This window comes from Perognathus longimembris, chromosome 3 (genome assembly GCF_023159225.1).
Source record: "Perognathus longimembris pacificus isolate PPM17 chromosome 3, ASM2315922v1, whole genome shotgun sequence".
Lineage (NCBI taxonomy): Eukaryota > Metazoa > Chordata > Mammalia > Rodentia > Heteromyidae > Perognathus > Perognathus longimembris.
In genome coordinates, this window is record NC_063163.1 from 41,141,876 (window position 1) to 41,213,964 (window position 72,089).

General features: G+C 43.5%; 1 protein-coding gene across 5 annotated transcripts; it reads right to left on the minus strand.

Moving 5' to 3' along the window:
* Positions 1-567: 567 nt before the first annotated feature.
* Rubcnl (rubicon like autophagy enhancer) lies at positions 568-33,644 on the minus strand. 5 transcript variants are annotated; one of them, XM_048341359.1, is made up of 15 exons: positions 33,306-33,639; positions 31,205-31,284; positions 19,861-20,513; positions 16,382-16,464; positions 15,018-15,228; positions 13,094-13,198; positions 12,351-12,408; positions 11,067-11,199; positions 10,018-10,163; positions 7,980-8,044; positions 5,909-6,147; positions 4,903-4,952; positions 3,462-3,615; positions 2,274-2,364; positions 568-1,076 (listed from the first exon to the last, which is right to left on the minus strand). In XM_048341359.1, exons 3-15 carry the CDS (start codon positions 20,390-20,392, stop codon positions 964-966), a joined length of 1,980 nt encoding a protein of 659 aa, XP_048197316.1. In that variant the 5' UTR covers positions 20,393-20,513; positions 31,205-31,284; positions 33,306-33,639; the 3' UTR covers positions 568-963. The 5 variants fall into 5 exon arrangements, with proteins under 5 accessions (XP_048197316.1, XP_048197314.1, XP_048197315.1 ...); XM_048341357.1 differs by having other exon boundaries at positions 4,891-4,952; positions 33,306-33,637; XM_048341358.1 differs by lacking the exon at positions 33,306-33,639 and adding an exon at positions 32,996-33,247 and having other exon boundaries at positions 4,891-4,952.
* Between the last annotated feature and the right edge of the window lie 38,445 nt (positions 33,645-72,089).

Here is a 72,089-nt window from a genome sequence, read left to right on the forward strand (position 1 = left end):
CACCGAACCTAATTGACTAATGTATATGATTTTAATATTATTATTAGGGTCACCCTGTTAGGAGTATTTTCTTGCTCGGCCCACACCTGTAATCCCAGCATGCAAAAAGCTAAAGTAGGAGAATCACCAGTTAGGGACAGCCTGGCTAGTGAGGCCCTGCCTAAGGAAAAAAGAAAGAAAAAAAAGCATTTTATTCTAGGTTATTGAAGTCTTCAAATTCCTTATGTCCTGCTGTGTAGATCTGGATCCTAAAGGCTGGGATGAGGTTCTCTCTGCCCCCTTCCCTTAGCATGGACTAGAATGGCCTTGAGGACAATGTGTATGTGCTGCATATATGTAGAGCACTGCCATCTAGAGGCAACTATCTTATATTACACCTGAACTGAACCTTGGTGCAGCACTATGCTTTGAGCTCTTCTTCAAATAAATGCAACTGCAAGAAATAACCTGTGTTCCTTCTGCAACCATGCAATAAACAAAATATGTATCACTAACACAGTCATAAAATAACCTTTAATAGAAGTCTTACTCCTAAAGGAAAAGAAAGACTAAGCCAACACATTTTCAGTTGTATTTTTTTACTCATTGAAAATACCTAATCAGTTTTATAAACAAGCTGTAAGGCTGGAGAAACTGAATGGTTCACTGACAATTCATTTTTTTTAAAGTTCTAAGATTGTGCAAATGCAACTATCCAAGTACAATTTAGGAATTTCAAAAATTCTGTAAAAAAAAAAAAAACAAGAACAAGTAGCAGCAAAAAATCCAACATTTGTAAACAAAAACCCTATAGTTAACAACATTCTTCTTTTCAAACATTACATATATACAACAAATAGAAATTTAGAAATCTTTTTCTTAATATACAAGGCTTAATACCTAAAACAATTATATTAATAGTAGTCACCAATGGTTCTTTGCCTAAAGTGTGTTTTACAGTCTTTTCCACCTCACTTAGGGACATCATGTTGCTGCAGAAGACAAACTTTCCAGAAGTTTTCTCCGAGCTGTGATCCTGGCACATCGGGGGCACCCAGCAGCCTGGAAGCACTGTTTATGAAAACAAGCTCTGCAGGCTGTAAACAAGCAAGATTGGTCATCAGCAGAGGTACCATCTTTGTTTTCTCACTTATGAGCGAATGCTCATGCCCATCCTTAGACACAGAGAATCTCATCCCAGAATCCAAAGTCTTCCAACAAGAAATCAGCCAGCTTAAAACTCCCAGGTATTAAATGACGAGCAACTCCTAGTGCCATGGTGTTCAGACTGAGGTAGCAGACACCATGAGGCCTGCAGATCTGTCCCAGCACTAAAGCATGCGTTCCTCCAGACTCTGAGAGAATTGGTGGCTGATGGCTTTGGAAGAGGGCACTACCTCCCTGGAAATGGCCCTAATAAAGAGTTGCCTTGTCCCAGGTCATATCCCCTTCCTAAAAACGGACTTCATCCAGTGACTGGTCACTGTAGAGTTGAAGAATTGACTGGGCAATGATAAAAGGCCATCCTAGACCTAGAGGTTCCATGAGATAGGTTGAACTTCTCCCCTACCCAATCTGGAAGCCCTGAGTTCATTCTCCAATACCACCAGAGAAAGGGGTAGGGGGGGAGAATTAGAGAGCACACAATTCCCACAACCTTTTTTTTGTTGTTGTTGTTTTTGTCAGTTGTGGGGCTTGAACTCAGGACCTGGGCATTGTCCCTGAGCTTTTTCACTCAAGGCTAGCATTCTACCACTTTGAGACAGAGAACCACTTCCAGTTTCCTGGTGGTTAATTGGAGATAAGAGTATTGCAGACTTTCCTGCTTGGGCTGGATTTGAACCAGGATCCTCAGATCTCAGCTTCCTGAGTAGAGTAGGTAGGATTATAGCTGTGAGCCACAGATACCCTGCCACAACCATTTTTGTAAAGAGCCAAAGTCAGTATTTGGGTCTTGATTAGAACTCTGTCCCTGCGGCACAAATGCAGCCAGACACACCACCTCAATGTTGGCTGTGACAGTGATCCAATTACAAAATATGGGCAAAAATGGGATCGTCTCCTCTATTTCACACCTTCCCCCACCCCATCAGCCATTATGCCTGCCTCACCCACACCCCGTGTGCTCAAAACTATCCAGGTACACACCAACATTAGGTACTTTAAATCATTGTCTGGGGCTTATGTTTATTAAACAAATATTTTGCTTAAGTTAATTTTACAATTAAGCTATTAAATTGAAATTAACTTTGCAATTAAAGGAAACTACTGTTAGGCTTATGTCATTAAAATACCTGAGCATCTCCTACAGGTTGTGGTCTGAAATGGGAAGATGACAGTCGTACTCTGGCAAAATTCACAGATGAAGCCCTTTCCCTGGCACAGCTACGAGAGAAGGCACACAAAGGTTACTGAGCAGCAATGAGCATCTTCCTGAAGAAACCAGTCTATTATAAGTCCGTCCTTCCACCCTTCCTTCCTTCCTTCTTTCTTTCCTTTCTCTTTCCTTTCTTTTTTCTTTCCTCTTCCTTCCTTCCCTCCCTCCCGCCCTCCTTCCCTCCGTTCTTTCTTCCTTGTATTTTATGCTTGCTAGGTAAGTGCTCTACCTCTTGAGCCTTTGAAGGCCCCTGTCCTTTTACATTTCTAGTTTGTTTTTGAGATATAGCCTCTGGATAATTGTTCCAGGACTGGCACACCTTATCTAAATAGCTGGGATTACAAGCATGTACATCTTATCTAGAGCAATATGTGTTCTTAAATGATGGAATTTCAAGCTGAGAATGATGATGTATGTTTGTAAACCCAAGTGTTTAGAGACTGAAGTAGAAGGATCCTAGGACAACAGAGCAAGACAAAGTCTCAAAAATTAAAATAAAACAAATTCATTAATTCAATGATGAAATGTCATTTCTGATGGCTGTATAACCTTCCTGTTCCACTAGAGCCAAAGCCCTCATGGTTTACTTCAAGGTGGAATGGCCTGCAAGTAGGGAGGGCCCTCAGACTGAAAAGTCAAGAGTGCTTCATTTGTGACCCAGCCCTGCCAGTTCCCAGCAGGGTGATCCAAATCTGCTAATCACAGCTATGAGTCTGTTTCCTCATCTGTGAAGAGCATTGACTTTCTGCCAGGACCTGTCCCAGGTGTTCTGTACTTGACTCTTTGTGTGTGTGCACCAGTAGAAGGGCTTGAGTTCAGGGCCTAGACACTATCTCTTAGCTTTTTCACTCAAGGCTCATACTCTACCACTTGAGCCACAGCTTTGTTTCCACTTTGTTGTCAATTAATTGGAAATAAGTGTCTCATGGAGTTTCTTGCCTGGGATAGCTTTGAACCTGGATCCTCTCAGACCTGAGGCTCCTTGAGTAGCTAGAATGACAAGTATGAGTCACTGGTCCCTGACTCCATCGGGGTTTCTGAGTGAGGTGAATAGGGTCAGGTCCTGGCAGAAGACCACACCTGCTTCCCACCTCCCCACCCTCACCTCGCAGCCTGCCACATGTGTGAGAGAAACTTTCAGAAGGTCCTTGAGCAGGGGTGCCAGCAGCCCTTTCTTGGTCCTGACCAGGTCGTCCATGGAGAACAGGTGGAGTTCATCAGTTAAGTGTCCAGGCAGCTGCTCAAAGGCCTTCAACACGCTGCCAGAGAGGAAGCAAGAGAGTTCAGAAAGCCACGCACTCATCACACACAGGGTGGGGAAGGGCTCCGCTGGGGGTTCCGCCACTAACACTAATCGTGTGAAGTCGACTTTGAAAAGCCTAGCCCTGAGAACACTGGACCGTGTTCCTCACTTGACATATGGCAAGTTTGCTTAGGAACCAAGAAAAAGTTACAATTCCATGGAAGCTCACTGTGAAAGTAGACAGGGCCAAAAATACAATTCCTAGATTGCCCATACTCACATCCAGCAAAGAACACACAGCACTTGATGAACTTCAAGTCTTTCCTTCTTTCTTTTCTTCTTTTTTTACATTTTTGAGAGATGGTCTCAGTCTAAGCTAGCCTCAAAATCACTATGTAGCCTATGCCTCAGACTCAAAAGTCCTAGAATTAGAGGCAAGCTCAAGCTTTATTTTTTAATGTTTATTCAATGTGTTTCTTGTTTATTTTTGTGCCAGTACTGGGGCTTGAACTCAAGACTTGGGTGCTATCCCTTAGTTTTTTTACTCAAGGCTAGCACTCTACCACTTGAGTCACAACTCCACTTCCAGCTTTTTGCTGGTTAATTGGAGATAGAGTCTCCTAGACTTTCCTGCCTGGGATGACTTCGAATTGCAATCTTCAGATCTCAGCTTCCTGAGTAGCTAGGATTTAAGCGTGAGCCACCAGCACTTGAAGGTAGTCAAATTCTTAGAGAAGCAAAATAGAAAGATGGATTTCAGGGGTCTAGGGGAAGGAGAGAATGAGCAGTAAGTGGATAATGAATACAGAGTCTCAATTTTGCAAGATGTACAGAGTTCCGGAGATGAATAGTGGAGACAGAAGCACAACAATGGGAAGGTGTTCAATGTTACTGAAGCATATACATAAATGGCTAAGACGGTAATTTTATGTTCCATGATTTATCACAATTTACTAGTATTATTGTTAATTTTTTTAAAGCCATTGGCTACAATTGTTTCCCTTTCATCCTTGTCCTGTTTTGATTTTGTTTGTTTGTTGAGTTTTGGGCTGGAACCCAGAGCCAAGACTAATGCTCCATCATGATTTATATTCCCTGCCCACCTCAACCTTTTTAACAAGTTAAATTCTCCCCCTGGTGATTTAGCAGGTTGCAGAAATGTGCATCCCCCAGGAGAGCTGGGGGTTGGCCATTACTGTGCAAAGAGGCCAGCAGAGCAGGACCACGATGAGGGAGCTGGAGGTAGAACAGACTGGAGGGGAAATGTGACCATCCCAGCCAAGCATTGCACCTGTCAGCAAACCTGCAACTCTTCAACAGCTTCTTGACATGAAACAGCTGCTCCCGGATGTCCTAACGCGAGAAGACAAACAGGGAGGGGAAGGAAATGTGATAAAGGACATGGGCCATGGGTACATTAAAGTTAGGAATTATCACTCACCTTAAAATGCTACCCCTACATTCAAGAAAATAATCTTTTAAGTCTGGTGCTGGTGGCTCACTTCTGTAATCCTAGCTACTCCGGAGGCTGACACCTGAGGATGGATGGTTCAAAGCCAGCCTGGGCAGTAAAATCTATGAGACTCTTATTTCCAATGAGCCACCAAAAGCCAAAAGTGGAGGTGTAGCTCACGTGGTAGAGTTTCAGCCTTGAGAAAAAGCCAAGGAACAGCATTCAGTCCCTTAGTTCAATCCCCAGTACACACACACACACACACACACACACACACACACACACACACGCACACACACACACACCCGTAGGAGTTTATAAGCTGACATTCATGGATCTACAGCTGTCCTGGCTGGTCCCAGGATTTGTGGATCCTTCCTTCTGGGCCTTCTTTGAGAAAAACACCAAGTAGGCTGGGACCAGTGGCTCTCCCCTATAACTCCAGCTACTCGGGAGGCTGAGATCTGAGGATGGCAGTTAGAAGCTAGCCTGGGCAGAAAAATCCATGAGACTTTTATTTCCAATTAACCACCCAAAATGCCAGAAGTGGAGATGTGGTTCAAGTGGTAGAGTGTCAGCCTTGAGGCAAAAAGCTCAAGGACACCGCAAAACCTCTCTTGTTCAATCCCCAATATATACAAATCTAAAACTCAGTTTGGGAGGAGCTCATGCAAGTGAAGTTGCTCTCCCCACCTCCACACACCCCCCCCTCCAAAGGGAAAGCTTTAGTCACTTCATGGTTCATCCGCTCCAGGCCTGTCTGGAGACACCTCGAAACTAGACTGATGTGCATGTCCCACCAGCAGACCCTGTGCTCCCCCAACCCCCTGCCTGCCCTGCCAAGGTACCTGCCCACCTTCACCCTGTCCAGTTCCTTGGCTTTCGCGTACAGACTATGGCTGGTGCTCATCAGGTTGAAAATGGGCTGGTGCCATATGCTGTCGAGCAGGTGTTTGGAGAAATTGCTGACGGAGTACTTCCTGAAATCCCACATGGTCAGGATGCGTGCAGGGATGCAGGACTCGGCAGAGGAATGGCAGCACGCACAGAAATACCTGCCCAGGTACTCGCAGTACCGAAGCCGCTTCACAAACTCTGCCAAACACAGGGGAAGAAGGTGAGCCCACGCCCGCCCGTGGCTGGTCCACCTCCACCGCAGACTCAGAGGCTGGGAGTGTGAGACCTTGCCTCAGCTGGGATGGCTCCTGAAGGAATTCGGGACCTAAATAGTCACCATTCGTGGACGTTGCTATGGTGGAAGAGATGTCAAAAGAACAAGAATCTTCCTAAATAGCACTGGGTTGGGAAGATGGACAAGGAACACTGCAGAGGGGGCATAAAGAATTTTCCATTTAGGATCTAGAAATCTGGTAGGGACTGTGGGTCTCACCTCCCACTAGCCAGAACACTCAGGGCAAGTCAGACTGTCTACCACCCAACTGTCCTGAAGCCACAGAAACTCAACTCAGATGTGTGAGACATCACACATGGGTAGCATGCTTTGTGGATTCATAAGCAGGACACATATAATGCTAGGAAGTAGAATCCAAAAGAATTGCTCGATAATTAAGCAGAGAGGCCGGAGATGCAGGGGGACAGAAAAACAACGCTCAGGCTCCTTCCAGTCAAGGAAACACATAATCACTGAGATTTTCAGCTCTGTCACAGGCTGACACAAATCCAGAGGCTCCTGCGCAAGTGAGGTGTTGGGAGGTAGGTGCTAAGGGAGTGCCTAGGGTACACTTTATTCTTACATGTGTAGTAGTTCTTTCTGCAGTATAGTTCTTCCAGATAGAATGGAAGGTCCTCAAGACAGCACATGGATACAATTATTATTTGGATGATCATGCAGGGGCAACTTCCACGATCATCAAAGCCCAAGTGGCTCATGCCTATAATCCAAGCTACTCAGGAGGCTGAAATCTGAGGACTGCAGTTTGAAGAGAGCCCAAAGCCTGTTGTAAATGACAATTGTGCTTACTTTGTAAAGTGAATGACATGGATAAATTAGGGAGAGAGGAAATCCTAGAAATGGGATGTAATGGCACCCTCTCTGAGGACAGAATATTCCATAACTGGGCTGTCCAACACAGCACCCTAGGGTGAGTGACATTCAGCAATGGAGGATATAGTGGTTTGCTCACAAATGCGGCCTTGCTAGTCTAACTGAGAAATGAGTGACGGAAAGAAAACCAGTCATAACTGGGATGGCTACAGGCATGACCATCCAAGCGGAGAGAGGAAGCCCCCGTTTCTGCTTTCAGCTTGTAATCTCCTGACGTGGAGCTCCTCACAGGACAAGGAATTCTAGGTCTTGAAAGGGAAGTTTGAATGGCTCACTGGAGAAGCTTGCTTTTCTAGGCTTCCATCACCTTAGAAATGAGCCCCTCGGGCCAATTCCTTAAATTCTCAGAGAAGGCGGCCCAGCTCCTTGACAAGTCACTCACACAGCAAATATGTTTTGAAGACTGAGTATGGGTCAGGTAGGTGCTTCTTCTTTGCTAGGGAGAAAGCAGTGAAGCCTGAAAATATATCTACTCGTGTGGGACTATTAGCTAGTGGAGAAGACAGATAAAGATAAATCAATAAAATATAAGCATTGTCTTGGAAGAACATAGTAAGGATAAAAATAAATAGGACCCCAGTGGGGGCATGCCTATATAATCTCAACACCTTGGAGGCTGAGGTGGGAAGGTCATTAATTAGAGGACAGTCTGGACTGTCCAAGGTAGGAAGGGAGGGAGGGAAGGAGGGAGGGAGAGAGGGAGGGAGGGAAGGAGGGAGGAGAGCTTCATGGAAATAAAACTTTTAGAATAATTTATTAATGGCATCTCTCACAGAAGCAATGTGCTGCCCAGGTCTGGTACTATTTGCTCAGCCATGGTGCAAGAAGGCAGCACAAGCCAGCAACCAGGATCCATACTTACTCGGCTCTACAGAAGTTCCACAGCCTGCACAGACAAAGTTCTGTGCCACAATCACCAGGTCCCTCCTGAGGACAGAAAACAGTGATCATTATTACATTGCAGAAGTGACCAATGGGCCGTTTGTCACCGATTGGAAAAGTGATTGACATGACAGCATGGTTCATGACTTGAAGCTTTTATTTAATCTTGTTTGAGGTGGGAGTTGTTCCAGTACTAGGGCTTGAACTCAGGGTCCGAGTTTGTTCACTCAAGGGTGGCACTCTATCACTTGAACCTCAGCTCCAGTTCTATCTATTTGGTGTTTAGTTTGATATAAGAATTCCACAGACTTTCCTGCCTGAGCTGGCACTGAACTGTGATCCTCACATCTCAGCCTCTGAGTAGCTAGGGTTACAGGTATGGGCTGACAGCACCTGGCACATTTGATCATTTTTAATTTTTTTTCAATATGGTTTTTCTAATTGAAATATCTTGGTCTCTTCCCCCTCTTAGTTTGTTTAAGACAGTCTTAGTATATAGCCGACTGGTCAGGAACTTACAATCCTCTTGCCTCAGCCTCCCAAGTGCTGAGATTATAGGCATGCACTACCACACCCAGCTTCTATCAAGTACTACCACACAATGAGATAGTTCAGATTCTTAAAACTCTGAAAAAGCACAGTGAGTATCACAAATAACTTCTCCCCAAAGGGACTTCTGATGGGCTTGTGACTGCCTCTACCCAGGAGCCAGGAACATTCACAAGTAGGACTTGAGACACATTGTCTGGAATCAAGTTCAGGAGACCAGACTGAAAGATGAAGCCCATGGGATGTTCCAACTGGATCCAAAAAGTTTTAAATAAGTAAGAGCTAATGCAAGAAAAAGCTCTCAACCATTCCTGCAAGGAAAAAAGCACCTGTGGAAGTTATTTTCTAATTTACTCTTATGTCATGATTTCACCTGTGACCTGGAAATATGGACAAAGAGGTAGAACTTGATTGTAGTTCAAGGTCAGAAAAAATTGCCAAGGTAAGGAAATGACCCCTCACGATGCTTAGTGAGTCTTCCCCCAAGCAACCCCAGAGACCTTGGCATCCTCCCAAAAGAAAACATAGAAGATACAGTCTCAACATATATTTACCTATTATCTACCTATCTGACTTTTTTTTTTTTCTTGCCAAGTCCTGGGGCTTGGACTCAGGGCCTGAGCACTGTCCCTGGCTTCTTTTTGCTCAAAGCTAGCACTCTGCCACTTGAGCCACAGCGCCACTTCTGGCCATTTTCTGTATATGTGTTGCTGGGGAATCGAACCCAGGGCTTCGTGTATAGGAGGCAAGCACTCTTGCCACTAGGCTATATTCCCAGCCCCACCTATCTGACTCTTAAACACACACACACACAAACACACACATACATGCACGCACACACACACATCCCATAAACAATCTATGTTTAAAATACACTATATATAACATATTTTGTGTGTGATATACATATTTTATGTACGTGTTATATATAACATATATGTTTACTTGCTTTTCACATCACTTTGGTTGTTTTATAAACTTTTCCAATTTTGTTACTTCTCAGCATTAAACATTTTTATTTATACATCTATTTCTAAATTTTCATATATCTCTCAAGATTCAATTTTTCTTTTAAAAAATTAACATATTTTTCATTTTGGCCAGGCATCAGTGGCTCACACCTGTAATATTCATGAGGCTGAAACCTGGGTCTCCACTACTGGCGCGCACACACACACAAATGCATGCACATACAATTTTCAGTTGTTATGTGATATTCATAATTAAAGATAGATAAGCCACACTCTCAACCTGTCAATGCTGTCAGAACCCCAAATACCTACAATAAACAAGGCTCCAAGAAAATTAAGACAGAAAACAACACCCCACTTTCCTTTGCTAAAACAAAATTTCCTATTTCTGTAATATTGCTATTTCCTCTGAATACTTTCATGAATGTATGATGAATCCAGTGGGACCTATCACTACCTGTTTGGAGTGAACTGGGGATGTGGCAGCCCCATACTTACTTGAGAGGTGGATGAACATTAAGTATGATTTGAAACCTAGGTGGGGCCCAGTCTTCTGCCCCTCTGATCCTAGGCTTTGATTTCACTTCCTGTATGGACTCTATACTGGATTCAAAGTTGTTGTGTATTTGTTCTTCATTTACAACCTGTATAAGACATGTAGAGGATTTAAGGACAATGTAAGCAAGCTTCTTTCAAGACTTCAAGTGTTCAGTTAGGGAAAAAAAAATAAAGAACATCAATATTTACCATGAGACACTGAAATGCTTTCAGCTGACTGGGAAAGGGCTCTACCACTCAGCTGAGATCACTTTTCTGAGTATTTTTAGTCCATTTCTTTCCAGGCCTAGAACTTACTGAAATAGGTCATTATGACCTGAAATGCCTCAGGAATGAGAAGTCCCGCCCCTAAACCAACAACCAGCCAGAAACTGCCAATCAGAAGCCTGTTGTTGTGCCAGGCATGTTCAGTGCTCCACTCTGAACCCTGTCATCTAAAATCCAGACTCCACAAAGTAGCACCATATGCGTCACAATTTGGCCACAGTTCAAACTCTAATTCCATGAAGATACCACATACATGCATACACAGACACACACATACAAGAAACAGAAAGAGAGACAGAGACAGAAGAGACAGAAAAGAGAGAGAGAGAAAGAGAGGGAGGGAGGGAAACTGTGAGCGACAGCAACAGAGATAGGCAGAGAAAGAGAGAGACAGAGAGACAGACAGATAGACAGGCCAACACACAAACACTTGTTGTCTACTTTGCTTCTCCACTGAGAGGCACTGCTGAGGTCTGAGCCCAACAACTAGTAAAGAGAAGATGAAGAAACACAGTCTTAAGATGAGGAAACAGTCCTGGGTGTTCAAAGCAGTTCTTCATTCATTTTAATCTTCCCCAACACCCATAGACCACTCAAGGAATCATAAACAAGTGTCCTGATCTGGCCATTTCACCAGTAAAAATGGACCCATTCTTATTGGTCAATTCACCAATATGAATTTAAGAACTGTTGATTCACTGTCCATTGATGTGAATACTTACTATCGAGCCAGCTGCAGTCAGGGAAACAGGCACCTGAGAACTAGCAACAGACAAAGTCCTGTTTTTCCGGAAAATTCTGAGCAACTCTGTGGCTAATAACTCGGCAGAATTGAAGGATGGCTGGTAAGTAGCACTGAAACACATGAGATGCAGAGACTGGAAAACTGTGGGCATGAGGAATCTGTTTGGAACCTTTCTCAGGGTCCCAACTTTCTTGCACCCCTCAAAACTGAGATGGGGCTGTTATGTGAGAACATTCATCTACTAGGGGCTGAGCAACTTACACAGGACAATTGATTCATCCAGTCTCAGGACACAGGGCATCTTCCATTTACTGATAGTACTCAGATTTGAAAGTGTGGTATGAAGGACACTGATTTAAAACCAGAAGATCTGAATTCAAGTCTTGCTTTTGCTGTGATCTGAGGCACATCTTGTATAAGCCTTAGCTTATGTCAATAAAATAGTTTAACACACACACACACACACACACACACACATACACGTTTATGAGACTAACCTAGCCTGTCCACAAGTATTAAATGAGAATGTGTACAAAAATCTTTGATGCATTGCAAAAGATAGTAACCTTGGGGTGCTTGGGTTTGAATATGGGCAGTGTCTCTCACAGGTTCATAGGACAAGGGCTTGGCTCCCCAAAGAGGTGGTGGAATCTTTTGGGAGGTAGAATCTAAGGGGAGGGCCTTAGGCTATTAGGAATGTGTTCATAAAGGATTATGGAGCCAGAGATGGAGGCACTGGTGACTCATGCCTATTATCCTAGCTATTCAGGAGACTGTAATTCTGAGGGCTGGGATTCAAAGCCAGCCTTTGCAAGAAAGTCTGTGAGAGTCCGTTTCTAATTAGTATAAATTTGGAAGTAGAACTATAGCTCAAGTCGTAAGAGACTTGAATGAAAAAGCTAAGGGACGGCATCCCAGACCCTGAATTCAAGTCCTAGTACTATAACCAACACACGTGCGCACACACACACATACATGTTGGACCCCATCCTTCCCCCCTCCTTTTGCCATCTGCCACCATTCACTGTTCATACCAGAACTGAACCAAGGAAACTTCCAAAATTGAACTTCTCTACATGGGATAGCTGTCTCCGGTAGTTTTGTTACAGTACAATGAGAATCCTAATATAAGAAGTGACTGATTTGTTTGAGGAGGCAATCTCCATCGTTACAACTGATTGCCCCAGGTGTAAGGTATCAGAAACTCTCAGAACCTCCCAGGAAACCACCCATGTGCATGGTGCACGTGGAAGCCAGGTACCTCTTAGATGGGCAGGAGCATCCACAGGTTTCCATGACAGCATTAGACTCCTCAAGTCCTGTAGGAAAAGGAAAGAAAAGGTAGTGAGGGCTTCAGTCTGTTGCAACCAGCCATCACCCACTTTATAAAACTACAAATGAAAAGCTCTGCAGCTCAAGAAGAGCCAGCTGGCTGTTCAGCATGCCTGGGCTTCGGGTTCCTCTGAACTGCTGCCCTAACCTCCCAGCTGCTAAACAACTACTGCCAACACTGAGACTCCAGATAATGATGTAAGATGGGATTCCATCTAAACATTTCATCAAACTATAATTGAGAGGCCACAGAGAGAGCAGATCATAACTGATATCCCCATTTCCACTCATTTCCACAAGTGAGAGAGAATCGCTCTGGAGATGACTTTTTTTTTAATATACAACTCACATTTTATTTTAGTTCAGTTCATAATATAGGAAAAAGTAAAAATAATACTTAAATAATTTTTCTATTTTTATGGTACACTGCTACAGACACATAAGAATGATACAATTAAAACATTTTTCCTTCTAAATGTATCTCTACTTCTGAAAACTGAAAGTATTAGTGAAAATGACTTGATTTTTTAACATCAGGGACATAATCTAGCTTTGTCAGGAATCTCTTTTCAAGCCATTCTTATAACTAGTGTTGTGTAAAACACATATTAGGGTGTGTGCAGAAGGACATGGAAGGCAGCTGGTCCCTTCCAATGTGTTTCCAACTCTTACCTAAAATGACAAAATCATCAAGGTTACTCTTGCAGGCCGCCTTCCCTCCATGGGAGGGAGAGGACGGGTCAGCCATAGTGCTGGCCACTGGTAACGAGGCACAACCTAGGAAAAGAAGGAAGCGGTTTCACCATGAAGAAAACGGAAAAGTGTGCAACCTGAAACGTTCAGCTAACCAGAAGCAGGGAAATGAAAGCTCTAGAAATTATTTTGAAAGAATTTTACAACGCAGCATCAAGAAATGAAAAATGAAGGCAGCTAGTTTTGTCTTCTAATATTCACAACAATTTAAGTAGGAGAGATGGAGACTCATGGTAATCCGCCTACTTTTTAGGCATGTTCAAAATTTTCTTTAATATAAAGTTCAGAAAAGAAATGAAAGAAGATGAAAAAAAACCAAAAACAAGACAGCTTCACAGTGAGGCAAATAGTATAGAAGAAATAAATATTCTACTAGGTTTAGGAGTTACACCCAAAATTTGGGTCTACCTGAAACCTGGGAATATGGACTTTCCTTGTAGATGAAAGATGAGAAAACAAGTTTCCTCCTCTCCTCTCCCCTCCCATCGTTCTCTTCTCTCTCCTCCCATCTTTTCTCTTCTCTCCCCTCCCTTCTTTTCTCCTCTCCTCTCCTTCTCCCTCTTCCTTTCCTTCTTCCTCCTCTCTTTTACCCATCCTTTCCCTTCCCTTCTCCTCCTCTCCTCCCATCCTCTTCTCTCATTTTCTTTCTTCCCTTGCCCTTTCTCTTCCTTTCCCCACCCCTCCCTTGCCCGCCTCTCCTTTTTCTGTTAGATAAATAAACATATTAAGTTAGAAGTTAACCATGAATGCCTTTATGTTATAGACATGTTTATATCAGCAATGGATACACTGAAATGTACACCAGCTGCCCAGAAATGAAGTGTTGAGGTAGAGGAGCTAGGGCAAACCATGTGGACAAGTGTGACAGGTTCCAGCCACCTAGAATGAACACTAGGGAGAGAGATCCAGGGCTAACATCACAGATTCAAAGATATGAACTAAAGGGGGAATAAAATGAATGAAGCTATGACCTGAGTAAATTCTTCCAGAAAGCAACTATGGAAAAAGAACAAGCACTAAAGACAAGACTTGCATTAGGAAATGATTAGACAGTAGCAAACACTATCATTGGCTGTCAGCAGTGGTACCCTTTCTTACTAGAAGAACTTCCTGGGTCCCAAAGGAGGGGATCTTGTACTCAGAGCCTGTCAGAGCTGGTCCTCCTCTCCGTGCCTCATAACTCCAGGAAGGAAGCCCCTGGAGGAACATCACATCCTATGTACCACTGCTTTACAGCAAGGAGCGCAACAGGACAGGCTTTTTGCTGAGTGGATAGAAAAGGACTACTTGGGAAAGGAAAGAAAGTGGGAGCCACGCACTGGTGGCTCATGCCTGTAATCCCAGCTACTCAGGAGAGATCTGAGGATCTCAGTCCAAAGGCAGCCGGAACAGAAAAGTCCCTGTGAGTCTCTCATCTCCAATTAACCACTCAAAAACCGGAAGAGGAGCTGTGGCTCAAAGTGATAGAGTGCTAGCCCTGAGCAGAAAGAACTCAAGGACAGCATCCAGGCCCTGAGTTCAAACCCCACAACCACCACCACCAACAACAACAAAAAAGGTGGGGGACGGAACAGGGACTAGGAAACATCAGCCACTACAAAAAGAAAAGTAAAACAAACAAGTCCCAGAAAGAAAAAAAAGAAGAAAAGTCACAGCCTTTGAAAACTGGCTTCAGCTTAATAACTGAACCCAAGGCAGAATGACAGCAATAGTGGGGATCTCAGGAGCTATGCCAGACATTTTAGACACAAAACTGCATGGTGCATCCTGTGAGACACGGCAGAGGGGAGAAGACGTGTATGGAGCACACAGCATCAAGCATGCCCACACTTGCCCCACTTGCCTTCATAGCTGCTCTCTGAAAACATGGAGAAACAGGGTTCTGGCTTTGGATGGTTATAAAAGGTCACTTCCGGGCCATCTTGATCATTCCGGAAGGACGGGCTGGCTTCCTCCCTGTTGTAGCTCTCTGTCTGCAGCTGAATCCGCATGTCCCACTTCATTTTCTCCATGGCTGAGATTATCATATCTAGCACATGAAAGTGGGCATTCTCCTGCAGAAAACAAAGACAATCAAAACACAAGCATAATCAACTCTCTTTCTTTCCTTTACGTACTTCATTGTCAGTACTGGGACTCAAACTCAAGGCCTCACACTTTTATTTGGCTTTTTGCTCAAGGCTGGCACTCTACAACTTGATCCACACCTCCACTTCTGTTTTGTTACTGGTTCATTGGAGTTAAGAATATTATCATGGATTCTTCTGCCTGGGCTGGCTTCAAACTGTGATCTTCAAATCTTAGCCTCTTTTTATAGATTTATTTTTTTAGATTTTAAATTAGATTTGAAGATTTGTTTTAGATTTGGGGTTTAAGAATACCTATGTAAATCCCAGTGGCTCATGCTTATAAATCCTAGCTGCTCAGGAGGCTGAGATCTGAGGATCAAGCCAGTTTGGGCAAGAAAGTTGATAAGATTTTTTTTTGGGCCAGTCCTGGGGCTTGAACTCAGGGCCTGCGTACTGTCCCTGGCTTCTTTTTTCTCAAGGCTAGCGCTCTACCACTTGAGCCACAGCACCACTTCTGCCTTTTTTTATATACATGGTGCTGAGGAATCGAACCCAGGGCTTCATGTATACAAGACAAGCACTTTATCACTAGGACATATTCCCAACTCCAGTTGATAAGATTTTTTTATCTTCAATTAATCACCAAAAATCCAGATGTTGAGCTGTGGCTCAAGTGGTAGAGCTCTAGCCTTCAGGGGAAAAAATGCTCAGAGACAGGGCCTTTACCCTGATTGCAAGTCCTAGGACTGGCACAAAAAAAAAGGAAGAAAAAAAAGAAGTCCCATGTAAGTGAAGTCTATGCAGATAAAACCTAAGAATTCACTTAACTGGATTATTCTAGATCACCTATAACCCACATCATCCAGAGACATAGTTGAATTCCTCATAGTAGAAAGTCGTAGGTTGCTTGGTGGTATCTCAATAGCTGACCTGACTCATCAACTATGCAAAACTTACCAGCTGGACAGCCATTGTTATAGGAACCTTCTCAGCCTCATGTTCCCAGTGACTTCAAAGATGAAGAGGAAATCTATTTGCTACGTCTCCTCAAGGCAAAGCCTTCAGATTTCAATCAGAACAGCACTACTAAGAGACTAGAATGGTCAGTATTTAAGGAGAAAAGGAAGATGGCATTTACCTTGTCTATGTCAAAAGGCAGTATAAATGTCTCCAGTGAATAGGAATTCAAAGAACTGGCTCTTCTGTTCACTTGATCAGCGCCTGTCAGTCATAAGATTGTTACTTAAAAATGGAAGTCGAAAGATTATATAAGAAACAATCCTAGAGTACAGCTTCTAAATATTACATTAAAAAAGCAAAAGAACTGCTGGATAGCCATGTTTGATGTATGTAATCCTAGATAGTTGGGAAGCTAAGATCCGAGGATCACATTTTGAAGCCAGCCTGGGAAGAAAATCTGTTAGACTCTTACCTTCAATTAGCCAGAAAAAAAAAAAAAGCCAGAAATGGAGGTATGGCTCAAGTGGGAGAATGAAAGCCTTGAGCAAAATAGGAAAGGGGCAGTTTCTAGGCCCTGTGTTCAAATCTCAGTACTAGCATAAAAATGAACAATGAAACAAAAAACTTGTCCCATTCTAGAAGAAACCAAGCTGAGAGAAGAAGAAAGACTTAGTGCCAATCCTTCTACAGGTCGCCAATGGCCTAATTGAAAGGTTATCCTAGAAGAATTGTTGGACTGGAGAAGCCCAGTGAATAGAAAGAAGACAGAGAAGGAAAAGGGGAAATTGAGAAGGAATCATTCTCAAAGAATGCCATAGAATGACAAGATCACACCTGGCATTGTGGCTCAGGACTGTAATCCTAGCTAGTCAAGAGGCTGAGAGCTGAGGATCATAGTTCCAATCCAGCCAAGGCAAGAAAGTCTGTGAGACTCTTATCTCCAATTAACCACAAGGAAACTGAAAGTAGAACTGTGGCTCAAAGTGGTAGAGTGCTAGCCTTGAGCAAAACAGCTCAGGGACAGCACCCAGGCCCTATAACCGACAAAAAAAAAAAAAAAAAAAAAAGAAGAATTACAAGATCACTTCTCCAACTCACTGCAATTGACCCCAAACTTCCTGTTACATACACCAAATCATCTGAACAAAAGTCACCCTTGCTTCTCTAAAAATTATCTTCCAGTCCAAACCAAGGAGAAACTGCAGAAGTCAACCATCCTTGTCCCCACTGCTGGGCCATTACCAATAATGACAGCCATCAAAACAAGCACTTAGCTTGTCATGTGACTTCCTTTGGTAGCCTCAGGAGCAAAAATGTCTGTGACAACCATAAGAGTTGAGTCTTCCTGCTACATTGGAAGGAAATGCTGTATGTCCTCATGGTTACATGCTCCAGGGCTGACAAACCAACACAAACAGGGTCACTCAGATGGTCAGGACTGTAGATGGAGCACAGACAATTTGGGACTTCTTAGCTGGGGTTGGTGAAGTTTTTCAGCAAATGGAGTGAATATTGTAGGATGGGAGGGCCCTACCATAAATGTGGTATCTATGCCATTCTGCCAGTACCTGTGCTTCCCATTATTGTTTCACATGAGAAAAAGAAAGAACTAGATTGGTCAGGACTTCTCTTCATCTCGCAGAATGAATCCCTTTAGCAGCTTAAAGATAGACTCTCAAAATATGGGATGATTCTTAAAGGCACTGAAAAGGACTGTCTTTGGACAAAGGAGATGCAATACCTATTTTGTTTGTGTTGGGTTTTGATTTTCTGCAAAAAAGACCAAGAGACAGTATAAGCATGAGTTAGAGGATGACTTCCTATACAGAGATAACACCAAATGGCTTGGGGCAGGCCTCACAGATCATTTCAGTCAGTGACAGCTCACCATGATAATTTTGTTTTGGTTTGGTTTTGTACCAGTTCTGGGGCTTGAACTTAAGGCCTGGGTGCTGTCCTTAAGCATTTTTTGCCCAAGGCTAGTGCTCTACTACTTGAGCCATAGCTTTATTTCCAGCTTTTTTGGCAGTAAACTGGAGATAAGGGTCTCAAGGACTTTACTGCTCCAGCTGGCTTGGAACCACAATCCTCAGATCAAAGGCTCCTAAGCAACTAGATTACAGACAGGAGCCACCAGTGCAGAAACTTGGGGCCTATATGCTCACTTTTGGCCCTCTACCACTTGAGACACACTTTAAGAACAGTATTTTGCGGGCTATTGGAGTCTCTCAGACTTTTCTGCCCCCACTGTTTTCAAACTGAGATCCTCAGACCTTAGCATACTGAATACCTAGGAGTACATCCAGGAACCTGAACAAAGTCATTCTTTTCCTTTAAACCTCTCAGCAGTTGAGCAAAACATAGGGGGGGGGACCCTGCAATGTTCAAATTTGGTTATTACCTTAAAATTGCCATTGAAAAACAGCCCCAAAATCTACTACTTCTAAGCTAAAGTGTTAAAAACTGACATCATCTTTCATTTTGCTTTTCAAACATTTTCAATAGAACAAGTAAACTTTGTGTTTTGAGAAACACAAATAAGACACAGCTCTCAGGTAGAGAGCTTTTAAAATTATTTTTAAGGAAAAAAACTTTATAAACTATTTGAAGTAGGGTTCTAACAGCCATACAAATAGAGCAAAGCACGAATAAAATACAAAGAATATCTTAAAAATAAAACAAAGGGCTGGGAAAACCAACTAATAAAGAGTACTTGCCTATGGGCTGGGAATATGGCCTAGTGGCAAGAGTGCTTGCCTCGTATACATGAGGCCCTGGGTTCAATTCCTCAGCACCACATATACAGAAAATGGCCAGAAGGAGCGCTGTGGCTCAAGTGGCAGAGTGCTAGCCTTGAGCAAAAAAGAAGCCAGGGACAGTGCTCAGGCCCTGAGTTCACGGCCTAGGACTGGCCAAAAAAAAAAAAAGAGAGTACTTGCCTCGCATACATGAAGCCCTGGGTTCAATTCCACAGCATCGCCAGAGGTGGCGCTGTGGCTTAGGTGGTAGAGTGCTAGCCTTGAGCAAAATGAAGCCAAGAACAGTGCTCAGGCCCTGAGTTCAAGCCCAGACTGGCATAAATAAATAAAGCATTCCACAATAGCGTTAACCAATGGACTCAAGTTACACTTCGCATAGATCAGCTCACTTGGGGAATTTAGTATGTGAACAATATGTACGCTACCTCATGAGAGTGCTCTTGTTTTAACTGTGTCTAATTTTTTGCACTCTTACCATTTTCTGATCACTGTTCCTACAGGTAAATAGAACAGATGTGGAGAGCACATGGCCTGTAGGAGCACTGTTGTGAGACCAAGCTCTCTCTGACTAGGCAGAAATGCCTCCTCCCTCCCACACTGCACTCACAGTGTGCTGTTAGTCTCCCTTGCAGACAAGTTAATGAGCTCCAAGTTCCAGAAGGCAGATGCCAGCCCAAACATAGCACATAGTATTGACTATCAACTCTGTTGAATTAAAAGGATGACCTCTTCCTGCCGTCTGAGTGGGAGGTAAATACTTGATCCACCTGCTATAACCATCCAGGTGCTGGGCTGGTGGTAACTGTGAGCTTGTGCACTTGCCTCTCATAAAGTGGTAGCCAGCCCAAGAAAAGCATGTGGGCAAAGAGGAATGAGGGAAATCGCCAGCTAACCTTACCTTTGTCTGCAGAAATCATCAAGCGAGAAGACTTGAAACAAGCACTGCCAACCTCAGGAAATGGGCAAGCAGCCAAACTCTTAGGGCCTGTGGCCATAGATGGTTGCTGAGATGGTTCTGGAAGCACCTTCTGCTCTTCTGTGGATGCCAAAAAGTCGCTCTCCTTTTCTCTTGATCCATGGGTAGAGGTGCTGCTCTCCAAGTCCACAATACCATCAGACAACAGCATTTCTGTCAGGAAGTCTCCTGGGGATTCTGGTGAGGGGCTCAAGGGAGGGTCTGCTGCTGCCCCAATGTTGTTCCCAGTGTTCTGTGCTATTGGTCCCTGGGAGGGCAGGTCCAGAGTTACTGGCTCCACACAGGGGGAGTTCAACCAGGCAGCTTTGTTCCTCCTGAGTCTGATGTCCAATTGGCAAATGGATTGGTCAGAGTCCAGGAGGCTGGGCCAACCATCAGTGTCTCCAGAGTCACGGCTGATCCCTTTCCAGGGGTCCACAGGCGAGTCCCGCCGGTCCTTACACTGTGACACCATCCTTCCCAGTGTGAGGCTGGTAGAAACTGCTCCAAACAGGATGAGCTCTCTGACAGCTGTGGTAGCCCCTGACCAGGTCCTGGAACTCACCACCTGGCCAACTGGAAGCCTGAGAGTTTGTCTGCAACAAGCAAAGCAAAAACCACTCCAGATAAATACTGGTTCAGTCACCTTTTCTTTTTTGTGCTATCACTGGGGCTTGAATTCAAGGCCTCACACTCTTACTTTTTTTGTTGTTGTTTTAGGAAAAGTTAGCACTCTACCAGTTAAGCCACCTCCACTTTGGGCTTTTTGCTAATTAGAGATAAGAATCTCATGGACTTTTCTGCCCAGGCTGACAATGAACCATAATCTTCAGATGTCAGCCTCTGGAGGAGCTGGGATTACAGGCATGAACCACCGGTGCCTAGCCTTTCTCTACAAGATTTTTCCTACGAAAGGAATACAATTCTAGTTCTCTCCACCTAAAATGTTCTTTCCCCAAATGAACATGACCCTATTGTCATCAATGCCCTGGTTTTTAAATTGCTTCCTCAAAGAAGTCTTTCCTAACTACCCGTGTCTGAACAGTTTCCCAGTCTAGCTCCCTATCACATCATCCTACTTAGTTTACGTCAGAGTGCTCACTTCCTGGTTATGTTACTGCTCCTTACTGTTAGTATTTCTATCCCACCCCATTCCCACCTGAATGCAAAACTCCTCAGAGTAAGGGCAAGTATGTTCTCTGCCAGCTCACATCTTCCATACCTAGGATTACAGTAGGAAGACCAGATAAGGCTATGCAACCAAGCAGAAATAAAGTCAAGAGATCAAGGAAAGACTTTTGTAGTAAATACAATTGTCCTAAGACTGGGTCAGAATTATTCACAGAGAAATGAAAGTGAGTCCATGTTCTCTAATGACAGGAGATTTTCTCACTCAGTGCTTATAACATGCATATTCAAATACACTAAAAAATGCTACATAGAAGACTTGTTCTTTGAATCTGTTGGGTTTGCTTGACTTGGGGACCTGAAATTCTAAGTTGTACCTTTTGAAGTGATGAGAGAGGGAAATGTATATGTACATATGTGTTTGTAGAGAGGGATATGTATACATATATGTGTATATGTATATGTCTTTAAAAAACATCATGCAAGCTCCAAATCATCATTCAAAAAATTACAGGAGCGGGCTGGGGATATAGCCTAGTGGCAAGAGTGCCTGCCTCATATACACGAGGCCCTAGGTTCGATTCCCCAGCACCACATATACAGAAAACGGCCAGAAGCGGCGCTGTGGCTCAAGTGGCAGAGTGCTAGCCTTGAGCGGGAAGAAGCCAGGGACAGTTCTCAGGCCCTGAGTCCAAGGCCCAGGACTGGCCAAAAAAAAAAAAAAAATTACAGGAGGAGATATCCATGTTAATGTCAGAGCTCACTACCTAAAATGCTTTATCTTCCTTCTCTTGATCTCAAATACTGTCTGGTGTTCCACTTTATCTCTGTCACACATCTCTTCCTCTCCAGTAATTTTGAATTTTATAATGACAAAAGGAAACCATGGATATGTTTCTAGAAAATGCCCCAAAACACAAGCACAAAGTGAAGAAAAAGCCCACACCATCCCACTGTACCCCAACAACCAACCTTGATTCATTCTTAGAAATACCCAGTTTTCCTCGCTTCAGACCATTTTCTATGAATTATCATACTTGTGATATATGCTTGTGTCATTCATATGAATTAGATTGATCTGAAGATTCAGTTTGCTTCCTATTTTTTTTGTGCTGGTCCTGGAGCTTAAACTCAGGGATTAGGTGATATCCCTGAGCCTTTTTGTGCTCAAGGCTTGTGCTCTACCACTTGAGCCATAACTCCACTTCTGGCTTCTTTTTTGATACATAATTGGAGATATGAGTCTCATGGACTTTCTGGCCCAGGCTGGCTTCAAACCCCCATTCTCAGATCCCAGCCTCCTGTGTAGCTACTATTACAGGTGTGAGCAACTAGTGTCCAGCTGCCAGTATTTTTGTATGAGCAGATTAAATTCAGTAGTTAGAATGACAAATTGGATATGAAGGCTCATGCCTATAAATTATAATTTATAATTTTTATAAAATTCTAGTTACAAAAGAAGAGGATAGTGATTTAAGGCCAGCTCTGGTAAAAAGTTCACAAGATCCCACCTTCATCTCAACCAATAAAAAGATGGGCAAATGGTGGTGTACTTGTCATCCCAGCTGTGCGGCTTGAGGTCTAGGCTGGCTCAAGAAGAAATATGAGACCATATTACAAAAAAACTAAATCAAAAAGAACGGGAAGCATAGACCAACTGGTAAGGTACCTGCCTACAGAGCATAAGGCCCTGAGTTCAACTCCCATAACACACACACACACACACACATACACACACACACACACATACACACACACACACACACACACACACACACAAGAATGACCTTATTTCCAAGTTTCCCATATATAAGATTGACCCAAATACATGCCCTGAGCAAAACCAGACTTCCTAATACAAAACAAATTTCAGAAGTAAGAACTTGTTCTATTTTCTTCTGTGAAGGTATTTTTGGTTCCCATCATTAACTAGCAAATACTGGTTGTGCCAGGTTATAAAACCAGCTCCTAATTTGGGCTGGAATAGGCAAGCAGAGCTTCAAAACTGTGTCTGAGGTCACAGCAGGCAGTGGCAAAGACAAAAGTCGGACATCCTAAGTTTCCTGCGGAGGCAGATTGTCACAAAGGACAGAGCAATCACTGGATATAATCAAATTCAGGCCCTAGGTACAGGAGGTCATCTCTAGCCTTATTTTTTTTTTATTTTAATTTTTGCTGATCCTGGGGCTTGAACTCAGGGCCTGGGCACTGTCCCTGAGCCTCTTTGTGCTCAAGGCTAGCGCTCTACCACTTGAGTCACAGCACCACTTCCAGCTTTTTTGAGTCATTTATTGGAGATAAGAGTCTCACAGGGACTTTTCTGACCAGGCTGGCTTCAAATGGCAATCCTCAAGTCTCAGCCTGCTGAGTAGCTAGGATTACAGGAGTGAGCCCGGCTTATCTCCAGCTCTTGATTCGTAAGGTAGCAGGTAATTAACAACGGGCCTTCATTCCAGTTACTCCCCAACTCCTCAACCTCCCTCCAACCTTGGCCACCACATTCCATTCTCTGCTTTTACATGCTTGACTGTCTTAGTTTTCACGCATGCATAATGCCATGCAGTCCTTGTCATGCTGCCTGGCTTGTTTCACTCAGCAGAATGTCCTGGTCTATGTCTGTGTATGTTGTCACAAATGACAAGATTTCCTTCTTTAAAAGGCTGGGATATATTCCACCAGATGTCAATCACACTTTCTTCTTTTATCCATTGATGGAGACTTAAGAGGTTCAGTTCCATTATCTTGGCTATTGTGATTGGTCGCTCTGGTAAGCGTGGAATGGCATATGTTTGACAGATGGATATCCTTCTTTCCAACATTCAAGTGGGTAAATATCATTGGTAGTTCTGTTTTTTAAAGCAGAGACTCATTATATAGCCTAAGCTGGCCAGAACTCACCATGAAGGCCACACTAGCCTAAAACTTAAGATCTTCCTGCCCCAGTCTCCCAAGTGCAGGGATTACTAGCATTAAACCACTACACCCTGCTCTAGTTTCCACTTCATGAGAAACATGCAGTGTCTTTTCCACAAGAGCAAGTACTAAGTTACCTTCCCACCTATAGTGTGCATGGAGTCCCTTTTCGGCACATTCTCATCAGTAAAATTCACTGGAACCAGTTTTATGATAGGTTACTAAACATGGCCAGCAGTAAACAAATGCAAACAGTTGGAGAATGAATGTCAGTAAGTATAGCATACCATTTCTTAAACAACTTCCAGAATCCCTTCCTGTCTCCCTCCAGATCTATTTCTCTTTATGCTTTGACTTTAAAGGAATACTCGCATCCATAGAATGTACAACAGATTCTAAAACCATTACTGTGTGTCAAACTGAAGCACGAGACTCTTCAGTAATGTGACTGCACAGGTTCCAGTCAGCAGGCAGGAATCAGGGTGAAGGGTAATTTGAATATGGCAACAGCTTCACTGTCTATGTGAACTCTATGCTGTAACAGGACAACAGGAAGCACACAGTGTCCTATTGCACGGGTGACAAGCTGGCGTCACAGGGTCTCCTCTCTGACTGATCTCACCCTCAATGATAAAGAACACAGAATGCAGATAATAAGAGCAAGTGGTAGAGTGGAGTATGGAGCCAAGACCCAACCAAGGGAAAGACCAGGAAAAAACAAACAAACAAACAGATGTTGCATTCAAAAGAATCACAGGGTTGCCCAAGATACACAAATGACTAATTGCTTGAAGACACTCTGTTGCTCATACTCACCATTCTCATTCTGCATAAGAAAAATTCATCGTGTTTCAGGTGTTCATATGCTAACTTAAAAACTGATTTCAGTTCCTAAAGATACTTTCACCATTAGTGATTAGCAGAAGTAGGAGAAAAATGAAAGTCTGGCACCTAATCCAAAGCTCTTTCCACAGAAATCTATATGCTTTATGGGGCTGATAGTAGGATATCCTCAATTTCATGAGCAAAATAATCTTAATGACTTTCTTTGGAGTGTGTGCTAGTGCATGTTATGTTATCTCACCTGTTAACTTCTCAAGAGGCTCAGACAGGATATCACAAGTTCAGAACACACTGGACTACAAAGTGAGGTTTGTCTCAGAAGGGAGGGCGGGAGGGAGGGAAAAGTAGATGGAGGGAAGGAGGGACTTCATACTACATAGCTGACCAGATACAATGGCATATACTTTATAGTTCCAGAACTCAAGGGATTGAGGAGTGAAGATCTGTTGAGACCAGGGTTCAATAAAGTGAGACACTCATAAAGACAATACAAAGGAACTATTTAACTGTATTTGACTTCATATTTCAATAAGTTGTCCTCAAGATATTCTGGTTAGTCCATGCTCGTTGTATAAAACATTTTTCACTATAAAATTTGAATAGAAGTATATTTATTAGTGGGACAGGGTGTTCTGTGCCTATAAGCTTAGCTATTTGGAAGCTAAGGCAGGAATATCAGGAGGATCAAAGAACGAGGCTATACTAAGAAATTTGGTGAAACTGTCTCAAAACAAAATAAAACAGGCTAGAGATGTGACTCAGCAGTATATCACTTGTCTATCATGAAGACACACACACAGTGATACACACACACACACACACACACACACAGAGGAGCATTTGTTTATAAATCTCATACATTTACAGGTACTTTATACACACTACATAGTTATAGCATTTTATCTTCCCTATACTCTAAAGATAAATACCCTCCATTTTGTGAACACTGTTCAACTAATGTGCTACTTTAAATGTTCTACTTTAAAACTTTATACACACATGCACACCAATAGAAGATTTTTTAAGTATACATGAACATAATTAAATAACTAAAGAAGACTTTGAAATAATACATATTAATCCACAAATGTGTCCAGAGTAAGGGTAGATACGCACTTGAAATAAGGCTAGACTTCCATGTATGGGCAATGAAATGAGGAGCCATGTTGGAAGATATTCTAGTAACTTGCACTCCTCCTGGATATATACCAAAGAGAAATGACAATACATGTCCCCACAAGAACTTACTCTGAAATATTTTAAGAGCATTATCCATAATCACCCAAACAAGGAAACAACTCAACATATACCAACTAATGACTAGACAAAGTGCACTCTATCTATACAATGGAACATAATTCAGCCATAATTAGAAACCCAGCACTGATTCATGCTACAACACAGATAAGTACTGAAAATGCTGTGCTGAGTGAAAAAAGCCAGACACCAAAGACATTCACATTTATATACAAATACATAAAATATCCAGAGCAGGCAATGCCATAGGTTAGAGAGTATTCTAGTGGCTACTTCCATAGAAGAAGTGAGAGGGTGGCAATGACTCTAGGGTACCTTTCTGAAATGATGAAACTATTCTAGAAACAACTATGGTAATGGGGGCACACATCTGTGAGTGAGCACATCTGGGAATGTGATTCAATGACTTACACTAATGGGTAGATCATGTGGCATCTGAATTCTATCTTGATCCCAATAACACCACTAAAAAATGAAATAGGGTATACATGAGGCCCTGGGTTCGATTCCCCAGCACCACATATACAGAAAATGGCCAGAAGTGGCGCTGTGGCTCAAGTGGCAGAGTGCTAGCCTTGAGCAAAAAAGAAGCCAGGGACAGTGCTCAGGCCCTGAGTCCAAGCCCCAGGACTGGCCAAAAAAAAAAAGAAATAGGCAAAGTACTCAAGTCCTTTCAAGAAAAAAAAGGGGGGTGGGTCCAGGGGACCTGGGGGTAGCTGGAGTTCCATCAGCGACAGGGGCCAAAGTAGCACCAGCTGAAAGCCAGACTATGAGCAGAGATGCCAAGGGTGTGGGAGAAAGTGGAAAGGAGAAGTAGAGAATCAGAATGCAGAATAACCCAGTCTAAATAGGTACCAGAAGAGGGAGAAAGTGGAAGTGAAATCACCACAAAAGAACTACCTAGAAAAAAAAAACTTTAATTAAGGGCTGGTAAAGGCAACTTCGTGGGTACAATGGCTGCCAACAGCTACAGCTGGACTAGAGATTGTAATATGGAGGTCAAATCTGGCCAGCGCCATCATTGGCTGTTGAGGGGTGTCAGATTGACTCCATCTCGGTTAAAGAGAGCAGAAGCTCATGCCATCTTCACTAAGCTCTCCCCTGCCCCTGTGCCTCAGGGTTGGGAGTGTGCCATGTCTACTCAGAATCCAGGGAAGTTCCCCTTCACTATGATAAGATTGTGTAAACTGCTGGTCCACCACAGTTGTGGAAGGTTCAAGGAATGTTCAAGGTTAAACCTGTGTCCTCCCATGAGTAGGCATATCTGCCTACATCATGTGAGTCTCACCAAATCCATGCACCAATTCTAACTAAAATGAAAGGTTGGTTTAAACAGTGACTATGAGACAGACTGTAACTCCATTGGCCACCTGCGTGTGACCTGGCATGCTCTGTAAGTGTTGTAACCTCATTGGCCACCTGTATGTGGCAGGTTCAATTATGTGATGTTTGCCTTTATAACCGGGCCTGGAAGGCGGCTCCAGGTCAGTTTCAGTTCCCAAGTCTGCGACCCTGGCTGGACAGTTCACTTTTTACTTCCCCAATAAATCCATCCTTTTATCATCTTTTTGCTGGAGACTAAGTGGTGGACTCTTGGAGGAACCAGGAATCCCCTCCTTTTTTTGGTGTGTGTGGGGAGGGAATCCATTACAGAGATGTGGTTCAAGTGGTCCAGAGCTTGCCTAGCCAACAATGGATTCAATCCCTAGTATGGGTAAAAGAAGGGAAGGAAAAGGAAGGGGAGGGGAGGAGAAGGGAGGGAAGGGGAGAGGAGGGGGAGGAGAGGGAAATGCGTATGAAATTGTTGTGGGTTTTTTTTTTTAACTCTCATCATTTTCTGTATTTGTACATGTGCCCCAGCATGACTGCTTTGATCTTCTTTTCTTCCTAGTTGTTTCTCTTCCTCTCTGGCCTATATCCTCTTGATTTTCATTTAAGTGCTACATATGATACTGAAAATCTGCCATATTTGGATTAGGTCCTTTGTCTCTAGGATCTCAAAGAATGAATCCGTACACACAGAGGGGAAAGTACAAAAACAAAGATTTAGAGCGGGGGGGGGGGGGGGGGGAGGTGGGGGGGGAGCTAAACAGAGTTCCTGGTAGATGGGAGGCGTCCCATAGGAGGACACTCCCTGGGGTGTGTCACGCAGGGGTTAATAATGTGTCTCTAGGAAACATCTGGTGACTCTTGCAATTGGACGGTGTGGAGGACGTATAAGTCCTCATATCCCATCAGAGGCTCCAGGGAGCCCGCATGAGCTCCCCATTCATTGTGCAGCCCCTCCAACTGGGTGACTGCACACATCTCTGGGGTCCAATCAGCCTGGTGTTCACGTGGAAGTCTTACAGGAGCAATGGACTGTGATATGGTATACAGGGGGCCAATTCACAAATGCTCAAGACTGTGGGGAGGGAAGCAGAACCTCTATAGGAGAGGGCCTTTGCCCTAATTGTCTAGGTCTTTTTGTACTCTCACCTACATACCTACATAGTGAGACTTTCCCATCACCTTCTTGAAACTGCATCTGCATCCATCCAGGCACCCTTCCCCCCAGTTATCACCCAGTTCTCACCGTAACTCCCATCCTCTGGCATCTTTCTCCTTGTCAATTCATAACTAATGAATTGATGCTGGATACTGTTATGCAAGGTACTGTTCTACATTTTCTCCTCCTCCTCCTCCTCCTCCTCCTCCTCCTCCTCCTCCTCCTCCTCCTCCTCCTCCTCCTCCTCCTCCTCCTCCTCCTCCTCCTCCTCCTTCACCTCCTCCTTCTCCTCCTCTTCCTCCTCCTCCTCCTCCCCCTTTCTCTTGTTAATTCCTTTATCCTTCAATTAGAGCAGATAGAATCTCTCAAGGTGTTTCAGATTACCATACTAATCCATCCACAGCAAGAATGAATTGTCTTGTTTGCTAAATAGCAACATTCAAAAGTAAGAGAGAGACTGGGGTGAAGATTCTTGATGAGAAAACAATTGAACTGGGTATGGTGGTTATGTCTGTCAATCCCAGCACTCAGGAAGCTGAGGCAGGCAGAAGGAATGCAAGTTCAAGGTCAGCATGAGATACATTGCAAGAACCTGTCTCAAACAAAGAAGATGAAAGTAAAGAAGATGTAGAAGGAGGAGGAAGAAATGGAGAAGAAAAATAATTGTTACTTAAGTAAAAACCTATGAGTCTAAACAACATTGTTTAGAAAATCAAAGAGCAAGATAATAATCAACTTTATGTCCATAACTTACTGGAAGACATCTGAAGTTGGACCAATCTGTTTCTTGGTGTCAATGCATACAAACAACCTGGTTGAGGAAGCATTTTCAAATAAGCAAGACTCAGAAGGCCCAGGCTAAATGAATCCAGCCTTAGCTCACACATAGGAGTGAAAGGGAAGACCTTCAGATCTCATGACCTAAACATCTCTCCAACACATCAATATTCTCCAAACATGAAACAGGTTGCTTTCAAATTAGCAATGTCTATGATATAACCTGTTCATTTTCAAGAGCCTAAATCTCCACAGAACCAAGTTTAAACTAAGAATGAGCAGCCCCCCCCCCTAAAAAAAAACCTATATATGATACAGGTCATAAGACAATTCAGATTAATTGGCAATTGAGCTACACTTTTTAAATAAATTCTTTTAAAATATGCATATAAAAAAGCTTAAGTCTCCTTAGCAAATTTAAAGTAGCTATCTCAAATGCTGTCCTAAAAATAATCTCCAAATAAGGAAAGAGAACAAGGAAGTGCCCACATGTGCTTTCAGAACTCAGATGTTTTCAGAGCCACTACAGAAACTTTGTCTGTAAAAGGACAGGGTAGGGACAAATGATCTCCACCCTCTGGTTCTCATCACCTAACACGGACCAAAGCAAAGCACCTGACCACATTACCTGCCTAAGAAAACCCTTGGATCGAATCTACATTTCTCTCTCTAAAAAGAGCCAATGACCAGGAGCTGGTGGCTCATACCTATAATCCTAACTACTCCGGAGGCTGAGATCTGAAGATTGTGGTTTGAAACCAGTCCAGGCAGCAAAGTCTGTGAGATTCTTATCTCCAGTTAAGTACCATAAAAGCTGGAAGTGAAGCCATGGCTGAAGTGGTAGAGCGCTAGCCTTGGGCAAAAGAAGGTCAAGGACTGCACCCAGGCTCTAAATTCAAGCCCCAGGACTAGCATCAATCAATCAATATGAATAAACAAACAAATAAATAAATAAATTTTAAAAGAAAGAGCTGAAGATCCAGTAATGGAACTTAAGCTCATATCCCTTAACGATAAATTTCAACCTATGTGTCACACACATTACATTAGTTGTATAGTTTATTTGCCATTTTCCTACATCTTGTACAGGTGACAAAGATGGTAGAATCCTGAGCTTCTTTCTACACTGAGTTATTTTGCTTCCCCAGATTAAACTTCATGTTCTAGTTGACATAAAGCATTTGGTCCAGATGGGGTATTGTCACCATTCTATGATCAGAGAAAAGAGACACAGAAAAGGGAAGTAAAGCAATGACCACACAGCCTCCATGACCCCCTGGAGATGCAAAGCTGGAACTCCCATCCTTGCTTCCATGACGTCTATGTGTGAGATCAGATCCAGTGTAGAAGTTAAATGCACAGACATACAGAGGAGGCAGAGACTGTGACACAGACAGAGAAACAGTATAATATAGTCTCAGTAAATAATTTTACACCTAGTCTGGGTTTGGTGGCTTCAAGTTTGTAATCCTAGCTACTAAGGAGGCTGAGCACTGAGGATGGAGATTCAAATCTAGCCCATGCAAGAAAATCCAGGAGATTCTTATCTCTAATTAACCATCAAAAAGCCAGATGTGGCGCTCTTGCCTCAAGAGATAGAATGTCAGTCTTGAGCAAAAAAAAGTTAAAAGACAGTGTCCTTTAAAGGGCCTGAGTTCAAGCCCTAATACACACATACACACACACACACACGCAATTACAGCAAACTGTAAGAAAACATTTATTATCAATGTGACCTTGAACAAAGCACTTAACCTCTCGGTGCTTCATTTGACTGTGATGAGAACTAAATTAATTGTAGCACATGTATCCAAATCTGGTACAAAATGTTCTATAAAAGTGAACTCATATCACCCTCATTATTGTTGCAAAAAGACTTACAGTTCAGTATAAGATGCAAGGAAGGGGGTCTAATCTTATTTCCCAGCCTCGTCACTGAGTCATCCTTCAAGGCCTTTTAACTAAAATAGAAAGAAGAAAAAGAAAACAACTGAGATCATACTGAGTACCATGAAAAGATACAAGCAGGAGTGTTGTACACATTTTTTGTCTTTGAAAGTATGGGCATGCTTACTTAGGAACTGCTTGACACTTGAACAGTAACCACCAACCATGATCCTTCCCTTTCTAAATTCAGACTGACTCTATATTTAGTAACAAGAGAAACTATTCAAATGTGTGTGATTCTGGAGGCTGTGTGGGGAAGGAACACCAAAGGTTACCAGCTTTTACTATCTTCCTTTAAACACCACTCCACTGAAAGGTTTACACTGGGTGTTTAGCTCAGACTCAGCCTACCCTGTGTCAGAAAAAGCAACAGCGTTGGAGTTAAACGGTTGGCAGACGCCTCGGTCTCATCAAATCAACCCCCAGATGAACAATCCTATTTCCATCAGTTTTCCTAAGTAGATCCAAAGGCAAAGTTTCTGTCTCCTGAGGCCACACTTTGACCAGCAAGGAAGAGGAACTTCCGCCCAGATGGAGACACAGATCCAACACCTGTGTCCTAACACTTTAGTCGGGTAACCGCAAACCCCAGCTCCACCGGGCTGACCCAAGCAAGGTTCTGTTGGCAGCCAGAGGAGGCGCCTTGAGAGAGGTGGTGATGTCTTCACAAACACCTCTTTCTCCCCAGTTCTTTGACATTTCACCCACCCCAGTGCGCTGGGCCAGAGAGTCCTCCCTCATGTCCCGCGAGGGAGTGAAGTCCAGGGAGGTTTCCTGACTTGCTGGGACCTCATCGTGGCTAAGTGGCGTTTAGGACTGAAATGAAGAAACCTAAGCTCGCCTCTGGGGCGCAGCCCTGGGCGTCACCGGACTACACTTCCCTTGCAGAAGCTCCTGGATTCCTCTGTAATAACACAGCGCGGACAGGAAGCCCCCGCGCGGGATTATTACACGTTGCCTTTGCGGCTGGATTCTCATGTAGGGCAACATAATGCCTCTTCTCTGGGTTCTGCACATCCTCCGATCTGAATGCATCCATTCGTAGGGGATCCGCAGCCCACCCCCTACCCCCTCCCCACAATCTCTGCAGGTGGCCTTCACCTGGGTGCCATGGCGCTTCCACACCCTCACCTAGCTCAGGTTGTTTGGCCAAACCTGTTTGTTTTTCTGCCACCACGGTTGAGGGGCGGGGAGGAGGTGCTCCGCGGGCCTGCGCGCTGGCTTTGCGCGCGCGTTCGGGGAAATCGAGGGAAGCCACACACACTCAGAAAAACTGAGGCTGGGGATACTGCGCAGGACTCGCCGACAGTCCTGCCTGCCCACTGTGGCCTTCTCCACTCAAGCCCAGCGCGAGCTCGCTCTCGCTCCGCACCGCCAACGTGGCCAAAACCCATCCCCCGGCCTTCCCGCCTCACGCGCCCTGCGCCTCGCCCGGGCGTGGAGCGTGGAGCCGAGGGAGCGCAGCGCTACGGTCCACAGCCTTTGCCTGAGCAGCCCAGAGTCAGATCCCCGAGCGGGAAGCGGCGGCGCGGACGCCGCCACGGCCCCCTACCCCCGCCACGGCCCCCTACCCCCGCCATTCCCGCCTCCCCTTGGGGGAATAGGAGAGGGGGTGTGGCTGCAAGCTAAGAAGCACCGGGGGAAGCGAAGCTTTCCTGCTGTGTGCAGGGACGCGGCCGGGCTGGTGGGGGAGGGGGAGCGCTGGGGCCTCCGCGGATCACTCACCTGACTTGCAATGTCCCTGGCAAAGCGCTACTCCGGGCCGGGACTACAGGAAGCACCTGAGCATCCCCGGAGTCCCAGCTCCATCCGGAAATCCCGCTCGGGCTCAGCTCAAACCGACCCGCCCAAGCGCAGCCGCGCCCTCTGGGGTTGAAATAAACTCGGAGAGCCGGCCGAAATGAGTTCCCAACTCTTAAACACCCCTAAGCAGCGGGATTTAGCAGTCCGTACAACCGCTGGATGCACGCAAGTGGCAGTTTGGATGCGTCTGGGCTGAAATCTACGCTTCGCCCAGAGGGGATCTGAAACTTACCAGGGCAGTTTCATCAGCAGCCCGACTCCTTCTCTGCAAGCCCAGGCCTTCCTAACCGACGCCTAGAAACCAGTTTGGACCCCCTCACCGACGTGCTGCAGATAGCTCTGAGTTCCTGATCTCGCTGGAGAAGCAGCCAGCGAGCACGGAAAGCTTTTGCAGATGGAAACCTAAATAAACCCTGTGAGCGGGTCCGGGAGCACTGCGTCCCTCCGCCTCCAGGTGGCGCAGCGGCTCTCCAGGTGCCCAACTTGGCCAGGGAAAGGATGCTGGAGCTCCCCACCCACAGGACGAACGCGCTGGTGAATGGGTCCTGGCTTGCTTAGAACTCCCCCCCACCCCCAGCCTCCACGGTTTTGCCCTTTGTCCGCGATGGTGTTTAGGATTTTACTTGCCCAGCAGCTCTGGAACACTGCCACTGGCTTGGGGAGGTTACGGGGAGGTATCGGTTACTTGTCACTGCCTTCTTCAGTTGCAGAATTTAGAAACTGAAACGATAAAGTCAGCTGAATGCTAACTGCCGGTCATCACACACACGCGTGCACAAGCACGTGTTCTGTTGGAGACAGCTCTTGAGGGCTTCTACCTGCTTAGGGCCTGAGAGAATTGTGTTGACTTGGAGATCTCCAGGAAATGAGATCAGCTGAACCAGATTCTCCCACGGGGAAGCCAGCTGGGGAAAGTCTGTGAGACTCTCATCTCCAAGTAACCATCAAAAAGCCAGAAATGGAGTTGTGATTCAGGTGGTAGAGCATTAGCCTGAAACAGAAAACCCAAGGAACAATGCCCAGACCCTGTGTTCAAGACCTAGTACCAGAATACACACACAAAAATGTGCTCTCTCTCTCTCTCTCTCATATTTTTCATATATATGCATACACACATACAGAGAGAGACAGAGAGAGAAGCATTTTCTTAGGCTGGAGATATAGTCAATGACAGAGCACTAGCAAGTAGCAAGCAAGCACCAAGTTCTGGGGTCGATCCCAAGCCTTGCATGAAAAGAAAAGAGGAGAGAAAAGGAGAAGGAAGAAAGAGAAGAAAAGTAAAAGAAAAAAAAAGGAGAGGAAAAGAAAAACTTTAGAAGTAAAGGCGAGCACTCTTGTAGGGTAACTAGGAAATTTGGGACTAAGATGTGAGAGTTTGGTCAGTCCCCTCTGAATCTACTTTGAAGCCACCTTTACCAAAATTGCTATGAAGCTAGCTTGTACACTGATGTGTGGTATCTTACTACATTTGAATATACACATTCAATACCGATTGCCAGAGGAGGTCTACATTCTGAAAGCCTATCTACAAAGAAAAATTCAAGGAACAAATATTCTCAACTGACAACAAGCACTGGAAAGCTTCTGTGTCTCTCCTGAGATCTGAAAGTAGAATTTCCACGCACTAAATGCTGGAGGGGTTGGGGAGGTGGGAGGGACTCTTGAGGCTGCCTAACTGATTGGTTAATTCTCAGAAAGTCACTGATATTTACCATGTGAGCACCACCCAGGAAAAGCAGAGGCTTTCTCCATCAACTTCAAGCTCACCATGCCCTCCACAACCAAGGGCCATAAGTGTCAGCGGGAACTTATTACTTTGACCAAGCCTCACCAGGCTCTTGCCCAACACCAGTCAGATACACAGAGCTCTCTTGTAGCCAGGACAACCACACAACCTAAAAAGTCTGGCCACTGCCTCTTGAAACCCAGCCAAGCTACACAAGAAGCCATTTGTGCTGTGACCAGAGCGTTGACCCTGGTTTTGAACTTGGCTGACAGAGTCAGCAAAGGGGAAATCTGTCTGTGCAAAACAGGAAGGAAATGAGATGAAAAGCCAGCAGAAGACTCATGGTGTCATTTTCACACAACAGTCCAGGGAAGACAGAGAGATGGCCCTGCCTTTCAGGGAAGCCAAGACCAGCAACAGGGAAGGAAAGAGTCAAGTGGGGGAAGCTGTGTTTGGCTTGTCTGACCCTCCTGCTTTCCTGTCTTGATCATCCACTGTCCACAAGAGAGCAGTGTATACCTGTCATTTCAGCTATGCAGGAGGTATATGTAGGACAATTGCTCTCCAGTGAGAGACTTTACCTGAATTATAACTGAGACAAAAAGGACTAGGAACATAGCTCAATGGTTAGAGCACTTGCCTAGCAAGTGCAGGGTCTTGAGTTCAAAACCCCAGTATTGCTCCTCAAAAGCATATAATATATATGTACATATACATATATACATTAATATGTGTGTTAATTATGGTCTTGATAGTTTGAAACACTAAGCAGTAATCATTGTTACCTAATTAGATGCAAATGAATACCTTTAAAATACCTACATAATTATATGAGCAAATTCTGCCATAATCTCAACAGTCAGTTGCTTTCCCTCTCTGTCTATCCATCTCTCTCTACATATATGTGTGTATGTGTGTATAGTTGCTGTAGATGCATATATGTAGAGAGAAGCAAAGTACATACATATATGATGTATGTGCAATAGCTTTGTGAGTGTGAATGACTTCAGTGTTGAAATGACTTCACAGGAGAGGAGCTGGTGATTGATTCCATCAGCTGCTCTTCTAACTAGAGCCCAATCTTGGTTGTTTTTTATTGTGCTGGTGCACTAGAATGTTTGAACCAGTGTGGCCATTTAGTTTATCAAGGAATTCATTTGAATTTGTTGCTGATAATTTATTGAAAGACATTATTTTTGTTCTTCTTGCTTTGTATCAAACCCTGAATTAATGAAACCATAGCCTCTTGGTTCTCTTTCTCTCTGTAGAACTCTGAAAACAAAAAAATTGGTAAATAGGCTTTCAAGCCACAATATCAGCACAAGTGTACACATGTACACAAGCACACAAAATAGTCTAAGAGTGAAAAAATGATAGGTGAGTTGTGAGAGAACAAGAAAGGTGAATCTGGAGGCAAATGAAGTTGACTTCTAGGATCTTTAATCTTGAGAATGAACTTAATTGGGACTGATTTGATTGGGTTTAGATGTACCCAGCTGATTACTAAACCACACCTCTGGGTTTATGGGGTGGGGGGAGGCTCCATAGCAGATTACCTGAAGCAGAAATCCCTCCTGCTTGTGGGTGGTACCATCCCATAGGCTGGCTTTCCTTATGGAATTAAATGGGGAGGGGGAGAGAATCATGCAATCCAGCCATTCCCTTTCCCTCTCATGCCCCTCCCTCTGCTCCCTGGCCACCATGAGTTGTTCTGCTCTGCCATGATTGGGGGAAATCTGTGACACCCAGCAAAATGAATCCTTTCTCCCTTAAGTTATTTCTCTCAAGTATTTTGTCATAGCAACAACAACAAAATATATATGACGAACACACAGCCCAATCTTTCTTTTCTCCTTCCACCTATTGTTTTCTTTTTCTTTGTTTTTTTTTTTTTGTTTGTTTGTTTTTGCCAGTTCTCGGGTAAGAACTCTGGGCCTGAGCACTGTCCCTGAGCCTCTTTGTGCTCAATCAAGGCTAGTGTTCTACCACTTGAGCCATAGTGCCACTTCCAACTTTTTCTGAGTAGTTTATTGGAGGTAAGAGTCTCACAAACTTTCCTGCCCTGGCTGGGTTGAATCACCAACCTCAGATCTTAGCCTCCTCACTAGCTAGGGTTACAGGCTTTTACTACCTTTTATCTCTTCCTCCTTTTTCCTCTTTCTCTTGGTTCTTCCTCCTCTCCTCTCCCCTCCCCTCCTTCCTCCTCCTCACCATACTAAATAAGTATAGGCTTCACCATTGAACCAGACACCCAGCCCAAGGTTGCCAACTTTACTCAAAAATTTTTTTTAATTGGTAAATAAATGATATGGCCTAAATAATAGTGAATTTGTTTGGTAATGCCCAGCTCTATTTTCTGCTCACAGGGAAAATGGCTGATTCAAGTTACAAACAAGTTACAAACCAATACCTAGCCTTGACATGCAGTAGTGACTTCCTCCTACAACAGGAAGGGGTTGCGTTCCCATGGTTCCTTACAAGCTGGCTGGTAAAAGGGGTTGGAAAACTCTGGTTGATACCCATATTGTGTTCAAAACTAAACAGCCTAGCTGAAGAAAGAATGGCTAGGACAGCATATCAAGGAACCGTTGCAGCATTTGGTGCACCATAAAGGGCTCTACAGAGCCCTACTGTCATGCTCTGATGTTAGAATCAAATCAAGTGACAATGAGAAGGTCCTTTAAAGGTGCCACCCATGGGAATCTGCTAGCTAGAGAACCTTCCTAGGAACTGTTGTGCCTCTTGTATGGAGTTACAAGCCCTGCGTAGCGTGAGCTGTGCACTGGGGAGCTTCCTTCCCCAGGCCATGCGGAGAAGAGGGTGTGTGTGTGTGTGTGTGTGTGATGTTCAGTGTTTCTAAATGGTGCTATGTTTCTTTGGCTTTCAAGATGTCTTCCTTGTTAAAATGATAAAAAGTATCAGTCAGAAGTATGACTCCATAGAGCAAAAAAGAAGCCCAATTCGCATGTGTGGCTACTTTAAATTGACCCTGGCTGGAAGTTAAGAAGGAACAGTGAGGAGGGAAGGCTGAGGAGGGGCCTGTGAGGCCAAGGAACTAGAGCTGCTGCAGTGGGAGCTGCTGGCAGGCTTCCAGTTGCGGAGTGTAAAGCACAGTGGAAGCTAACTGATGTTTTTATTTTCCTTCCTTGATGATTCAGCATCCCTTAGCACAATGCTTCTTGACTATCAGTGTGCATAGGAATTTCTTGGCATCTTGGTGAAATGTGGGTTCCGATTGGTAGGACTCCACTGACGGTACAACACACCCCAGATTATACCCTGGCTGCTAAGTCATGGACTTTGCTTTGAACAGGAATCTACAAATGTCTTGTAAGTATTCACCACTGACTTTTTCCGGCAGCAGGGGAGCAGCTGGAAGCCATGTACAAAGCTCCTTTCCGTGCTGCCATGGCTGTGTGTTTTCTTGGGATGACCTAATTGCCTGGGGAAAGAACATTGTGGCAAAGCCATTCGTCATTTATTGTGAGCACTTTGTTGTGGGCCATTACTCAGACGCTGCACTTTCAATGCAGAACTGTCTGTCTCGGTTTGCTCGCCCTGTGCTGAGTTACCAAATAGGCTTGGAAATTCATCTTTCCGGCTGCCTGCAGTGAGACTGACTTCCTCGTTTATAGATCTTGACATCAAGCCCAGAACACGAGACATTCTGCATCTGACCCATGTGCTTGGAGTTGGCTGGTTTAGGGGTGTGAGGAAAGGTTGTAGATCAATAAATTCATCTTCAAAAAATAAAATCAGTGTTTCAGTGAAAGACACTAGGACTCCCCTATCCTAGATATATCAGTGTAACATATATGTTTATATATATATGTACACATATATGTAGTGTTCACACACATTATATAGTAAAAATGACACCATAAACAGGAAGTACTTAGCACAGTTGCTGCACACAGAACATACCCAACATATGGCAGCAATTCTCCTTAAAGCAGGTACTTGCTATGTTGGGCTCAGGCGCTAAGGAATGATGTCTGGACAATTTAAGGCTAATCTGAATTGAAAGGAGAGTCATCAGGTCCCTCTCAGGTGGAGTTCATGTTATGGACAGTTTTGACTGGTAAGTGGTGATTATGTAAGAGTTTCTATTCCCATGATTCATTTTGTTATAGTGGAATTAGTTATATGCAGTGCATACACATAGAGTTTTAATTAGGGATTGCACCTGAAAGTTCACATTGGGACAATTAAATTCAGTATTGGGCTGGGACTATGGTCGAGTGTCAAGAGTGCTTGCCTTGTATACATGAAGCGCTAGGTTCGATTCCTTAGTACCACATATATAGAAAAGGCCAGAAGTGGTGCTGTGGCTCAAGTTGACAGAGTGCTAGCCTTGAGCAAAAAGAAGCAAGGGACAGTGCTCAGGCCCTGAGTCCAAGCCCCAGGACTGGCAAAAAAAAAAAAAAAAAAATCAGTATTGACTGTGTACCATTCAGTAGAATTTTATTTTGTTGCTATTGTTGCTCTTGCTGTTTTCTATCATTCGTGGGGTTTGAACTCAGGGCCTGGCTACTTGCCCCTGAGCTTTTTTGTTCAAGGCCAGTGTTCTACCATTTGTGGCACAGCTCCACTTCTGGCTTTTGGGGGTTTATTGTAGAAAAGACTCTCACATATTTTCTTGCCCGAACTAGCTTCAAACCATAATCCTCAGATCTCAGCCTCCCCAGTAGTGAGGATTACAGGTGTAAGCCACTGGTACTAGGCTGGAGAATTCTATTTTGTTGAGAAAACATCCTTGTTATCAGGATGTGGCACTCATTGATGTGGTCCATAGGATGTTTATCAGTGTTTTTTGCTGGTCATGAGTTGGGGAGTTAAGAGTGTGGGGAGGATCCTCAGTCAGGGCTGGTCTTACAAGCAGTGATGGCAATGGCAGACAGTACTCTGTCTATCTAAAACACAATCCATGTTTACAGGCTTGTCAATGGTGATCACACGCCACTCTCTACACACTTCTGTGCATTCCTTTTTCCTTCTTCTCAGATTCACAACCATAGCTCCCTTCCGAGCATCTCCCCATGTATCCAAATGCTGCTTCTTTCTGTCAGTTACTCAATGCTTGGTAGGTACCCAATTCTTGTGTGTGTCTGTGTCACCCATGGCTCCTGACCCAGAGCCTCCCACTGAGGGAGGGCTCAGCAAATATTTGCAAAATGGCATTTTGTCAACATGTAGAGTTCTTTAGAAGTGCGGACATGACTTTTTTTTTTTTTTTTTTTTTTTACAAAAAGTTCAACCTCAGGGGGCTGGGGATATAGCCTAGTGGCAAGAGTGCCTGCCTCGGATACACGAGGCCCTAGGTTCGATTCCCCAGCACCACATATACAGACAAAACGGCCAGAAGCGGCGCTGTGGCTCACGTGGCAGAGTGCTAGCCTTGAGCGGGAAGAAGCCAGGGACAGTGCTCAGGCCCTGAGTCCAAGGGCCAGGACTGGCCAAAAAAAAAAAAAAAAAAGTTCAACCTCAGACACTTCAGTACTGCCAAGCTCATTCTCCCCAGGGTAGGAGGAACATCTGGAATGATGGAGTGTTTCCTTACTAAAAGGGTCTGGCACACCTCTCTCTCCCCGAAGCACTCCTCTTCTCCCTGCTATCTTCAGTCAGTCACAAAGGAGGCCTCCTTCTATCCAAGTGTGCTTCTCTAATGATGGCTTGCTTCTAGCTCTGTCTAGAATGTGATGGAATATTCTTCCCCCAAAATTTCCCAGTCTAGTAGTTCAGAGGTATTATAGTTCACATACAAAATCAGTTGTTTTTACATGGCAGTGACAAAAATATCTGATATAAATGACAACAAGATTTAGTGATTGATGGTAACTAATGGATTGTTGGAATGTGGTGAGAACTGTAAGGTAGGGAGTAACTGGATGGAGTGTTTGTTGCTGGGACGTGTCCTCAAATGGTATAACTCCCCAGCCGTTTCCTCTGCTCTCCCCTGCTTCCTGGCCACCATGAGGTGAGCAGGATTGAGTGCAATAACGCATTCCTGCCACCAGGCAACTCTGCCTTGTCTCAGACCCAGAGCAGTGGCACCAGCTGACCTGGACAGAAATCCCTGGAATCCTGAGCCAAATAAACCTTTAGTCCTTTAAAGTGGCTTTCGCAAGTATTTGAACATGGTACGGAAAAACTAACAAATGCTACCCAGTTATTTTTTAGTTTTTTTCCAGTTATTGAATAATATTCTACACATTGAGCTCTGTCATTCCCAATACACAATTGCTTCACACCTATTATTCTGATAAGGGAAATCACCCTTCATTCCTAGTTGGTTCACATCACTGAGGCAGAATCCTCAGAGCCAAGTCCTGAAGCTTACAGTCTTTGCAGAACTAGAGAAAGAAACAGGGAGGGAAGAAAAGAACTAAGAAAACAATTGAACTGAAAAAGAAAAAAAAATAAAGCTTAATCTAGTGTCTGAAAGAGGCTTATAGTTCCTTTATTATGTAGAGTAATGATGCTTTCTGAATCAAAAATCAGGATATAGCCTAATAAATGACATCTTCTCTTTTGAACCTATGTAATTCATAAAGTGATAATGATTGTGCTAAATTTACCTAAGCTGTTCAATTGCCTATATTGGACAAAGTCATTGAATGAAATAAATTTTATCTGGCCAATCCATGAGGTCAGGTTACTTTGGCTAGGTGGAATGGCTAAAGGGTCAATGGATATAATAGCTACAAAAGCAACAGCATGATCTCCCTAAAATGCTTATGTTCCTGTGACTCTTAATGATCAAATTTACTTAAACATGCCCTAACAACAATAATTATAATACAAGACAACCCCAAACCATTTCTCACAGCTTTTGGCTCCTTCTTTAGTCTTTGTTTGGTTTTTCTTTTCTGTGTGTGCCAGTCCTCGGGCTTGAATACAGGGCCTGGGTACTGTCCTTAAACTTTTTGCTCTACCATTTGAGCCACAGCTCTACTTCTGGCTCTTTTTTGGGGAGAAGGGCAGTTAATTGAAGGTAAGAGTCTTCCAGACTTTCCTGCAGTTTTGAACTACAGTCCTCAGATATCATCCTCCTGAGCAGCAAGGGTTGATTACAGGAGTGAGTCGCCAACTCCTGGCTGAGTATTTTTTTTTTAATGTATCCTATAGAATTTTCATTGGATGGAAATTCTGCTTAGGAAAAAGAAGGAGCAGCTGCTCTTTGTCTGGTGTTCAGAGACATTTTTCCTAATCCAAATGGGAATCATAAAGTACACTATTCCTTTGAACCAAGAAGATTCATTTGCAGGGCTGCCCCTCCCCACCCCAGGCACCGAGGTAAGATGCTTATTCTTCCTGTCTGACCTCTCATGAAGCCCAGCTGGTCTTCTTAACCCAGCAGCCATCAGCTCATTTCCCTCTTTGTAAATAGGATATGATCCCTTTTTACTTAGATTGAGGAGTAGCTTGGTATTGTGTCTCCATAAATGTCTATTCTTTTAAACAAAGAGGCGCCTGTGTAAGCTGCTAAATAGAGCGATTGCTCAGAACATCTCCCCATTCCACACAGTCGGAGCCTGGAAGCAAGCAGATGATACAATGAAGCATTGGCTGCAGGTGACTAAATTGACATTATCTCATCTGTAAACTGTGCACAAGAGAGGATAGACTTCAACCTACATGTTGGTGGCTCACACCTGGAATCCTAGTTACCCAGGAGGTTGAGACCTGCAGGTTGCTGTTCAAAGCGAGCCCAGGCAAGAGAGTCAGTGAGACAATTATCTCCAATTAACCAGCAAAAAGCTTGAATTGGAAGTGTGGCTCAAGTGGTAGAGTACCAACCTTGAGAGAAAAAGCTAAGGGACAGTGCCCACGCCCTGAGTTCAAGCCCCAGTACCAGCACAAACACACACACACACACACACACACACACACACACACACACACAGAGAGTTATCTACTTCAAGGGGATAAGGAGATAAGGGATGGAGGGCATGGAGTTGACTGGCATACACTGTATACACATGTAGAAACTTTACAATGAACACCTCCCCAACAACTAATGTACTTCAATAGAATAGTTAAGAAAATTCAAATAGATAATATGAATGTGTAGTATGCTTTAAACAACAGTCTCTTAAAATATCTAAACAATAAGAAAGTATATTTTTCTAATGACTATGTGTTAGGTAAATTTTTATATGTAGTTTCTATGTATTTACCCACAAAATCCCCATATCCAGTGCTGTCTTTCACAGATGAAGGTCACATGATTGACCCCCTCAAAGACGAGGGCTTTAGGCTGTTGAGAAACAGCCTAAACAGTTATGAGTGACTTATTGTAGAAAGAGTTCTTCAGAGCTAGGGTTCCATGTGGCCAAACAGCCAAAATATGTAGCTTGAAAAGTCATCAAATTTATCTTCCTGGCCTCAGTTACATTTACTTCCATTGCTTTTGCTAGCCAGTGTTTCAGAAAATAGATTAGACACTGGCTGTTATAAAATATGCAGATAGTCAGTTTCACATGACTGTACTGAAATACCTGGGAACAACTAACTTAAAAAGACAAAAGGTTTGAAGCTGGGCATGGGAAGCATGCCCGTAGACACCAGAGCTATTGATGCTTTGAGGGTACACTTCTAATCTCCTATTCCTTCAGGTCATAAATGACCCCGCCGAAGATGCTTTCACTATAGCAGCAGAAACAGACTAAGACAAGTTGAGGATGAAAATAATTAATTGTAAAACGAATCGCCACACATATCTCAGCATCCTCATCAGAAGCACCCAGCCCTGCTATGTCCTGGCGTGATGAGGACACATATTGACTAGATTTCAATGAGGGCTAATGGAGGTGACGTAGAATGATTTGGGGAGGTGGGGGAAAGCAAAGACATGGAGTCACCTAACTTGGTACTATGCTTTTCCTGTTTTCATACAGTGATGGTGGACAGAGGACAGACAAGAACACACTGGATGGCCCTACTTGGCAGGTTCCCAGGCAGGATGAGATCAGTGCTGGAATTAAACACCTCTGTACTGACTCCCTGAAAGGAACTTCTATACTCAATTATTCCCGAAAGCCATGGGACCTTGTCTCTCTCCCAGGAGCTTCTCTATATAACTTGCAGATACTTTTTTGTAGCCCCCTAACTCCCTAATCACAGGGCCACTGAAAGGACCCACTCACCAGGAAAAAGAGATCCTGACTTAAAATTGGCCTGAGTAACATGAGGCCCTCACAAACTTCATGTTGCCTTGCATTAGGGCTCCTAAATTTCATACCCCTTAATAATTATATCAAAGTGTGTCTCCTATGTTCCCTCTTACTTTGTCTTGTTACCAGTGGTAGATCTGAGTCTCCCAGCCTTGAGACACTAACTGCTGAACATAAAAGCAAGTTTTCAGGTAAATGTCCCTGTACTTGAACATACCAGTGAGGTTTCATCTTGTTAAAAAACAACAACAACAACAAGAAAATGTGGTATATATATATATACACACACACACAATGGAATTCTATGCTTCTATCAGAAAGAATGACATTGCTCCATTCATAAGGAAAATGGAAAGACTTGGGGAAAAAATATCATACTAAGTGAAGTGAGCCAGACCCAAAGAAACATAAACTCTATGGTCTCGCTTACTGGTAATAATTAGTGTATGTCTAGGATAGTCCTAGCAGAGGATCACAATAGCTCAGTAGCTATGTACATAGGAACACATAAGATGATGCTAAGCGAAATGAACGCCAAGATATGGAAACAAGTAGTTTTTCATTGTTGTTGCTATTTTTAATGTACTATGTGAAAGCATTTCTTTTTTTTTCCTTGTGTTTTTCTTCTCTATGGTTTAGCTCCTGCTGTCACTGTATTTGATTTCGATTGTATATACATTTATCTGAATTAGGGAAAGGAAGGAGAACATGAAAATGATGAGTCAAAGCGTAAAAAGTGAACCAATGCAACAGAGATGCTTACAAGACAATATGTTGGAAATTAACTGCACAACTTGGGGGGAGGACAATTGGGAAGGAGGGAAAATGGGAGAAAAGTGAGGGAGGAGGTAACAAGTTTGACAAGAGATGTACTTACTACCTTACATATGTAACTGGAACCCCTCTGTACATTACCTTGACAATTCAATTTAAAAAAATCAATAGAGACAGCATGTGGGTACACACACACACACACACACACACACACACACACACACATACACACACCTAAAAAGATTCCAGTGGACACAAGAGAGCCTGGATAAGAAACAGCACCTGCTGGTGCTGCCCTTCATTACAACACAGTGTGCAGTGACCCTAGTATGGAACACGAATGACTCAGAACAGTGGGTGGATTCAGGCAATTTCTCAGTACCACAATGGTACTTCCTGACTTGATTATAAGAAAAACACAGCATATTTTTCTGTTTGTTTTTGCTGTTATTCTTTTTAATCGTGCTCTTGCTTCCCCCCCCCCCCTTTCATTGTTTGCCTCCCCAGTGTATAAATGATTTCCAGGGACCAACAGGAACTTGGAAAGCCAGCTATGACCTGATGTGTTCAACCCAGGGAAGGCATTCAGGCCCTGCACACAAAGGCATGGGACATAAATAGAATTGCCCAATTAGAACCAAAAGGTCCAACTTGTACCAAAAGACACCTTCATATCACTACGTTTTAAACCCTACTGGGAGATCGTCTGAATTATTTTAAGGGGTACAAATGCACTGTAGAATTGAAGTACTCTAAAACTGTCTTAGCTGTTCCTCTGGGAAGCCCTACATAAAAGGCTTTCTTTGTAAAGTTGTAGTGGTTTGCTGCTCCAAACCAATCACTGTTATCCAAGGTTGGCCAAGCATCAACATTCTTCTCCTATTTCAAGGCAAAGGCCTCAGTAGTTCTCTTTCAGTTTTCTTACAGAACAAGAACATGTATATTCAAATAGAGGTTCCAATGCATGTCCCTGGATATTTTGAGCTCTGTTATTAATGGGAAAGCACCTTGTGTTTGTTTGGTGGAGGGTTTGGTGGCAGGCAATAGAGAGGAAGTCAGGGCTGCACTCTAGGCCTGGTTTACCACAGAGCAGCCTAGGGAACACAGAATCAAGCCCTGACTGAAAAAAACCAAAAGAGTCTAGGATGCAGGATCCAGGCGCAAATGGCTCACACCCATTATCCTAATTACCCAGGAGGTTGAGACCTGAAGGATCAAAATTCCAAGTCAGAGGCTAGGAATGTGGCTCACAGGCAGAGTGCTTGCCTAGCATGCATGAAGCCCTGGGTTCGATTCCTCAGTTCCACATACACAGAAAAAGCCAGAAGTAGCACTGTAGCTCAAGTGGTAGAATCCTAGCCTTGAGCAAAAGTTCAGGGACAGTACACAGGCCCTATGTTCAAGCCCCAGGACTGGTAAAAAAAAAAAAAATCCAAGTCATCCCAAGACAGGGAAGCCCACATGACTCTATCTCCAATTAACAAGTAAAATGCCAAATGGAGGTATGGTTCAAGTGATAGAAGGCCAGGTGTGAGCAAGCAAGCCAAGTGACAGCACAAGGTATAGGCATGCTCCCCTCCCCCCGAAAAAAAAGAATTTTTAAAGGCAGAAAACAAAGCAACAGTGAGCTGCTGTGATGAAGATCCAGAAGTGCAGCTCAGGGTCAGGCCTCCAGCTACCTGAGAAGAGTAGAAGCTAAGTTACCTGGACCAGGACAGAAGCACCGCCCAGGCTTGGTAGAGCTCATGGAGTATATAGCTTCAAGTGAAGCTAAAGTGGGACTTGGTCATAGGGCTCTGATATCATAGAAGTCAGAGAAAGCAGTCAAAACTAGAAGATCATCAAACTGCAGAGCTTCTGCACGGCAAAGGACATAGCTCGCAAGATAAACAGAAAGCCCACAGACTGGGAGAAGATCTTTACCGGACATTCAACAGACAAAGGCCTCATATCTAAAATGTATGCAGAACTAAAAAATTACCTTCTTCCAAAACAAAACCACAAAGAACCAATAGCCCCCTCATCAAGTGGGCTAAAGACTTACAAAGAGACTTCTCTGATGAGGAAATGAGAATGGCCAAGAGACATATGAAAAAATGCTCTACATCACTGGCCATAAAAGAAATGCAAATCAAAACAACATTGAGGGGCTGGGAATATGGCCTAATAGCAAGAGCGCTTGCCTCCTACACATGAAGCTCTCAGTTCGATTCCCCAGCACCACATATATGGAAAACGGCCAGAAGGGGCGCTGTGGCTCAGGTGGCAGAGTGCTAGCCTTGAGCGGGTAGAAGCCAGAGACAGTGGTCAGGCCCTGAGTCCAAGGCCCAGGACTGGCCAAAAAAAAAAAAAAAATTGAGATTCCATCTCACCCCAGTAAGAATGTCATATATCAAGAAAACTAACAATAACAGTTGTTGGAGGGGATATGGCCAAAAGGGAACCCTACTTCATTGTTGGTGGGAATGTAAACAGGTTCAGCCACTCTGGCAAGCAGTATGGAGATTCCTCAGAAGGCTAAATATAGAACTCCCCTATGACCCAGCAGCCCCACTTTTGTGTATCTATCCAAAAGACCACAAACAAAATCACAGTAATGCCACCAGCACAACAATGTTCATTGCAGCACAATTTGTCATAGCGAGAATCTGGAACCAACCCAGATGCCCCTCAGTAGACGAATGGATCAGGAAAATGTGGTACATATACACAATGGAATTTTATGCCTCTATCAGAAAGAATGACATTGCCCCATTTGTAAGGAAATGGAAGGACTTGGAAAAAATTATACTAAGTGAAGTGAGCCAGACCCAAAGAAACATGGACTCTATGGTCTCCCTTATTGGGAATAATTAGTACAGGTTTAGGCAAGTCATAGCAGAGCATCACAAGGCCCAATAGCTATACCCTTATGAACACATAAGATGATGCTAAGTGAAATGAACTACATGTTATGGAAACAATTGTTATATTACAGTTGTAACTACTTTCAACATCCCATGTGTATCTGTAGCTTCTATTATTGATGATGTTCTTGTATCACCTTCCTGTGGTTGTACCTACACTATCTCTGTAATCTTATCTGAGTATATTGGAAACCATGTATACTGGTATTGGAAGTAGGAAATTGAAAGGGAATACCAAATTTGAGAGACACAGGGTAAAAAAAAGACAAACAACTACAAAAGCAATACTTGCAAAACTGTTTGGTGTAAGTGAACTGAACACCTCCGGGGGAGGGGGGAAGGGAAAGGGGGAGCAGGGAGGGGGGTATGAGGGACAAGGTAACAAACAGTACAAGAAATGTATCCAATGCCTAACGTATGAAACTGTAACCTCTCTGTACATCAGTTTGATAATAAAAGTTTGAAAAAAAACTAGAAGACCCCCCCAAATTAGCTTCTCTTTGGCAAGGTGCTGGTGACTCACAGCTGTAATCCTAGCTACTCAGGAGGTTGATACCTGAGGGAAGTCTGTGAGATTCTTAGCTCCAATTAACCAGCAAAAAGCCAAAATTGGAGGTATGTCTCAAGTGGTAGAGCACTAGTCTTGAGCAAATAGAAAGCTCAAGGACAGTGTCCAGACCTTGAATTCAAACCCTGTTATTGGTGCACATGTGCACACAAACACACACACTCACATACACACTTGCATTTATTGAGTCAATTGCTTTATCACCAAGAAAACTGCAGATAATTGGTTTGGAGCTTGCAGTGAGGTCAACATATATTCAAAGCTCATTAAAATATATGCCTTGCTGGGGAATGTTACTGGATTCTCTCATATTGACTTAGGATGCAGCCATATGACAATTGTCGGGGGTGGGGTTAATATACAGGGACAATGTAAACAAAAGCCCTTCAGCCCCCATATAAAGTCTAGAATGTACTCTTTACACCAGTACCCTCATTTTTGAGGTCTTATGATAAGATATTCTAGAATACTCCTAATTCAAAATATTGGAGTCAAAAAAGATTCAATCAATGATCTTTTACAGACTGTTTCCCTCATGTTGAAGAGTACTCTTCAACACATTCAAAATGAGTTCTTAGCTGTTCATGGATGCATTGTGACAAGACCACTTAATCTATCTGTGTAGCACGCTTGGGGCCTCAGTCTTCAGAAGCTAACAGCAGCTCTGAAAAGGGCAAGGAAGACAACAGCCAGGGCTTCCCTGGGAGAGGCAGGGAGAAATCCAACTTTGTTTCTCCTACCAAACCACTCATAGACTTCCTTGATCACTTCTCTTGTCACCATTTCCTTGTTCTACACGACACATTGCAGCACAACAAGCCCTCTTTCTCCCCAGGGAGTGTTCAAGAAGGTCAGAAAGGTCAGGAAGACCTGTGATAAGAGCAAGAATGCCTACACATCTCATTTCTCTGGGTACTTGTGGTCCAGTATTTGAAACGGTACTTCTGCCATTTTGACGTTAGGTGGCACTCGAGTACAGATTTCTGCTATTGACTTAGTACCATATAAATAAGAGCTTGATAATGAAGGCTTAGTAGCTTCAAGGGTTTAGGAGAATCCAGGTGACAGTTCTTTGAGCCTTTTGTACATGAGTGGTAGTAAATACGGTATCTCATGGTTGTCCACTGCTGATAAATAAACCTATTAAAGCTTGTTTTTCTGGTGCTGGTCCTGGGGCTTGCAATCAGAGCCTAGGCACTGTCTCTGAGCTTTTTTGATCCAGGCTAATACTCTGATAGTTGAGCCACAGCTTCACTTCTGGGTTTTTTTTATGGTTAATTGGAGATAAGTGTCTCATGGAAATTCCTGCCCAGTGTGGATTTGAACTAAAATCTTCAGGTCTCAGCTTCCTAAATAGTTAGGATTACAGGCATGTGCTACCATCAGTGCCCAGTCTTAAAACCCATTTTTACTCATTCAAGTTGGATTTGTTTGAAACATTCTTGGGGTTGTCAGTGTCATTCCAGTTTGGAGGAAACACACCTGCTCTTTAGGCCTCCCAAAAAAATCCACACAACTTACAGCTGTATATAGGAGGAAAGGCCTTGATGAGCAGTGTGTATCAATGACAATGGTATAAATATCCCATCATGGCTGATGTTGAGCTATCATTGTGTTATCACCTAACCCAGAATTGGGAAGAATGCACCACTTGTTCTAGCAAGCTGTATACACTGGAAGGACTCGGGACTTAGAGATAAATAAAACACTACCTGTAGATTCATAGACTAATGTGTGGGTTAACTGAGGAGATAGAACATCCAGTACTGATTACAGTAAATATGGCAATCAAAATCCCATAGTCAGAGCTGATATATATGTATATGATTTATTTCAGTGAAATCTGGTCCTCCAAGAAAGCAAAAGTCTCATGCAAACAAGATGAGGCCTTGATTGTGGAATGTCACACATCAGTTATAAACCAGAGAAGGTCATTGGATCTAAAAAAAATCATGTTAAAGTGAAGTAAGTCAAGCTCAGAGAGACAATCAATGCATGTTTTCTCTCATATGCTGAAGCTAGATCTAAAATCCACTGGGACATGATAAATTATACAGGACTCTAGGCATTCACACACAGTGAGAGCAAAGGAGTTAACTCTTAGGGGAGAAACAGAAAGGTGCAATTCCTCTGATCATAGAAAATAGTACTTATCCAGGAAGTGGAAATAGGAGTTTGTTTTTTTCTTTTTTGTCTTGTTTTTCCATCTTTGGGGGCGGGGAGAAGAGGGTACAAAAATGGAGGGACAGAGGGTGAACAAATGTAGCAATGGTACTCACTAGACACTATGTTGAAAATGAACTATACAACGTGTGGTAGGGAATGGGGGGGCGGGGACTGGAAGAAAGAAAGGAAGGGATGATACTGTCCCACAAGAAACATATCCATCACCTGACTTACGTAATGGTGACCCTTCTGTATATTACCTTTCTAGTAATAATTTTTAAACGTTTTTAAAAGAGGGTTATCGGAAATCCCACCTGTTTTGTTTTATTTATTTATTTTTTTAATGAGAAGTGACCCTAACTATGAAAACGCTGAAACAGATGGCGTTCCACGATCGCTGATAAGCAGGAGAGGAAGGAAGTGAATCAAGGCCAGCATGATTTCATCTAGGCATCCTAGGTGTATGACCTGGGTCCCACCCTCCTGACCTCTGCTCCCTGCCCCTGCTGCTGTTTGGCCCCAGAGGAAAGAGCCATAGGGATGGGAAGGGGTGAGGAAAGGCACGGGATAAGCTTAAGAATCCAGAAGAGGCAGAAGCCCAGCCTGTCGGCATCTCTAGATCTCATCCTCCTGCTCTTGTGAGATCTGCTCTCGCCCCTGCCTTTTTCTGGGCAACCCTGTGTTCTGGCAAAGTTAAAGTGTTAGTCAGATCTTCAGCAGGTACCCAGCATCCCAGCATCTTTCTCCATCTGCTGCTCCTTCTACTGGTTCTCTCATTTACATCTTTTCCTTTGTTTTCCCTTCAGCTTCTTCCCATATTGAGGTTTCCTTTAAGGTTCAACCATTTCTTGATGTGTTTTTTCTGTTTACGCATGTGTGTGTGCATGTGTGTGTACGTGTGTGTACAACTGATGCTTTCACTTGGCTTTTTCCACTCAAGGCTTCTGTTCTACCACTTGAGTCACACCTCCATCTCTGGTAAATTGGGTATAAGGATCTATGGAACTTCATTGGCCAAGCTGGCTTTAAAAGCATTGCTCCAAGTTCTACCTCCATTATCCCACAATCTCTTCTGTGTATTTCTGTGTTTCAATCCACCCCACCTGACCCCCAAGGTCTCACTATGTAGCCCAGGCTGGCTTTTCAATGCCCATCTACCTGCCTCAGTCTCCTGCACTACAACCCCCAGCTTTGAATGGCCTTCATTTAATGACAGCCCCTCTATGCTTCAGAGCTAAGAAACAGATGTTTCATTTGGCCTTTTACCTATCACGAGATGGAAGCTGGCTTGGCTTCAGCCTTCCTAGATGCAGTCTGGAAAGGCCTTCCTAGCTTGAAGCCCAGCCTCCAAATTCACGCTGCTCCTAGAAGAGCCACCCCCTCCCTATCCTTAGCTCCTGCTTCTGCAGATGTGCACAGCACTAAGAAATGGCAAGGTGGCACCATGTCACACAACCACTGAGTAATGTGTGAGATCTGTGGCCCACTTATTTTTAGTGTGCCCAATAGTTTCCTGGATATGGGACGAAATGAACTTATTTAGTAAGTCACTGCATATGGCTTGAATTTTTTTATGAGGAAAAAACAAACCTCCCAGATGGTGGCTCTCTCATTTTACCAGGACCCGGAAGTGCAGAAGGAAGCACAGCCCTAGGCCCAGTTTCTGTCTGAACACCTGAATCCTCTGCTACCCCTTGTAGGGAAAAAGTGTTCAGGTATTCACAGCATCCGTGTCAGGATTCTGTGTCAAAGGTTGTCATCAAATTTAGTGACTATTAAAATTCTTTGTTTTTTGAGTTCAAGACTGAACTTGAACTCATGAGCCTCCTGCCTCTGCCTCCAGAGTGCTGTGGACTATAGACATATGCTGTCATACCTGACTCAAATTCCATTTCACATTCGTTTCTTTTTCCCCTGGTTGTTTTCTGCTGTGTTTGTCTTTCACATAGTATCAAAAAGATTGAGTTCCTTGGTTCAAAAAAAAAAAAAAGGAAACTCTCACTATAAAAATATCTTGACCCCTTCCAGATGAGGACAATCCCTTCCTTGTGGGAAAGTAGCTTTGCTTGGAGCTGCAGGACAGGAAGCAAGCCCGCTGCAACCATCACCAGAGGGCCAGCCAAACCTCACCAGGGGAAGTACTAAGACACAGGACAAACAGGGAACTCCAGGCAGTGGTGAGGGAATCCTGAGCTCTGGAAACTAGGTTGCTCCTTTTGGTTATTGGCACAACCTAGCCAGAAGGCACTGTTCATTCCATACTCCATCTAGGGGTATTTGTCTCGGGAACTGGTGTTGAAAGAGATGGAAAGTCAGAGAGAGGATATTATGTGCAAAGAGAGACAAGTATCAATACCCCTGAGATTCTCTCACTTTGGGGTACAGAACACAGCTCGCTCTCTCTGTCTCTGTCTCTCTGTCTCTAGGTCTCTGTCTCTCTCTGTCTCTCTGTCTCTCTGTCTCTCTGTCTCTCTGTCTCTCTCTCTCTCTCTCTCTCTCGCAAATAGGCCTCCTTCCTGTACTGATGGCCCTTCCTGTACGGATGTCCCTTAGAATGGCCAAGAGTACGAAGGGCTTACTTGGAGTGACACAGAGAGATGAGTACAGGCAGCAAGATAGGTTAGATAGACTTTTCAAAAGAAATGATTCCTAAGGCCAGCACGATGGTTCATACTTGTAATCCCAGCTGCTCATGAAGCAGAGATCAGGAGGATTGAAGTTTGAGGCCAGTTCCAGCAAAACGTTCATGAGATTCTTATCTCGGGTAGTCAGCTGGGCATGGTGGTATGAACCTGTCATCTCAGCTATGGGGGAGGATGTGAAAGGACGATTGAGGTCTTAGGCCAACCTTCTCTATCAGTAAAAATGAGAGACCTGGAAAAATTACTAACGCACAGAAGGATTGGGGACATTGCTCAAGTAGGTCCTGAGCACAAACCTCAGTACTACAAGACAGTAGCTAATGTAAAAATAAAATATTCTGAAGTGAATTTCACCAATGTGGACAATCCAATTGGATAAATGAAACGATTTTTTTCTCTTTCTCCTTTTTTTGTTTTTTCCATACAGGTATTAAAACTCAGGGGGGCTGGGAATATGGCCTAGTGGTAAAGTGCGTGCCTCATATACTTGAAGCCCTAGGTTCGATTCCTCAGCATCACATATGTAGAAAAAGCCAGAAGTGGCACTGGGCTGAGGTGGTAGAGTGCTAGCCTTGAGCAAGAAGAAGCCAGGAACAGTGCTCAAGCCCTGAGTTCAAGCCCCAGGACTGGCAAAAAAAGAAACAAACAAACAACTCAGGGCTTTGTGTTTACCAGGCAGATGCTCTACTTACCTATCTCTCCCAGACCTTTCTATTATAGCTATTTTCCAATAAAATCTTGTATTTATGGGCATATTGTGGCCTAGATCATGATCTTCCCAATCTTTGCCAATCTTAAGTAGCTGACATTACAGGTGGAAGCCACCAAGCCTAGCTCAAAACAATCCTTTAAATAATAGCTAAAATTAATGGACTGTGTACTAGATTTTATAGAAATGAACTGTAGCAATCTAGAAAACATCTGATTTTTAAAAATTAATTTAATTATTGTCAAAGTGATTACTGTCGGGACCCCTTTCACCCTCGCGCATATCCTGCCCCGTCCTGCCTGGCGGAAAGCTGGAGTACAGCCCAATGTGCAAACCTTGGCGGTGCGCCCCTCCTCCCCTCACAGCCTTAAAGAACGACACGGGAGTCACACGAGCTGTCTCGGGGTAAGCTTCTGGAACTACTACCGGTTTTACTCAGGGGAGGGGTTTATATAACAGTAATGGCGGCAGGAAGGGGAGGGACTAACTGCATATTAGCAATAGGCTGATAAGCTGCCTGTCATAGTGATGTCACAGAACTTCCTCTATGGGAGGTCATCACATCCCATAGGACCGCCCCTTGGGCCTGGCCCAGCACCATTCTGACACACACACGTGGCCGAGGCGGAAGGCAGGTCTGGTTTGCTACCTCTTCCGGTTCTGGACCCCGAAGTGGGTAGGAGTGGCTAACAGCCATGCAGCCCCAGGGCCGGAGAAGAGGCAGGCCTCTCGGGACTGCCCCTTAAAGGTATAGCCAGAGCCCAACAGATTAAAGTTTCATATGTAAGGCTGTGAGTACATTTCCTACCAAACTTGCTACCTCCTCCCACTTTCCTCCCTCCCAATTCCCACGCCCTCCCGAGTTGTACATTGGTTTACAGCATATTGTCTTCTAAGTATTGCTGTTGCATTGGTCCACCTTTTACCCTTTCTCTCTCCATTTTGACATTCTCCTTCCCTTCCCTATCTCTAATAAATGTATACAAATTACCCAGGGTACCAAAATCAGTTACAGTGATATCAGGGGGTAAAACCATGTGGAAGAAAGACAAAATAAAAAGGCATAATTTCACATGGTATGTTACAAAGAACAGCAATGATAAACCACTTATTTCCATAACTTGGAGTTCATTTTGCTTAGCATCATCTTATGTGTTCATGTGTGCATAGTTATTGAGCTATTGTGATCTTCTGTTAGGATTATCCTAGACATGTACTGATTATTACCAGTGAGGAAAACCATGGAGTCTATGTTTCTTTGGGTCTGGCTCACTTCACTATGATTTTTTTTTTTCAAGTCTTACCGTTTGCTTACGAATGGGGCAATGTCATTCTTTCTGATAGAAGTATAGAATTCCATTGTGTATATGTACCACATTTTCTTAATCCATTCATCTACAGAGGAGCATCTGGATTGATTCCATATTTTAGTGATAGTAAATTGTGCTGCAATGAACATAGTTGTGCTGGTAGCTTTAGTGTGGTCTTGCTTGTAATCCTTTGGGTAAATGCCCAAAAGCGGATTGCTGGCTCATAGGGGAGCTCTATGTTTAACCTTTTGAGGAACCTCCACACTGATTTCCAGAGTAGTTGAACAAGTTTACATTCCCACCAACAGTGTAGTAGGGTTCCCTTTTCACTACTGTTATTAGTTTTCTTGATAATGGACATTCTTACTGGGGTGAGATGGAATCTCAATGTTGTTTTGATTTGTATTTCTATTAGGGCCAGTGATGTTGAATACTTCTTCATGTGCTTCTTGGCCATTCTCATTTCCTCTTCATACATCTCTTTTTAAGTCTTTAGCCCATTTATTAGGGGGCAGTTGTTTCTTTGAGGATTTGTTTTAGGCGAACTTTGTTTTTTGAGTTCTAAGTATATTTTAGATATGAGGCCTTTGTCTGTTGTATGGCCAGTGAAGATCTTCTCCTAATCTATGGGCTTTCCATTTATCTTGCTAGCTATGTCCTTTGACATGCAGAAGCTCTGCAATTTGATGCAATCTCATTTGCCCAATCTTTCTTCCATTTGCTGTGTTTCTGGGCTTTTATTAGGAAAGTTTCATCCTGTGCTAAGGAGCCCAAGTGTCTCTCCTATTCCTTCCTGCAATGTTTTCAGGGTATCTGCTTTCACCTTGAGGTCTTTGATCCATTTGGAATTGATTCTGGTGCAGGGTGATATATAAGGATCTAGCTTCAGTTTGTTACAGGTGTTTAGCCAATTTTGCCAGCACTATTTGTTGAATAAGCTGTCTTTCTTCCATATTATTTTTTTGTCTTCATTATCAAAGATTAGGTGGCCATCGGTCTGTGGTTTCATTTCTGGGTATTCAGTTCTATTCCATTGGTCCTCAGGGCTGTTCTTGTGCCAATACTGTTTTTATTACTATAGCTTTGCACCAGAGTTTGAACTTTGGTATTGATATTCTTCCAGTACTGTTCTTCCTGCTTAGGATTGCTTTTGCTATTCAGGCTCTTTGATTGTTCCACATAAAAATTTGGCATTAAAGAATGGTGTTGGGATATTGATGAATTTGTAGATAGCCTTTGGGAGTATTGCAATTTTCACAATGTTAATCCTCCCAATCCAGCAGCATATAAGGTTTTTCCACTTCCTTATTTCTGCTTTAATTTCCTTTTTCAGGTTTTTAAAGTTTTCATAATATAGGACATTCACTTCTTTGGTTAAGGTTATTCCTAAATATTTTGGTTTATTTGAAGCTATTGCGAAAGGGGTTGCTTTCCTGATTTCAGCCTCACTCTTCACATTGTTCTCACACAGAAAAGTTATTGATTTTTGAGGATTTATTTATTTATTATTATTATTTTTTTTTTTTTGCCAGTCCTGGGCCTTGGACTCAGGGCCTGAGCACTGTCCCTGGCTTCTTCCCGCTCAAGGCTAGCACTCTGCCACTTGAGTCACAGCGCCGCTTCCAGCCATTTTCTGTATATGTGGTGCTGGGGAATCGAACCTAGGGCCTCGTGTATCCGAGGCAGGCACTCTTGCCACTAGGCTATATCCCCAGCCCCCTTTGAGGATTTATTTTATATTCTGTTACTTTGCCAAAGTTTTGGATTAGCTCAAGTAACTTGGGAGTAGAGTCTATGGGGTTCTTTAAATACAGTATCATGTCATCTGCAAAGAGTGTTTTACTTCATCTTTCCCTATTTGGATCTCTGTTGGGAGCTGAGCCACTGCAAAGCTCATCCTGACCTCTGACTGTGTTGTTATCATCAAGGATATGCTAAGTGTGAGAACATTTGCTTACTAGTAAGTCAGCACTAACCTGGAATTGCTTTACTATGTCTGCTGGAGTCCATTCCTATGTTAATCAACCTCATCCTATCTTTACTGCCATCAGATCTTGCGAACTTCAAAGCCTTTTTGTGTTCTTGAACTTTAGTAACCCTATATTATTCCCTGGTTCCTAAACTGCATATAAGCTGGAAATTAAGAGAATAAAGTGGCTGCAGTCTTGAGGTATAGTTTTGAGCTGCAGACCTCCCGGACCCCATCTTTTGTCTGTTGTCTTTTTTCCTCTTGTCTTGTATCTTTCTTTTTCTTTAATCCTCGCCCCCTCAATCAGGATTCCCTTTCACTGCCAGCTGGCTCCGGCACATGGCGCCCCAACAGGGACCTGAAAACCTGGGACTACAGCAGAGGACCCTGCTGAGGTAAGGACGTCCGATCACTTGGGAAAGAGAGTGGGAGAGAGTATGGAAAAGTATCGTCAGGAGTGAAATATTATGGGACAAGGTAACAGTCGCACACTATATGTGCAAGCCCTCAAAGGGATGCTTCGTGCCTGGGGAGTGAAAGTGGGGCAAAGTCAGTTAGAATGTTTCTTTAACTTCATCGAAGAAGTATGCCCTTGGTTCCCAGAGAAAGGAACCATTAACTTAGTTGTTTGGCAAAAGATAGGAAAAAGAATTCAGGGACATTATGACACAAAAGGCCCTGAAAAAACCCCAGTGGATGCTTTTACTCTTTGGAACCTGGTCAGAGATTGTTTGGATCCTAGACATGAACAGATTAAATTCAATCAGTCGATTGGAGAAACTGAACAGGGACCTGATGCGTGTCTCCCAGCCCCGGGAGCTTATGCAGCTGCCCGGGAAGAGCTAAGAAAATTAGTAAAATCTGAGCCCACTGGGCTAGATATTAAGAAAGACTCAGATGGCTCAGACACTGAGGAAAAAATATACAATGAGCCTACTAATCTCACCCCTAAGCGTAGTGCCCTGCAACTCTCCTTGGCGCAGGCTGCTCGTAGAGGGGAGGACATTTCTGGTTTTCACTTATTCCCTATAATGGAGGATCAAGATAAAAAAAGATCTCATCAGCCTTTGCCATTTAAACAAATAAGAGATCTAAAGAATTCTTGTACTCAATATGGCCCTACAGCACCATTTACTCAAGTCATTCTTGAAACTTTGGCTACTGAAGCTTTATGCCCAAATGATTGGAAACAGTTGGCTAGGGCTTGTCTTAGTGGAGGAGATTACTTATTGTGGAAGTCTGAATTTGTGGAACAGTGTCAGGCCACGACAAGGTTAATAATGTACCTGCTACATTTGCAGAGCTCGCTAGGGAAGGTGCTTCCAATGACACCCAGTCCCAGTTAAATTACACTCTAGACGTTTATGCTTAGGTCAGTGCTGCTGCTAAACGTGCCTGGAATAGACTCCCTAACTCTAGTAAGACTGAAGACCTCCCCAAAATTAGACAGGGACCAGATGAACCTTATCAAGATTTTGTCTCTCGATTATTGGAAGCAACAGGCTGTCTGATCCAAGATGGGGATGCTGGCAAGGTTCTTGCACAACAATTGGCATATGAAAATGTTAATGCAGCTTGCCAAGCGGCCATTAGGCCTTTTAAGAAAAAGGAAGGAATAACTGACTATATTCGGCTTTGTGCAGACAGTGGTCCATCCTATATGCAGGGCCTCACGCTGGCCGCAGCGCTCCAAGGGCAAACTATAATTGAATTTTTATGTACCCTCGAAAAGGGGGAAAGGGAAGGGGACACCCCTGTGCTACTGGGCCTCCCCACAGCTGTTTTTCCTGCGGACAAATGGGCCACTTGATGGCTCATTGCCCTAATCAAAGAAAGGGAGCTATGCCTGGAATTTGTCCCCCTTGTAAAAAGGGGGAGCATTGGGCCAAGGATTGTAGATCTATTTTGAATAATACTGGCTGCTTGATTTCTGGAAACTGGTGGAGGGGCCAGCCCCTGGCCCCACAAAAATTTTGGAGACAGCTCCTTCCTTTTCCCAACATCAAGCTTATCCCCTGACTACCCACAGCAACAATCAGTTTCCAGTCTTCTCCAAGCAACACCAGGGAGTGCAGGACTGGACCTCTGTTCCTCCACCTGCACAGTACTGACTCCGGAAATGGGAGTTCAGGCCCTCCCTACAGGAGTCATTGGCCCCCTACCAAGGGGATCCGTTGGCTTACTGTTAGGCCACAGCAGCTCTGCACCGAGGGGCCTACATATTATTCCAGGAGTGATAGATCAGGATTATTCTGGAGAAATAAAAATCATAGCTTCAGCACCTGCTAGTGTTATTTCTATCCCTGCAGGACAAAGAATTGCTCAGCTCATCCTTGTTCCTTTAATTTCAGTCGCACGGTGCCTCAGCCACTACAAACCCTAGGGGAAAAAGGAGTTTTGGGTCTTCAGACATATTTTGGGTCCAAAACATAAAACGGGAATGGCCTGAGCTTACAATTTATATTCAAGAAAAGCCCTTTTGGAGTATACTAGATACAGGAGCAGATGTGTCCGTGATAGCCAGGAGACATTGGCCCTCTCACTGGCCCCTTACTGCATCTCTCACATCCTTATAGGGGATTGGCCATGCCACAGATCCCCAACAAAGCAGTGCCATCCTTAACTGGAGAGATGGTGAGGGCCATTCTGGGACTTTTCAACCTTATGTATTGGGTCATTTGACCATAAATTTGTGGGTGAGGGATATTATGGAAAAGATGGGAGTTTATTTGTTTATCCCTAGTGACACAATTACTCGACAACTCTTAAGTCAAGGGCTACTGCCTTCAGGAGGATTGGGAATTCATCAACAAGGAATGCGAGAACCCATTCAACCCCAGCCCCGACCTCATAGACAAGGACTGGGATATTTTTTTTTTTTTTGGCCAGTCCTGGGCCTTGGACTCAGGGCCTGAGCACTGTCCCTGGCTTCTTCCCGCTCAAGGCTAGCACTCTGCCACGTGAGCCACAGTGCCGCTTCTGGCCGTTTTTTCTGTATATGTGGTGCTGGGGAATCGAACCTAGGGCCTCATGTATCCGAGGCAGGCACTCTTGCCACTAGGCTATATCCCCAGCCAAGGACTGGGATATTTTTAATGGGGGCTGCTGCTCATCCTGCCCCTCATGCCGTTCCTATCACATGGTTATCAGAGACCCCGATGTGGGTGGATCAGTGACCCCTATCAATTGAAAAGATTATTGTCGCCCAACAGCTGGTGCAGGAACAGCTGGACTTGGGCCACATTGCTCCTTCTACTTCCCCATGGAATTCACCTATTTTTGTTATCAAAAAGAAATCTGGTAAATGGAGACTTCTTCAGCATCTCCCATGAGTAAATGCCACAATGGAACTTATGGGGGTGTTACAACCAGGTTTGCCCTCTCCTAGGGCAATTCCTCAAAATATGTACAAAATAATAATTGACTTAAAAGATTGTTTTTATACCATATCCCTTGCTCCTCAAGATTGCAAACGCTTTGCATTTAGTGTCCCTTCAACTAATTTTAAAGAACCCATGAAACGATACCATTGGCTAGTGTTGCCCCAAGGCATGGCAAATAGTTCCACCTTATGCCAAAGCTTTGTAGCACAGGCTCTCTCTTCTACTCGCAAAAATTTTCCTTCTGTTTATATTATTCATTATATGGATGATATTTTATTAGCTCATTGAAATCCTGCAGTAGTACGCCAAGCTTTTGGACAATTAAAACAAGATCTCACCTCTTTTGGGTTAGTAATAGCTAATGAAAAGGTATAGGAGCATTCTCCGTATACTTATCTTGGTCATATTTTAGGTCCTTATTATTTTACTAGTCAAAAATTACAGATTAAGACTTCTCATTTGCGTACTTTGCATGATTTTCAAAAATTTCTTTTTTTTTTTCTTTTGGCCACTCCTGGGCCTTGGACTCAGGGCCTAAGCACTGTCCCTGGCTTCTTCCCGCTCAAGGCTAGCACTCTGCCACTTGAGCCACAGCGCCGCTTCTGGCCGTTTTCTGTATATGTGGTGCTGGGGAATCGAACCTAGGGCCTCGTGTATCCGAGGCAGGCACTCTTGCCACTAGGCTATATCCCCAGCCCCAAAAATTTCTGAGATATTAATTAGCCTCGCTCTTATCTTAAATTATCCACAGCTGAATTAAAAACCTTATTTGAGCAAAACCAGCATCCAGAAGCAGTGGAGAAACGCAGGAAAACAAAAAGGAGCAAAAAAGAAGAACCGAAAACCTACACGGAGCCGGAGATTCATTGGGGCACCCTCCCCCCGCCAGCCGACCCTGGCCCAAACAGGGTCAGGCTGGGAAAGGGAAACCCGGCGATCGGCAGACAGGTTGCCAGGAGCGCAGAATCCATATAGCGGGAGACCCCACGGACACAAGGCAGGGTGCGGACCAAGACACACCCGGCAGCGACGAGAAGTTCGGGTCCACACCGGATTCGGACAAGGGAACCCAGCGCGGCAGAAAGAGGGAACGGGGGAAGCCACCACGACACTTCGCCAACCCCTGAAGGGCCAACGGCTGCGCGGGACACACACACAAAGCAGCAAAAGTGAGTCCCCCATAATCCCTTCCCCCAACGGGAGACCCAAGCCCGACAAAGAAGCTATATCTCCCTCCCTCCCCCTCCCCACTCCCGTGGGAACAAAGAACCCCCAAATCAGGCGGGAAGCTCCCATCAGGCGCTGGGAAGCCAGTCTAGCAGGGGAAGGGCGGAACAGCCCCAAGCCCCCAAAGGTTCCTGAACTGGCAGAACCGGCCCCGTCCCCTTCCCAACAGGGGCCGGGGGACGGCCGGCAGGGCAAGCCCCACCCGAGGCGCCTAGACCTTGCGGACTCTTACAACTAAAATCACAGGCGCTGGTGGGCAATACCAGCCCAGCAGGGTCACCTAAGCCTGATCTCGTTCCCCCTCCTCGCAGCGGAGGCGAGGTCTGAGGGTGCCAAGCCACACCCGGACAGTCGATCCCACTGGGCCCCACACATACTGCCTCCCCCCCCCAACAGACTCGCGGGAGGGCGCAAGCACAACCCAACAACCCAGGGCTCGCTCTGGGAGGCAGACCCCGCTAAAGTGCCTGTTGTAGGAGACTCACAGTGCACAGGAGGGCGGGGCCCCGGTGAAAGCGCCCGCTCTGGTAGGCGTGCCCTGCACTGGTGGGCGGGGCCACAGCGACAGCACCTGCTGCCGTAGACACGCCTACACAGAAGGGAGGGAAGATCTACACAGACCTCCAGATGCGCAAATCACAAAGAAACATAACTCAGTTCATCAAAGGACAAGCCAACTCGCCATCTCCAAAAAGCAGCACGACTGAAGAGGAGATGGAGAATAAAAAAGCAAATGAGGCCATGTTAACAGGAATGATTGAAACCGTCAGAAATGAAATCAGAAAACAATTCCAGGAGTTTAGAGCAGAAATCTGGAAGGACACCCAGGAAGCCAAGAAAGAAATGGAAGCAAAACTGGATACAATGCAAGCCTCGTTTAAAGAAATGGAAGCAAAAATGGATACAATGCAAGCCGCCTTTAAAGAAAATCTCCACACCCTGAGAATTGAAATGCATGAAAAAATAGATTTAAAATACAACTCTTTAAAGGAAGAAATTTCCACGATCAGAGCTGATATGACAACCATGAATAGCTCTCTGACATCCATAAACTCCACAATTGAAACCATAACACAAAGAGTGGACCATATGGAATCCAGAATCTCTCGCCTGGACGATGAAGCAGCTGACAACAACCAGAAAATGACCACACTCCAAGAAAAGGTGAAGCTTCAGGGAAGATTAATCCAGGAACTAATGGACAAAGACAAGAGATATAATCTGCGCATAATTGGAATAGAAGAAGGAGCCGAATATCAGAGCAGAGGGCTTAATCATGTTCTCAATAAAGTTATTGCAGAAAACTTCCCCATTCTCACAGGGGACCCCATCCAGGTAACCGAAGCCTATAGGACACCTGGCAGGCCAGACCCCAGGAAAACCACCCCAAGGCACATAATATTCAAGACTACAGACCTCAAGATTAAAGAGCAAATTCTGAATTCAGCCAAAGCGAAGAAGGAAACTTTTTTCAATGGGAAGAGGATTCGAATAACATCCGACTTATCCACACAAACTTACCAAGCTCGAAGTGAGTGGAAGAACACCATCCAAGTACTTCAGAATAACAATTTACAACCTCGGATCAAATATCCAGCGAAACTGGAGTTCACATTCGAAGGGAGAACCAGATCTTTCCACACCAAAGAGGAGCTAAAGGAGTATGTGAATAAAAAACCAGCCCTACAGCGAATATTAAGAGGGGAAGCCCACCCAACAGAGATCGTAAAAGACACACAGACAGAATCAGAAAGAAACTTCAATAGCCAAAGTCCAGCAGAAAGACCAGCTCACTAAAGACAAGAAGAAAAAAAAAAAAAAAAAAAAAGAGGAAAAAACAGCCCAACAAGAAAATGGAAGGAGAAAAAACACCCTTATCCTTGATCTCTTTAAATATAAATGGCTTAAACTCCCCGATCAAGAGGAGCAGACTGGCAGAATGGATCCGCAAACAAAAAGTTGACATCTGCTGTCTACAAGAGACCCACCTTACAGCAAGGGACAAAAACAGGCTTTGAATGAAAGGATGGAGCAAGATCTACCAAGCAAATGCACCCACCAAAACGGCAGGTGTAGCCATTCTGATCTCAGACAAGCTGGACTTCTCTTTAAAGTCCACTCAAAAAGACAAAGAAGGACACTACATATTAATACAAGGAAAAATCCAGAATCAAGACATCATGGCGATAAATGTATACTCACCGAACAAAAGAGGCCCGACATATGTCAAGCAAATTCTCACAGAATTACAGAGCAAGATAGATGCAAACACAATCATAGTGGGTGACTTTAATACTCCTCTCTCTCCAAGAGACAGATCCAACACCCAGAGGATTAGTAAGGGAGCTGAGGACCTAAATAACACCATTTCCCAAATGGATCTAACAGACCTATATAGAACCTTCCACCCTACAGAGACCCAATACACCTTCTTTTCAGCAGCCCATGGATCATATTCCAAAATAGACCACGTCATAGCCCACACAAAGAACCTCAGCAAATACAAAAGTATTGACATCATCCCATGTATTATATCTGATCACAGTGGATTAAAGGTAACCCTCAACAACAAAGGATACCACAGAGCCTATACACACTCTTGGAGGCTAAACCCCACGCTGCTATCCAACACTTGGGCCACAGATCAAATTAAAGATGAAATCAAGGAATTCATAAGCCACAATGACAAAGAAAACACATCACAAAGAAACCTATGGGACACAGCTAAGGCAGTACTGAGGGGCAAGATCATTGCACTCAGTACCCACATTAAAAGAATGGAAGCAGAGCAGGTGAATACCCTCACGATGAAACTAAAACAACTGGAGAAACAAGAAATGACAGAATCTAAAACGACTAGGAGGGGAGAGATTACAAAGATTAAAGAAGAGATAAATCTGATTGAAAATAGAAAGACCATTCAACAAATAAATAAGACTAAAAGCTGGTTCTTTGAGAAAATAAACAAAATTGACAGACCCCTTGCAAGACTCACAAAAAAAAGAAGAGACTGATATTCGTAAAATCAGGGACTCCACAGGAAAAATTACAACAAGTACACACGATATTCAAACAATCATAAGGAGCTATTTCCAAAACCTCTACTCAACAAAAAACAATAATTTTACAGAAATGGATCAATTCTTAGAGAAGTACAAACTGCCCAAACTGAACCAAGAAGAAATAAATCAACTAAATAAACCAATAACTTACGGTGAGATACAGGAGGTAATCAAGAACCTCCCTACTAAGAAAAGCCCAGGCCCAGATGGATTCACCAACGAATTCTACAAAACCTTTAGTGAGGAGCTAATTCCAATACTCCTCAAACTCTTCCGCGAAATAGAAACGGAGGGAGAAATCCCAAACTCATTCTACGAAGCTAATATCATACTCATCCCCAAACCAGGCAAAGATCCAACAAAAAAAGAGAACTACAGACCAATATCACTAATGAACACAGATGCAAAGCTCCTCAATAAAATATTAGCTAACAGGATCCAGAAAGTGATCAAGAATATCATACATCATGACCAAGTAGGCTTCATCCCTCAGTCACAAGGATGGTTCAACATCCGTAAATCAATCAACGTAATTCACCACATAAACAGAACTAAAATCAAGAATCACATTGTTATCTCAGTCGATGCCCAAAAAGCCTTCGACAAAATACAACATCCATACCTATTAAAAGCTTTGGAGAGAACAGGAATAGATGGAACATTCCTCAAAACAATAAAAGCCATATACAACAGACCAACTGCTAATATCATATTAAATGGAGAGAAACTTAAATCATTCCCCCTAAACACAGGAACAAGACAAGGATGCCCACTCTCCCCACTTCTGTTCAACATAGTACTGGAATCCCTAGCCATAGCAATAAGGCAAGAGGAGGACATCAAAGGGATCCACATCGGCAAGGAAGAAATCAAGTTATCCCTATTCGCAGACGACATGATCTTATATCTCAAGGACCCAAAAAACTCAGTACCCAAACTCCTACATCTAATAAACCAATTTGGCAAAGTAGCAGGATACAAAATCAATCCACAAAAGTCAGCAGCTTTTCTGTACACCAGCAATAGACAAACAGAAAAGGAAATTATGGAAACAATTCCATTTACAGTAGCCAAAAAAAGAATAAAGTACCTAGGGATCAACTTAACCAAGGACGTGACGGACCTATTCAATGAAAACTACAAAAATCTAATAAGGGAAATCAAAGAAGACACAAGGAGATGGAAAGACCTCCCATGCTCATGGGTAGGCAGAATCAATATAGTGAAAATGGCCATATTGCCCAAATTGTTATACAAATTCAATGCAATACCTATCAAAATCCCAGCCACATTCTTCACTGAAATAGAGAAACCAATCCATAAATTCATATGGAACAGCAAAAAACCTAGAATAGCCAAAGCAATTCTAGGCAAAAAACATAGTGCAGGAGGTATCACCATACCAGACTTCAAGCTCTACTACAAGGCCATCATTACAAAAACAGCATGGTATTGGTATAAAAACAGATCGGAAGACCAGTGGATTAGAATTGAAGACCCAGAAATAAAACCGCACTCTTACAGCCAACTGATATTCGACAAAGGAGCTAAAGACATACAATGGAATAAACATAGCCTCTTCAACTACTGGTGCTGGGAGAACTGGGCAGCCATATGCAGAAAACTCAAAGTAGACCCAAGCCTATCACCATGCACCAAGATCAACTCAAAATGGATCAAGGACCTCAACATCAGACCTGAATCCTTGAAACTACTGAAGGACAGAGTAGGAAAGACACTAGAACTTATAGGCACAGGAAGGAACTTCCTGAATAGAGTCCCAGGGGCACAACAAATAGGGGAAAGACTCAACAAATGGGACTACTACAAATTAAAAAGTTTCTGCACAGCTAAGGTCATAGCCACCAAAATAGAAAGACAGCCAACGATATGGGAAAGGATATTTACCAGCACAGCAACAGACAAAGGCCTGATATCTGTCATCTACAGAGAACTCAAAAAACTAAGCCCCTCCAAGCCCAATAAACCTATTAGGAAATGGGCAAAAGAGCTAAAGAGAGACTTCACAAGAGAAGATATAAAAATGGCAAAGAAACACATGAGGAAATGCTCAACATCCCTGCTAGTAAAGGAAATGCAAATAAAAACAACCCTGAGATACCACCTCACCCCAGTTAGAATGGCCTATACTCTGAACTCAGGAAACAACAAATGCTGGAGGGGCTGTGGGGAAAGAGGAACCCTTCTCCATTGTTGGTGGGAGTGCAAATTAGTACAGCCACTTTGGAGAACAGTATGGAGGTTTCTCAAAAAGCTCAATATAGACCTACCCTATGACCCAGCCATACCACTCCTAGGCATCTATCCTAAACAGCAAAACCCAAGATATCAAAAGGACATTTGTACTTCCATGTTTATCGCGGCACAATTCACAATAGCCAAAATTTGGAAACAACCCAGATGCCCCTCCACAGATGAATGGATCCAAAAAATATGGTACTTATACACAATGGAATACTACATAGCGATTAGGAATGGTGAAATATTGTTATTCGCAGGGAAATGGTCAGAACTCGAACAAATAATGTTGAGTGAGACAAGCCTAGAACACAGAAAACAAAGGGGCATGATCTCCCTGATATATGACTGTTAACAAAGGGAGATGGAGAGACAGTAGAGACCAAGTCTGTGAACACTGTATATGTGCTTGATACATTGTATATTGCATATGGGTCTACCTGAACCTAGACAAGGGATGGGAAAACAGGTTGTAAGATATCACAAGAAATGTACACACTGCCCTACTATGTAACTGCACCCTCTTTGCACAGCACCTTGTAAAAAAAATTTTATGTTCAATTAAAAATAAAAAAAATTAAAAAAAAACCTTATTTGATCTATTAAAGGGGGACCCTGATCCTACATCTCCCAGACAATTGACAACTGAAGCAGCTGAAGCCTTAAGCATAGTAAATTCTGCCATCTCTTCCCAACACGTAAATTATATGGATTGCTCGGCCCTTTGGGAAGCATACATTTTAACTACACCTCACTCTCTAACCGCGGCCCTCTGGCAGAAGGGACCTCTTTTATGGCTTTCCTTGCCTGCTATTCCCTCAAAAGTGTTAACTCCCTATTATGAATTGGTGGCCACCTTAGTCCATATGTGCTGTGTGGAATCTTGTAAGTATCTCGGACGAGATCCACAGGTTATTCATATCCCCTATACTTTACAACAGCAAAAATGGCTTTATAGTCATTGTGATTCCTGGGCCATTGCTTGGGCCAATTTTATGGGCACAATTTCACATCATTATCCCTCCAACAAATTACTTCACTTTGCCTCTTCTTACACTTTTATATTTCCTTGGGCTGTATCTCTATCACCTCTCTCTATGGCTGCCTTAGTGTTTACAGATGGATCTTCTAACGGAACGGCCGCTCTTACTATTGATGGTGATACTAAATCTTGGGATACTGGTCTTTTTTCAGCTCAGGAAGTTGAACTTCAAGCAGTTTTACAGACCCTTACACTTTTACCTACTAAAGCTTTTAATTTATATTTGGATAGTCATTATGTTATTCGAGCACTTCAGGTCATTAAAACTGTCCCCTTTCTTGGAACAGCTAATTCCACTATCCAAACTCTTTTTCTCCAGATACAACTTCTTCTTCGCTCTCGCAACTGTCCATGCTTTTTTGGATTTATACGTGCTCATACTAAGCTTCCTGGACCAGTAAGTAAGGGCAATGCTATTACGGATGAAGCTACTCAAGTTTTTCTCACTCACATGGACTTAGCAAAACAATCACATGCCGCCCACCGTGAAAATAGTTGTGCCTTCCGTCAGCATTTTCATATCACATGTGAGGCAGCTTGTCAAATCGTAAAAACTTGCCCCAACTGTTAACCCTTGAGGCTTAGTGGCCAACCATGTTTGGCAAATAAACACCGCTTTGCCACTATGGGACTTCCTAAACATATTAAAACTGATAATGGTCCAGGATATGTCGGACAAGCTTTTCAAACTTTTTGTAAATCCTACCAGATTGTTCACTCTACAGGAATTCCCTATAATCCTCAATGTCAAGGAATTGTTGAATGGGCCAATGGTTTGTTAAAACACCAAATTTCTAAATTAAAGGGAGGGAATTATACCCCTTCTCTCCTGTTAATATTCTTTCTCACACTTTATTTGTCCTAAACATTTTAAATTTGGATTGTAATGGCCTTTCTGCAGCACAGTGGTTCTGGGAAAAGAGAGAGCAAAGAACTTTTGCCCAAGTTAAGTGAAAAGATCCTTTAACAGCTGCTTGGCACAGGCTTGATCCAATATTGACATGAGGTCGAGGACATGTCTGTGTTTTTTCACAGGATGAAAATGACGCCCACTGGCTACCTGAGCGTTGTGTTAGGATTGTGGAAGCTTATCAGAATGGTGCAAGCACTGACCCACTGGGCTTACATGCCAGATCCACGAATTGTACACCCTCGGACTTGAGAAGGAGCTGAGGTGTTCGTCCATGTCAACAGATCAGCATATGGTACGGCTCCAGATCCTTTTGTCTAACACGTTAAAATGGGAGGTTTTGCAGCTTCTGGCATTGGAACCCCTTTATGTTTTACAACAGTTATATTCCAGGCTGCACTGTAATGCAATCCATAAATCATCAAATTTGGATTCCTGATGACAGTCAAGTGTATAATATACAAATGACTTCATTGCCTACTGGGTTCCCTGTACATGCTAATTCTACATTGTCCTTCATGATACCTTGCTGCATCAATCTTTCTCAAATTGTAGAATCCACAGAATTACACCCCTTAAAGTGTAGACGTGAAAATCCTTTTATAACCAATATTTCAGGAACTAATTCTCAAATGATGGACTAGTCAGGAGCCAATCTCACCAACAAGTACAACCCAGGTCTGTGGTGGATGAATGGACACCCTCAAGGTCATGTCTGGATGTTAGTGGCTGCCCTAAATAATATCTCCTGGCCCACTTCTTCCTTTTTAAAAAATATTATGAGTTGTGTAGCACCTCCTCATGCCATTATGTATGGACCTTTTAATATTTCTATAGGGGCCATGTATTTCAATGTTACTTGTACTGACTGTTCTTTTACAAATTGCTTGTATAGTGGTCTTACTGATTCTATAATTGTTATTAAGCAGCCTCCATTTGTCATGCTTTCTGTGAACATACTAAAGCTTGGGATAAAGAAACAGGTATTCTAGTGTTAAAACATTTAAAAGAACTGTTTGAACAACTTCAACACTATATCCCTTCCTTGACTAATGCTAAGGGGTTGCTAATGACATTGCTCGGCCCAGGGATACTTTTTTTTTTTTTTTTTGGCCAGTCCTGGGCCTTGGACTCAGGGCCTGAGTACTGTCCCTGGCTTCTTCCCGCTCAAGGCTAGCACTCTGCCACTTAAGCCACAGCGCCACTTCTGGCCGTTTTCTGTATATGTGGTGCTGGGGAATCGAACCTAGGGCCTCGTGTATCCGAGGCAGGCACTCTTGCCACTAGGCTATATCCCCAGCCCCCAGGGATACTTTTGCTGATGGTTTTCCTATGCCTTCCTTGCATTGTACGCATATTGCAAAACTCTTTCATGAGTTTAGCCAGTCAGCTGCATAAGATCAAGCTCCAAGTAAATGAATTTCCCCTGAGAGGAACTGCAGCCAGAGATGGGTAAGAGGGGGTGCTGGTCTGACCAACCTAAGACAGGGCCTTCAGCTTTGCTCTGAAGAATTTCCTGATGACAGGTAAGGCAGGCAAGGTGACCCACCCAACCTAAGACAGGCGGGTTCGCTTCTTTAAACAAAGACGGGGAAGATGTTGGGAGCCGAGCTGGCAGCAAAGCTCATCCTGACCACTGGCTGTGTTGTTATCATCAAGGATATGCTAAGTGCGAGAACATTTGCTTACTAGTAAGTCAGCACTAACCTGGAATTGCTTTACTATGTCCGCTGGAGTCCATTCCTATGTTAATCAACCTCATCCTGTCTTTACTGCCATAAGATGTTGCAAACTTCAAAGCCTTTTTGTGTTCTTGAACTTTAGTAACCCTATACTATTCCCTGGTTCCTAAACTGCATATAAGCTGGAAGTTAAGAGAATAAAGTGGCTACAGTCTTGAGCTATAGTTTTGAGCTGCAGACCTTCTGGACCCCATCTTTTGTCTGTTGTCTTTTTTCTCTTGTCTTGTATCTTTCTTTTTCTTTAATCCTTGCCCCCTCAATCAGGATTTCCTTTTACTGCCGGCTGTCTCCAGCAGATCCCCTTTATATTTGCCTATTTCCTTATTACTCTAGCTAGGAATTCTAGTCCTATATTGAAGAGGAATGGAGAGACTAGACATCCTTGTCTTGCTTCTGATTTTAAAGGAAATGGCTTTAACTTTTCACCATTAATTATAATGCTAGTTGTAGGTTTGTCATACAGAGCCTTCATTATATTTGTGAATGTTCCCTGGATTCCTAGTTTCTCCAAAGCTTTCATCATAAATGGATGTTGAGTTTTGTCAAATGCTTTTTCAGTGTCTATAGAAATAATCATGTGATTCTTGTCCTTGCTCCTATTGATATGGTGAATTACTTTAATTGACTTGCATGTATTAAACCAGTTTTGTATCCCTGGAATTAATCCAGTTTGATCATAGTGTATAATTTTTTTGATGACTTGTTGAAGTTGATTTCCAGAATTTTGTTGAAAAGTTTTGCATCAATGTTCATCAAACAAATGGGCCTGAAGTTCTCTTTCTTTGATGAATCCCTATCTGGTTTGGGGATAAGGGTTATACTGGCATAATAGAATGTGTTTGGTAGTGAACTTTAGCTTTCAATTTCATTGAAGAGTTTGAGGACTATTGGTGTGAGTTCTGCTTTGAAGGCCTTATAGAATTCTACTGCGAATCCATCTGGAGCTGGACTTTTCTTGGATGGGAGATCTCTTATTGCTGCTTCTATTTCATTACTTAATATGTGTTGAAAAACCTCCAAATTTAATCTATTTTACATGTGAGGAAATTTAGACAGAGAGGAATCTATTGGGTAAGACTCTAGGACTCTGTAACTAGTAAACTACAGGAGATAGCCTGCCTTCCTCCTCCCCTCCCCCTGCCTCCAGATTCCTCCACAGTACTCTTGATATGTGAATGGTCCAGAGACTGTGGTTTGTTGTGGTTTTGTCATGTTATGGCCTAGGGATGGGCTTTTTTTTGTTAGTATCTCAATAATATTGTATTTATTGACAATTTTGTGTATGTGAATCAACAGTTAGCCAAAACACCCTGTCCAGAAATAGTTTTCTTCTAGGAGGAAGTTCTGATCAGAGTGTGGAATTGGGAGCCAGAGGCCCATGTTCTGGTCCTAGCTCCATCGCTTTTAAGTTGGAACAAACATAATGGCTCTGAGCTCAATTTCTT

Coding starts and splice junctions, on each gene's coding strand:
- Rubcnl (XM_048341357.1), bottom strand. CDS start 20,392: ATGGTGTCACAGTGTAAGGACCGGCGGGACTCGCCTGTGGACCCCTGG. Junction 2,365..3,461: donor CACATGTGGCAGGCTGCGAG/GTGAGGGTGGGG, acceptor CTTCTCTCGTAG/CTGTGCCAGGGAAAGGGCTT. Junction 1,077..2,273: donor AACCTGTAGGAGATGCTCAG/GTATTTTAATGA, acceptor GCTTGTTTACAG/CCTGCAGAGCTTGTTTTCAT.